Source organism: Helianthus annuus, chromosome 3, assembly GCF_002127325.2.
Source record: "Helianthus annuus cultivar XRQ/B chromosome 3, HanXRQr2.0-SUNRISE, whole genome shotgun sequence".
NCBI classification, from domain to species: Eukaryota; Viridiplantae; Streptophyta; class Magnoliopsida; order Asterales; family Asteraceae; genus Helianthus; species Helianthus annuus.
The window spans coordinates 42,707,315-42,779,403 of record NC_035435.2 but is presented as its reverse complement, the minus strand read 5'-3'; the positions used below and the strand labels follow the sequence as shown (position 1 = coordinate 42,779,403).

General features: G+C 35.9%; 5 protein-coding genes across 5 annotated transcripts; 2 read left to right on the top strand and 3 right to left on the bottom strand.

Annotated features, from left to right (window-relative positions):
• The first annotated feature begins 4,242 nt into the window (after positions 1-4,242).
• LOC110932377 lies at positions 4,243-4,962 on the top strand. The gene is made up of 2 exons (XM_022175716.1): positions 4,243-4,798; positions 4,907-4,962. The coding sequence occupies exons 1-2, from the start codon at positions 4,243-4,245 to the stop codon at positions 4,960-4,962; spliced, it is 612 nt and encodes a 203-aa protein (XP_022031408.1).
• A 23,505-nt stretch (positions 4,963-28,467) lies between these two features.
• On the bottom strand, positions 28,468-29,208 carry LOC110932375. The gene has a single exon (XM_022175715.1). The coding sequence runs from the start codon at positions 29,206-29,208 to the stop codon at positions 28,468-28,470; it is 741 nt and encodes a 246-aa protein (XP_022031407.1).
• A 314-nt stretch (positions 29,209-29,522) lies between these two features.
• LOC110930325 (UDP-glycosyltransferase 76G1) lies at positions 29,523-31,796 on the bottom strand. Its single transcript, XM_022173620.2, has 2 exons — positions 31,150-31,796; positions 29,523-30,504 (listed from the first exon to the last, which is right to left on the bottom strand). Exons 1-2 carry the CDS (start codon positions 31,793-31,795, stop codon positions 29,627-29,629), a joined length of 1,524 nt encoding a protein of 507 aa, XP_022029312.1. The 5' UTR covers position 31,796; the 3' UTR covers positions 29,523-29,626.
• Positions 31,797-50,198: 18,402 nt separating this feature from the next.
• On the bottom strand, positions 50,199-52,929 carry LOC110932374 (eukaryotic translation initiation factor 5B). The gene is made up of 9 exons (XM_022175714.2): positions 52,647-52,929; positions 52,356-52,581; positions 52,025-52,252; positions 51,691-51,929; positions 51,416-51,619; positions 51,248-51,343; positions 51,071-51,166; positions 50,630-50,971; positions 50,199-50,471 (listed from the first exon to the last, which is right to left on the bottom strand). The coding sequence occupies exons 1-9, from the start codon at positions 52,914-52,916 to the stop codon at positions 50,214-50,216; spliced, it is 1,959 nt and encodes a 652-aa protein (XP_022031406.2). The 5' UTR covers positions 52,917-52,929; the 3' UTR covers positions 50,199-50,213.
• A 22-nt stretch (positions 52,930-52,951) lies between these two features.
• LOC110932373 lies at positions 52,952-54,458 on the top strand. Its single transcript, XM_022175713.2, has 4 exons — positions 52,952-53,080; positions 53,158-53,463; positions 53,559-53,676; positions 53,775-54,458. Exons 1-4 carry the CDS (start codon positions 52,998-53,000, stop codon positions 54,456-54,458), a joined length of 1,191 nt encoding a protein of 396 aa, XP_022031405.2. The 5' UTR covers positions 52,952-52,997.
• Positions 54,459-72,089: the final 17,631 nt, after the last annotated feature.

The following is a 72,089-nucleotide window of genomic DNA, read 5'->3' as shown; positions in this document are numbered from 1 at the left end:
ATAGTTTTAATCTTTGGTATTTTAACCCTTTTGATTAATTTGATTTTTCACTTCTGATTCAAAAGTTTTCATCTTTTGCAATTTAACCTCTTTAATTTTTTTTACTTTCAACCCAAAGCTTTTCATCTTTTACAATTTAATCTCAACACTTTTTTTAATTTCAACTTTAGTATCTTATATACTTTTCATCTTTCATAAGTTCTCCGTTTAACGTGTCGTTCTAAATTTCCGACTTAACACGCCGCAACGCGCGTGTGGGGTTCAACGTTTTTTCATCTATTTTTTTCCTGTTTGACATGTCCGTCGCAGCGCGTCTATTTTTCCCCGTTTGATAGGTCTGTCGCAGCGTGCGAATCAGAGATCGACTTAGTTATTTTTTTCTCGGTTTTACACACAGGCTCGTGGTCATGTGAGAAACATTTGTCTTTCATCTAACATGATATATAACTAATGAATCCCTGCCGCATTGCGCAGGTGGTAATTCTAGTATTTAATATATTAATGTGTTTACATTTTTTTAAATAACATATATATATATACATATAAATCGAATTTTTTTAAAAAAATTGTATCCCTCGAAATCACAGGCCTTTTGTGAAAGTTCTCCCCGCACACCATAGCCGGCTATAGGTGTGTGGCTTGTTGTAAAATAAAAGAGTCCAAATAATAAAAATTATTGAATGTTGAAAATCCAAAGCGTTTGGTTAGCCTTTTAGTTCATAAAATATTGATTTTTTTAACTTTCCCGGCAAAGTGAATAATAGTGGAGATTTATGCGGGTCCAATGAAATAAACGAATATCATTTAAAGATATTTTTTGGTATATCAAGAAAATCCATAAGATATTAAACTAATAATATTTAGTATAAGACTTATCTATAATATAAGATACTAAACTAAATAATATTAAACTAAAATAATAACTATCTATAAGAGATTAAACTAAAATAATAATTATCTATAAGGAGATGGCTTAATATAATGACAAGTGTCTAAAAAATGGTTTCTTTTATTATATAGTATAGATAGATTACATTTTAACCATGTTCCTTTGCTTGATCATCTGTTCGAATTACATCATATGCAATTTCACAATAACTAGATAGTTGCTAAAGTATAACATGCTTTTTAATAACAATATATATTTAATAAGTGTAAATAAATAATGCAAATAAGATTACCGGCCAGCACTATACTATTATGATAATAATCCTAATTTCTAAATAAAGAGATTTTGAAGGTTGTATGAATTAAAAACCCTTCGAGACACTATCTACCGGTTTGTTTCTGTTCAACCTAATGGATACATTTTCCTTTTTTCGTTCATTATTTGACCCGTTACAGCATCTGAGATGATAATGTAAGACAAATTGACTCTGTGATGACGCGGAACAATACCTGTCTCGCCTAAGATATTCTAGCCCATCTTGTAGAGAGGCCGGATAAAAAAAATCAGGTTCTCGAATGAGGAAAAAGCGCAGGCCTTTGAATGCTTACATATTCTAAAGCATTATCCTCGTCTTTATTACAATCTTCCTTTCCATCAAAATTGCGAAGAGTGGTGATATATTAGTTACCATCTAACCTTCGGTTTCAATTGTTTTGCAAGCCGCCTTAAACCTACAACATTAGCATCAATTGTCAAGAAATAGTTAAAACAAAGAGTTAAAGGCAGTGGGTTAATGATTAACCGACTCACCACTATAAAACCCACAAAGGAGTTATCCCCAACATGTGGGTTATTTAGCATTTGCATCTGTCAGGTGTATGCCTACACCCCGTGCATAGGTCGTGGCCATTTTCAAATGAAATGAGCCGAGGATATCCAGGACACGGTCGTATTAACCCTCAATGTTTATGTTATCAAACAAAACAGATTAAAACGGGTTATGCAAATTTATTAATCACAATCCGATTAAATAATTTCATACCCGACCAAGCGGTATTATTATTATTATACCGTATCCCAAGCCCGTATAAGGGAAAATAAGTTAAAAGTATTTACCTGAGCTAATACTTTATTCACAGCAAAATAACTCAGTCGTATTCAATCTAACTAAATGCAGGTAGCTTTTACCGGGTGGCTCTAGTCTGGAATGATGGTGATATATAACCAATTCAGAATGCTAATGGTCTTATTTAAGTCGTAGACTTAGACCGGCTAGCTTAAAGTATTAATAACGGTACAATACGCTAGATTAAGCGGAGACCGGAATGGAATGTGATTTAGACCCGACAAGTTTGGATACTTGTATAATATGGGTAAACTAAACACATTCTGGATTTTGAAGTTTAAATGATAAGGTTAAACCCATTTCGGCTAATTCATGTAAACTAGTTACATAAACCGAACCGAACGCATAAATGCATAACGGGTAAGCGAATGAACTATATACAAGTCCCAGACTTTTACGTCAATTATCGACTTTTATGTTAATTAGGTGCATAGTATGTGAAATGACCAAAATACCCTTACGGGGCATAGTTTGGCCATAAATGGTAAACCACACATATGAATGATATCCTACAGTTTTAACATCATAGTTTGGCCAAAACTGTAGTCCCTTTTAGTCCCTCTATATTCATAGTTTTCATTTTTGATGAAATTAGTCCCTCATAGTCAACGTTTGACTTTATTATGGTTTATTACACGTGTCAACACATCATTGGACACGATTTTATGAGGTGTTACAGAACGTCAGTATGTTGATTATTCGATTTCCTCCCCAAGTGTACTACATTTTTTCATACTCCACCGATTGAGCTTTTGAGTGGTATTGATGATACTCCCCTTATTCCTTCGTGTATTGCCTTACTGACTCGTACCCGAAGCTTGATGATTCATTTTTAAAACGAACACACCATTTTCACCATAAGTGCCTTGTTTTCATGGGGTATCGAACAAGAGAAAGCTTTTCAAATGCTAAAAGAAAAACTGTCAAGTTCTCCGGTGTTAACCTTACCGGAAGGAACAGAAGATTTAGTGGTATATACGGATGCATCACACCAAGGGTTAGGGTGTGTCTTGATACAATGAGGCAAAGTCATTGCTTATGCCTCAAGGCAACTCAAACAACATGAAAGTAACTACCCGACTCATGATTTAGAGTTGGCGACAGTAGTTTTTACCTTGATAATTTGGAGGCACTACCTGCATGGAACGAAATGCACAATCTACTCAGATCACAAGAGTCTCAAATATTTATTCGAGCAAAAGGACCTTAATATGAGAGAAAGAAAGTGGCTAGAACTAATCAAAGATTATGATTGCGACATTATTTACCATCTGGGTAAGGCAAATGTCGTAGTTGGCGCCTTAAGACGGAAGGAATATCCATCGCCTATCCGAGTGAAGTCAATGAGAATGATAGTTACTCCTAACCTTATCAAAACTATACGGGAAGCCCAAACTAAGTCATTGAATGCAGATGATCCAAAAGGTGAAAGGACAAAAGGGGTTGTCGACAAGCTTGAAACAGACGCAAGTGGAATTAAGACAGGGTATGGCCTAATTTGGATACCATGTTTTTGTGATACAAAGAATCTAATACTAGAAGAAGCATATAAGTCTCGCTACTTGGTTCACCCGGGAGCCACCAAAATGTACCGAGACTTGAAAGGAAATTACTGGTGGTCGGGAATGAAATGCGACATTGTCAAATATGTATCCAAATGCCTAACATACTCACAAGTGAAGGCGGAACACCAAAACTTGTGTGGAACTCTACAACTGTTGGAGATTCCAACATGGAAATGGGAGGATGTGACCATGGACTTGGTAACCAAACTCCCCAAAATGAAGAAATGACATGATGCCATTTGGGTCATTGTTGATCGTCTTACAAAGAGTGCCCATTTCCTACCAATACAGGAAGCTTACTCTTCAGTAAGGATGGCGGAAATATATGTGAACGAAATAATCTCTTAACATGTGGCACCCGTGTCCATTATCTCGGATCGAGATGCCAGTTTACTTCTTGTTATTGGAAAAGGTTTCACGAAGATATGTCCAAATTGCACTTGAATACCGCATACCACCCTCAAACGAATGGTCAATCAGAAAGAACCATTCAAACATTAGTCGATATGTTAAGAGCATGTGTCTTGGATTTTGGGGGAAGCTGGGATGATCACTTACCGTTAGTGGAATTCTCGTACAACAATAGTTATCAAAGTAGCATTTAAATGGCGCCATATGAAATGTTGTATGGAAGAAAATGAACCCCTGTATGTTGGGGAGAAATGGGACAAAGAGAACTCGCCCCTAAGGATGTAGCAGCAAAAATGAATGAAAAGATTGATCTCGTAGGAGCTCGGCTAAAAGCAGCGCAAGATCGACAAAAGTCCTATGCAGACAAAAGAAGGCGTCCAATCGAATTCCAAGTGGGGGACCAAGTATTGCTAAAGGTCTCCCCATGGAAAGGCGTAATTCGGTGCCGTAGGCGGGGAAAGTTGGGCCCTCGATATATTGGGCCATTCAAAATTTTCGCTCGTATTGTAGAAGTAGCATATCGGTTGGAATTGCCACCCACATTAGATGACATTCATAACGTCTTTCATGTGTCACAGTTACGGAAGTGCCTTGCGGATGAAACATCTTACATACTACTTGAAGACATCGAAGTGGACAAGAGAATGAACTATATCGAAAGGCCGATAACTATTAAAGATTCCAAGGTACAGACCCTTCGTAATAAGAAGATTAAGCAAGTATTAGCTCAATGGCAACACAAGAAATGGACGAATCTCACATGGGAACCAGAAGATGAAATGAGAAAGTACTACCCGACTTTATTCGGTATGTATCTAAGTTTCGGGGACGAAACCTTTCCTAAGAGGGGTAGACTTGTAAGGCCCCAAAATGTGAATACATTATTAGTTATTTTGATAATATTTATTACTATAGAACTGAAAATGGTAACTAGCAATTATAGCTTAAATTTTAAAGAAGTAGACTATTAGAAGTCTTAGCTTATAGTATGAAGTGTGATGTTTAAGAATGTTTAACTTAGTTATTTCCCTACAGTTAACTTAGTAAATAAAAGAAAGAAAGGATTAGGAACAACTAATTAAAAGGTGAAACTTAAGGGACTAAAAGTGGGAAATAGTGGGCAAGAATTTAAAAACAAGATGCAGGTCATATGTGTTTATGTATGTCGAGATTTATAGAGAGAAGAGAGAACTCTTCTCTAAAACCCACAACTGAAAATTCAGCAAATTAAAAGGGAAAATTGAGGTTGATCTTATGCATGTTCACTCTTCCGTAACCACCTAAGCTTGTTGAACAAAAGGTAAGTTGTAATCCTGAAATTGGTGGGTTGGTATGAAAAGATTTGTATAAATATGATTAATTAGAAAATGCATCAAGATTATAGGTAAATTGAAGATAGAAATCATGTAATGAGCATTTCTGTATGTAAAATTAGAACAAGAATTGAATGTTTGTCGGATTTCAATAAGAACCCTTACGTATGATTAAGTGGGTTTTCATGTAATCTAGAAATTCTATGATATTGAGTTAATTGCTTGATGTAAATCATGTTATTAAGATCTATGATGATTTGTTGATGTTGTGATTGAATGAATTATGTTACTAGTCAAGTTTGTGGCAAACACTATAGAAAATTAGGTAACTTTCATAGAGGAATTAGATGACCACCCACCAAGTGTTCGATAAAATGCTTGAAAGATGGGTTATTGTATTTAATAATGATCTCTTGTTGCGTATCAATAATTAACATGGAAAGAAAATGATGAATGTGTGTGTAATAACTGAAATCCCATCAATGAAAGACTTGTAATTGGATATTCAAGAATACAAAACTAAGAATGAACTTGTCAAGTGTGGGTGTGAAAGAAGAAAGATCAAGCGATAAGAAGTCACAAGGTTTAAACGATCGAGGTAATTACTTCCCCTAACTAAATGTAGTTCATTTTGTTGATATGTTTATCACGTTGTAATTGGATGCACTATGTGTAATTTGATAAAGTTTGATCCCTTTAAAATATGATCCAACACACGGGTCAAATGGGTAAGTACACCAAAAGGATGATTGGATCAAGGCATTAAAATTGATTGTGAATGAGTCGAACAAGTTACAATTGTATATTTATAAGAACTAAAGTATGACATCCGTAAGTATGGGAAGGTTGGGAGTTGAATTGTATAAGTATTTTAGAGAGTCTATTATGTTCAAATGAAGTGCTTGAACGCCTTTGATATTACAATGGTCATATTCTATATTGTTTTATCCTTGTATCATCTTGATGCTAACGGAATTGTTGATGTTAGGTAAATGTCCTTCTTAGGTTGATGGCGAGCTTGGAATGAATACATCAGTACAAGTGCTTCCGCGATGATACTCGACAAAACGGGTCAAATACTTTTGTAGAAAATCTTTAATGGTCGTGTCTAGTATGTAAATGCTTAACTTTATCAGTTGACGAAACCTGTCGTCTCCTTTTGTATGTCGTTTGATGGTCGTTGTAAATTTAAGTATGTAATGTTCTAGATAGGATGTTAACTTGCTTCTCTTTGTTTTGGAAAAATTACGTTAACTTTGTTTTAAAGTAATGACATTGCCCCGTTTCATTGTCGTAAATGACTTTGTTTTACTTTGCGTAAAGTCGAGTCTTACACGGTTGGTGACTACTTTTACTAGAATGTCAAAAAGAAGCTAACAGTCTGGCATTATATGATCAAAAGACGCATAATAACCTACGCTCAAATTTGGTGAATACATTTACGCAGTTTCACTATCTAATGAGAGTTTTTTTTCCTAAAAGGGTGTTGGTGGAAAAAATAATTAACAAAATAGATGATTTTAAAAATATTTACCAAAATAGGTAGTTTTTTCTTTTTAACTTAAAAAAACTAAAATCAAAACCCAAGAAGCTTTCCATCTCACGATTTCGATTCATCCAAAATAGGAGGAAAAAGAAACTGATGTGGGAGATTTAAAAAAAGACATTGATTGTGTTTGTGGGAGTTTATCTGAGTTTGAAACAATTTTCGTAATGTTGGTGTTGTAAGTCTTTCTTAAGAATCGTTACCCAATTTTGAGAGATTTAACCATTGAAATTAAGAAATTGTTCGTTAAATAAAGCAATTACGTGCTCTGTAATTTTGATTTCAATGACCCAACAAAAAACCTCAAAGAAAGAGAGATAAAGCAACATATTTTATTAGAAAAATACTCACTCCTTTCGATCGCTCCTCGATTTCACACAATCACACGTTCGATAGGTTTGAATGTTCGATTTCGATTATACATAGGTTCAAGGTTCAATTTCAGTTTCACTTAAGTTCAAGGTTCTATTTCAGTTTCACTTAGGTTCAAGGTAAGATTTAATATTTTGATTTCGGTTCGTTTTCGCACATGTTTGAAAGTTCGATTTGGGTTAATTGTTGATTGTGTGAGGGTTCACCGGCTCACTACTCGGGGTTGGTTTTGGTTTCTCAGTAGTAAGTTCGGCCATATTTGTGACAACCCGAGATCTCAAGGTTCTTTCTTTATGCATCACTTGTTTCACAACCCTGTTTTCTCAATTTGTTTTACGTTTTACCATGTGCATGATATATGAATGATTAAAGTATTGTTATGTCTGGTTATTGTTAGATGAAACTTAGGAATTGTTTAATGTTTAGACATATCATGTTCATGCTTCTTAACTCTGGGCTGCATACCACACTTGAGTCACGAAGGACCCAAGTCGACGAAGAAGGGTTCTTCGTCACAATTACTTCCTGACGAAGAAGGTTCTTCGCCAGAAGTGTCCTTCGCCGGAAAAGGCTCTCGGCCCAAATCTCTTCGAAGCCCAAGAGGGGCCCGACTCACTTATTCGATCATATACATGGTTAGGGTTTTTATTATCCCACGAAGCTCACTTTGTTGCAAACCCTAATCCCCTCCCACTCCTTACAACTCGACGGCAGCCCTTCCCTCACACGAAGCTTCACTCTCGGCTCAAACAATTTCTCCAACACCTCATAATTCGGTTAGTATGCATATCTTGTGTTACTCAAGTTCCTGTTGATTATGTGTGATGGTGTATCTGTTTGTTTTGCTCCGAATGGACCATCATGTAGAGTGTTTATGAATAGGTATTGCTTGATGGTAAGGATTTAGATAGCTGTTGATGATTGTTATGATATGATCATGCGAATATTTTGAGTATTAATACTTGTTGATATTGATAAATTTGTAATTAAAGGTTTTTAGTGATGATAAATGCTTGCTGAATAATTATGATGCTTAGATTAGTTGGTTAATCATAATCATGTGTTGAGTGACTTGATGATTGATCATTGGAAATCTTTAGGTTGCTTGATTTGATATAGATCTGGATGAAACTATTAAGTGCATAATTAGGGTGCATGATCATGATTAAAGGTGTCGTTTGATCTGATTAGAAAACTGTCAAGCTTGTTAGTAACTGTTACGGTAGAAAATAAGGGAATCATAACCATCTGTTGAGATGCAACGATGAAAGACCCCCCCCCCCACGAAGAACATAGTTCGACGAAGAACCTGGTTCTTCGTTGACTGGTTCTTGACGAACCACTAGGGTTCTTCGTCACACTCAATCTCGACGAAGAATAGTCCTTCGCCATTAGGGTTCTTAGCCACAGAGGCTTCCCACGAATGACTGGTCCTTCGTGGAGATGCTGCAAAAGAGCAAATGGACAGAACAGTTAAACAGTTTATGATGTATATGATGATGGAAATTTGTGTTTATAAAATTCTATTTGTTGCATGTTAATAATGTTGATTAGGAATGAGGAATCTGATTTGACTTGTGTGAGTAGCAAACTCACCTGTTAAGGGTTGTTATGAGACATGCACGTGAGACGAGGACTTGTATGAGATATGGGTTCTTGCTATGTGTTATACGGTGATCTTTGCGGTGAATGCAATCTGTGAAAAAATACGTGATTTAACTGATTATGAAACTAATTTTATGGGTAACTACGGTTTAGAACGTGAACTTGTGTTATGAACGTGTATGAAATCTAAGCGTTTACTATGTGTTACGTGACAATGGTGTTAAATGTGATTTGCTGAATACGTGATTTGGATATGTGTTTATGAAACTGATCATCTTTGGTACCCTCGGTAGGGTTTGGTTGACCAACTTGGAATGGGTAATGTAACGTAACATACCGAGCAGTCTAAGGTGAGTTCACTTCTCTTGAGCATGCGTCCCGGTGGGTGGGACAATCAAATGGGTATTCCTGAGAGGAATAAGTCTTTTGGGTAAAAACTGGAATGTTAGATAATACACTCATTTCCTATCACCTTAAGTCCCATCTTCTACCGAATAGTTACCTGAGAGGTAACAGGGTATTAGTTGATAGCGTTATTAGGCTTGGCAACCTCACACCGTACCTGAGAGGACAGGCGTGAACTAATGACCTTAATCATGACCAAGGCTTAGACAGGGGGCATTGGGGGCAGGCAAAACAATCTGGAGCCATCTTGTACGGTACTCGAGTTATTATCAACATTACTTTCGGAATTGTTATTGAACTGGATCAAACACCTGGTAACCAAACGTTTTCATAAAACTGTGAACTCACCAGCGTTGTCTGATACACTTGTTTGCATGCTCGCAGGTTATAGATATGTGGAATGTGGAACTTGATGTCTGGGAAGCTGTAGTGAACTTGGTTTTAAAATGTTTTTATAAAACCAGACTATAACCGAACAGTACTACTGAATACGACCATGACACTCAGCTCCAGATTGCAAGGTTCGTCTCTCGTTTACTCATTGCACTGCATAACTAGTGAACACTTACGTATGATATTGCATGTGATAGCACATTTAGCACTACAATATAAATTCATGAGTTACTTGCCTGTGTTATGTGATTGATAGTGTGGCGTTTCCCCTAAACATTCGTGACCCATGTTTTGTGATGTTCCTTGTCCTGTTGCTCGAGTTTGAGGAACCATTTAACACGAGTTAGGAGGAACTGAGACGAGCATGCAAATCATATTATTATTGTGGGTGCACACATAATAATAATGTGGAGTGCATGTGAGTCCCAGCGAGGCCTAACAAGTGTGAAAAGGGGTTCCATTCCATTATTCGACCTAATGTGAAACATAACGATCCATAAGGGTCATAGAAATGATTGTCTCCTATTTAAACGTGATCCTTTCACTCTACTCTGAATCTTTACAAAACTCGATGCTATCGAGTGTTATCCGAACACTCCTCTGAATATCTAGCGAACCGTATAAGAATGCTAGGTGCTAGTGCGAACGTCCCTGAGTTAGTTGTTGAAGCATCAAATGTTTGGTCTATACTTCCTTACTTTTCTCGTTTACCTGAACTCAATGAGTTGATGCCTCAGATCCAGAAATAGGGTCATCTCTGTAATTCTTTAACGACTTACCGTGCATTATGCAATCAACACACAAGACCGATGGACAAGAAGTAGAACGTGATACCTTACCGACCCCAGTAATATGACGGCTCTAATTTCTGACAACGAACACCAGCAGATTGATTTCAATCAAGACCCTAACCCCAGTCGGCGACCCTTGGGAGCCAACTCTTAAGAATCAATCGGGGCATAAACGCTGACAATTGACCGGAGTATGGAACGTGTAGTTATCAGTGACATGGGTAGTTGATGTGGGTTAAAATACGCATATTTGTCCCGTGTAAAGTATATAATTTTTGTATAATTTTTATTTATTTTATTTAGTTATTAGTATGATATTATAGTATTTTGTGTTTTGGCAGATTCTGGTGCAAATGGAGCAAAAACGAGTAATACTGAAATAACCAGCCAGTTGGGCAGAGTAGGGCATCAGGGACCGAATAAAAAATGCAGCCCATTTTCTATGAGTGGGCCGAGCCTGCTATCTCTATATTATTAAAGTATGATGACGTAACACTATCTTGATAAAAAATGTGCCAAGAATCATAGTTTAAAGAATTCATACGTGAATTTTAAAAGTAGGGTTACAAGACCAACAAAAAAAAAAAAAGAAACAATACATATGGTTGGTGGTTGTGGTTTGCTGAAAAAACCCTATTAGTAAAAGAAATTTTTCGTAGAGGATATCTAATATTTTGGGGCATCTAATATATTATTCTCGAAAATCAACATTGGCGGCAGCAGGGACAGAAGATCATTCCTTATTATTTTCGATAGACATAAAAAAGGAAGTTACTATATTGAGGGCTCCATATTATTCTTGACATCAGATAGTGGAGGGGACCTATTTTATTTATTTCGAAAACCCTAAAAGGAGGACGGCTGAACAGTTGACGGAGAACGGGTAGTAGGCTGCGATCAAGAGAAGGAGAAGAAAAGAAAAGAAAAGAGTGGTTCGAGGGTTCAAGCCGTGATCAAGATTAAGTCCGGGTTTGATATTTATTAGTATTCAATTTTGTTAAGACTTTGTGTTTTCAGATTTGATACTATGATTTATTTATTATTTAAGACTTATTTCTTTTTAGCGACTATGATTCTTGGCTAATCTTTCATGCTACCTGGGTTTAGATGAACTAGAGGATTGTAATGCGTTTTTGACATGATTATGGTTATTTGATGTGATTTACATAATCTTTCTTTGATATTGATCTTGATATTGCATGTTGGTATGTTTTGATTGTTTTATTAGTCAATAAATTCAGCGGTTAGGCACGAAGAAATTCCCCCTAGACTTAGGATTTAATTTAATTCGTTGATCTTAGGATTTTCGGGTTGAATATTGTGTTGAGAAATTGACCAAGTTGACTAATAATTGAAACCACTATATTAAAACTTGCATCCTCATCTTGTGACTCGAAAGACGATTAGGGTGAGCTAGGTTATTAGCTAATTATTGGTGGGTAGATTGGGTGACCGATAGCTCGGGCTCGTTTATTGCATCGTAATTAAGGTTTCCTAGGATTTCAATTATCAAAGTTGGGTTTGCTTTGCGATTTTGGGATCTTCTCTTAACATAACTGTCTCTGAGGTCAAAAGGATTCTATTTTCGTAGGATTTGGTATCGATAGCTCGAGCCGGTTCGTTCTAGCACTTCACATTTAGTCTTGTTTCTTCATTTGGGACATCTCTAGCGGGGGGTCAATTGAGGGAGTAGGATATTTAACCATTGTCACTGTCAGAGTAGCATTGCATGATTCTAGGGATTCGAAGCCTGGGTAGTTCTTTCTCATTATTGTCTGCTTCCTGTCACTTCACCAATCTTGCTTGCTTGTTCTGTTCTCTTGTTTATTCGCTTTAGTAGAATTAGTTAATTAAAATCCTCAAATCCAAAACAATTAAAACCAGTTAAGTATTAGTTGAGTCAGAGTCTAGTTTAGCGTCGCTAGTGTCTCGTGGGTTCGATACTCGGACTTCATTAGGCTGTACTACGTACGATAGGTACACTTGCCTGTCAGTGGTCTAGCATTTAGAGAGTCTTAGTTTATAAATTTAAAACTAGGGTGTCTAGATTAGATTTAGTTTTTACAGACCACATTTACCACATCAAGTTTTGGCGCCGTTGCCGGAGACACTTAGGCGATTGCGTTATTAGCTTTGACTGATCTTATTTGTTTAATTGGTCTTATTTGTAGTTTGAGTCTTAGGGTTTGTGTCTAGTAGTAGTGTGTCTAGTCGTTTTTGTTCAAATTTTTTCTAGTTAGTTTTTTTTTTTCTTTCGATCATGTGTTTTATCTGTGGAGGACCCCATTACACCAAATATTGTCCAAACGATTCGGGGTGTCCTATAGATTTCGATGTTAACCCTCTTATGCAGCCACAGTCATATCAGTCTTGGAATGGGCAACCTGAACGAACACCAGAGGACTTCCGTGACTGGGTTAAGGCTGCTAAGGAAGAAAGAGAAAGGGGAATTCGAGCCGCACTTGATAGTTTAAATTCACAGAGCTTAAAGAGCCAAGGCCATTACACGTATGATATAAATGGAAATTATCTAGGATATCAAACGGCTGATGGTGAGATGGATTATACAATTTTAGATCCGGGGGGAGAAATGTGCATTGGGATCTCAGAGTCAGGTAAATATTACGATTCTACTTTTAATTATTATAATTCTCATGAATCAGATTTACCCTTGTCTTGTGAGGATGATGTCGTGCAGGTTTCACATTCTGAGCCCTTGTATGAAGAAGATGAGGATCACACTCATGAACCGGAGACGATAATGGACGTTGAAGTCCCACTTCTGGTTCAGCAGGTCGTTAATTCCAGTTATTGGTGTCCCACGCCATGGGATATTGATGATGGATTTTGGAGTGATGATGATGAGGGGGTAGTAGAAGAGGCAGAGTTGGAGGTGCCTGACTACACCGTAGACAAGAGTGAAGAAGTTGTAAAGGAGCTACTTGACAAGATGGAGGATGAGAAAGGTGAGCATGTACCATCTTGGGAGGAGGAGTTTGGTGATGGGTTGGTAGGTTTGCCAATTCTTGAAGATGAAGAATTTGACCCAGTCGGTGATATCGCCTATTTAGAGACATTACTTGAAAAGGAACCGACCATGGAGATCAAATATACACCAAACGTAGAAAAGAAAGTGGCTGCGGAGTTTGATAGTCGGCCCATGGAGAATCTAGATGTTGGATTGCCATACATACCAACAAGAACACGGGAGAAGGCACAAAAATGCTTGGATCAACATAGTTCGAGGATTCAGAGATGGTGTAAACAGAAGCAAAGGGAGAAACTGAAGTGCAAAGACAACCATCTTCCTCATTACATGCATCGTATCAGGTTTGGTCCAGGTAAATTTAAGTTTCGGTGGTCTGACACGTTAAGATTTTTTAAAATATTTTATTATTCCACTAAAAGAATTTTTAATGTTTATGAGGACCGGGTGGAATTAAATGGGTTAGACCGGGTTCAGATAAAGGAGAAACCTCCTGATTAAATTCAAATGTGGGGAGGTTTTGTAGAGTTTGTTAATTTTATATATTTTGTATATTTTCGGTAGTTTGTAGAGTTTGTATATTTAGTCATTTATTTTGTACCATGAGTCTAACTTAGTATTTTTGAGTCGTTTTTTTTAGAGTCGGTACTGCTTTGGTTTTGCTTGTTTTTGTTAATGCAGGTTTGGATATGTACCACCCGTACTCAATCTCCATTCGGGTGATTTTGGAGCTGCTTATCAGATATTAGGCATTTTCCAAGTGTACTAGTTAGAGTCAAAGTCGATCGCGAATGGAATGCTATATGATCGAGCAGTGTACGAGTTCGGATTGAAGACGCGCGCAGCTGGCACTGATTTTTATCCTAACCAGCTAAGTCCTTTCCAATTCGTTATCTTTTGTATATTATTTTAGGTTTTATTTCTTATTTATTTTTAGTTGTCTTTCACTCTACATTGGGGACAACGTAAATTTTAAGTGTGGGCATGGGAGACTACGTCTTTTTAGGTAGAATTGAGTCAAAAAAAAAAAAGAAAAAAAGAAAAAAAAAATTTAAAAATAGAAAAAAAAAGAGTTGGTTTTGTGAGTCCCGGTCTTTAGCGCGTAGAAAACAAGAACCTTTTCAAAGCGTCGGTCAAAAACGGTTTAATTGTCGAATTTACGAGTTAAAGAGCACATGTTTCTTTAAGTTGCGGGATAGTAGGTTGACTGAATCGGTTTTTGGGAGTAAAAGATTTTGGGATGCCTAGGATAGTGGATGGAGCCGGAGAGTTGATTGATTGTGCATTGTCGATATCGGTAGCCCTTATTTACCACATGATAGTGAGATTTGAGCCTTTACATGTTCATATTTATATGTTCACTACTTTCGTTTCATGTGTGTTTACCGACTTTGTTGCATTACTTTAGAACTTGTGCGTTTTGATTCAGTTTGAGACTTTCGGTTAGGATTTGGCATGGATGTGATAGAGGCATTAGGATTACCTTATTTGTGTAGCCTTTGTGTTTGACCCGTTTCACCACTACCCTTAGATACACCACTTCGAGCCTAACCATTCGTTTGTTACCCATTGTTGATGTGATAGCCGGATCATGTTACGTGATTATTATATTTGAAAAAAAAATGATGAAAAAAAAGAGAAAGAAAAAGAAAATATGAAAGAAAGAGAAAAAAAAAAGCAAAAGAAAAAGAAAAAAAAATAGAATAAAGTTGTAAGTCAAAATGACCAATATGTTAGTATTTGTTTCGTGTTTATCCGGTTTATCGTGTGATTATGTGTTTAGTCACTTATTCCCAAAAAAAAAAAAAAAAAAAAAAAAAAAAAAAAAAAAAAAAAAACCCTACCTTTAGCCCTTACCTACCCATTAAAGCCCTCTTGATCCATATCGAGTTTTAACAATTAGGTGGAGATCTGATTGACGTACAAGCTTATGATAGTATGTTTCATAGTTCGGTTTTAAGAGTTCACTTGAAATTACATATATATTAGCCGAGAGATGAGTGAAATTGTGAGGGGTGTTGACATTGCATAATTGATTTCTTGAAGGTAAGAAAAACTTGATTAGGTAGGCCCGTTTTCATTTAAATATTATGATTCGTCAACCTTTTGAACGTTGTAAGTCTTGCGAAACCGCTGTGTTTGATGATTCGTAGTTTGCGTTATAATTTGTTCGAGACTTGCGTTATTGTTAAGTGTTTAAGTTGGACATGTCGCTTAAGATTTTGCTTAGGGACAAGCAAAAGGTTAAGTGTGGGGATATTTGATGTGGGTTAAAATACACATATTTGTCCCGTGTAAAGTATATAATTTTTGTATAATTTTTATTTATTTTATTTAGTTATTAGTATGATATTATAATATTTTGTGTTTTGGCAGATTCTGGTGCAAATGGAGCAAAAACGAGTAATACTGAAATAACCAGCCAGTTGGGCAGAGTAGGGCGTCAGGGACCGAATAAAAAATGCAGCCTATTTTCTATGAGTGGGCCGAGCCCGCTATCTCTAAATTATTAAAATATGATGACGTAACACTATCTTGATAAAAAATGTGCCAAGAATCATAGTTTAGAGAATTCATACGTGAATTTTAAAAGTAGGGTTACAAGACCAACAAAAAAAAAAAAAAGAAACAATACATATGGTTGGCGGTTGTAGTTTGCTGAAAAAACCCTATTGGTAAAAGAAATTTTTCGTAGAGGATATCTAATATTTTGGGGCATCTAATATATTATTCTCGAAAATCAACATTGGCGGCAGCAGGGACAGAAGATCATTCCTTATTATTTTCGATAGACATAAAAAAGGAAGTTACTATATTGAGGGCTCCATATTATTCTTGACATCATATAGTGGAGGGGACCTATTTTATTTATTTCGAAAACCCTAAAAGGAGGACGGCTGAACAGTTGACGGAGAACGGGTAGTAGGCTGCGATCAAGAGAAGGAGAAGAAAAGAAAAGAAAAGAGTGGTTCGAGGGTTCAAGTCGCGATCAAGATTAAGTCCGGGTTTGATATTTATTAGTATTCAATATTGTTAAGACTTTGTGTTTTCAGATTTGATACTATGATTTATTTATTATTTAAGACTTATTTCTTTTTAGCGACTATGATTCTTGGCTAATCTTTCATGTTACCTGGGTTTAGATGAACTAGAGGATTGTAATGCGTTTTTGACATGATTATGGTTATTTGATGTGATTTACATAATCTTTCTTTGATATTGATCTTGATATTGCATGTTGGTATGTTTTGATTGTTTTATTAGTCAATAAATTCAGCGGTTTAGGCACGAAGAAATTCCCCCTAGACTTAGGATTTAATTTAATTCGTTGATCTTAGGATTTTCGAGTTGAATATTGTGTTGAGAAATTGACCAAGTTGACTAATAATTGAAACCACTATATTAAAACTTGCATCCTCATCTTGTGACTCGAAAGACGATTTGGGTGAGCTAGGTTATTAGCTAATTATTGGTGGGTAGATTGGATGACCGATAGCTCGGGCTCGTTTATTGCATCGTAATTAAGGTTTCCTAGGATTTCAATTATCAAAGTTGGGTTTGCTTTGCGATTTTGGGATCTTCTCTTAACATAACTGTCTCTGAGGTCAAAAGGATTCTATTTTCGTAGGATTTGGTATCGATAGCTCGAGCCGGTTCGTTCTAGCACTTCACATTTAGTCTTGTTTCTTCATTTGGGACATCTCTAGCGAGGGGTCAATTGAGGGAGTAGGATATTTAACCATTGTCACTGTTAGAGTAGCATTGCATGATTCTAGGGATTCGAAGCCTGGGTAGTTCTTTCTCATTATTGTCTGCTTCCTGTCACTTCACCAATCTTGCTTGCTTGTTCTGTTCTCTTGTTTATTCGCTTTAGTAGAATTAGTTAATTAAAATCCTCAAATCCAAAACAATTAAAACCAGTTAAGTATTAGTTGAGTCATAGTCTAATTTAGCGTCGCTAGTGTCTCGTGGGTTCGATACTCGGACTTCATTAGGCTGTACTACGTACGATAGGTACACTTGCCTGTCAGTGGTCTAGCATTTAGAGAGTCTTAGTTTATAAATTTAAAACTAGGGTGTCTAGATTAGGTTTAGTTTTTACAGACCACATTTACCACATCAGTAGTACCCTAGGACGTGACAAGAACAGCGAGAAGGTGGACCCTATTGGCAAAAGATCATAGAGAAATGTTTCCAAAGCAGTGACATTAGAGACAATGTCCACGGTGGCAACAAAGTGTTCGTACTCAAAATCTTCAGTATGGGAGTAAAGGAGACTTCGACGATAACGGAGACGGTGAAAATGGTGCTTGTGGGGGAGTATTTATGGCTGGCGTGGGTGACGCCAGGTATGATAACAACATAGTGACTTGTACATTTTGTGAATAACCTTTCTTACCCTGTTTTGTTGGGCACCGGCACTTCTTGAAACCGAACCTGTTGTGGAATCGGCCGATGGCAAGTCCATTGAAGCCTCATATGTTCGTTGGGATGCAAACTCGACCTTGTGGGTCAAGTGTTCGACAATTGACCCTCCTTCTGCTACCCTTGATAGTTTCAATGCAGTAGTTAGTGTGGATTGGTTATCCAAATATCGCGCTGATATACCCTGCGAGGAGAAAATTTCGCGTATCCCTCTTCCTAGTGGAGAATCGTTGTTTGTCCTAAAGTGTCAGAGTGGTGCAAAGGTTAGCATCATTTCAGCTATGAAAGCCCAGAAGTGTCTACGGCGGGATTACCCCGCTATATTAGCACTCGTTACTGATATTAAGGCTAAGGAAAAGAGGATCGAGGATCCACCAATTGTTCGTGATTTCTCCCGATGTGCTACCCGATGAACTTTCAGGTTTATTTTCACAACTGTTAGGTAGAATCTCAGTTTGATCTCACTCTAGAGGCAGCCCTGATTACTCGTACTCCTTACCGTCTTGCACCAGGAGGGTTGCAAGAACTGTCAAATCAACTTCAGGAATTATTGGACAGGAGTTTTGTCGGATTTAGTTCTTCGCTTTGGGGAGCCCCAGTTCTATCCGTGAAGAAGGAGGATAGGCCTTTTCGTATGTGTACTGATTGTCGAGAACTCAACAAGGTGACTGTCAAGAACCGTTCGCCTCGACCATGTATTGACAATTCGTTGACCAGTTGCAAGGGTCAAGCTACCATTCCAGGGTAGATTGACGAACGGACTATCATCAGATGGAAGTCCAAGAAAAGGATTTCCCTGAAATGGCATTCCGAATGCAGTGCGGCCAGTACGATTTTTTGATCATGACATTCAAGTTACACAACACACCAGCAGCCTTATGTAACACATGAATCATAGGCATAGACCTCATCTCGTCGAATGCGTCGACCGTTATTGATAACGTTTTGAATCATTTCCGGGGGGAAGGAACACCATGAGCGGTACTCGTATCTTATCTTAGAGCTCCTGGGGGAGGTGTACCTTCACATGAAGTCCTTCTAAGTGTGACTTCTGGATTTGGGAAGTACACTTTCTTGGTCATATAGTCAACGAATTGGGAATACACGTGGATCCCGCTAAGATCCGTTCTATTAGAAATTAGTCACTATAGAGTCTGTCAGAGGTGCAGCAATTTCTTAGTCTCGTTAAGTACCGTCACAGATTCATCAAGGGATTTTCAAAGATCGTACAACTTTTATCGCTTTAACATAGTAGGGTACTGTGTGTATTCATGGAGGACAGAACAGGAGAACGTCTTTTCAGCTTCGGAACTAAAATTGTAATACGCTGAATGCTGTCCTTACCCAATGGTACAGGTGATCTGGTAGTGTACCATGTTATCTCGATTCGGGGTCTCAGTTGCGTGCGGATGCAGCGTGAGAAAGTGATAGCTTACGTTTCTCAACAGTTGCAGATTTACAAGAATAATTACACGACTCACAACCTGGGATGGAAGCCATGACCTTTGGATTTGGAATCCGGAGGCGTTCCTTGTACGGTACCAAAGGCACTATTTAGACCGATCACAAGGGCCTTCCGTATAACCTTGATCAGAAAGAGTTAAACATGCGACGACGTCGCTGAATGGAACTCTTGAACGATTACGACTGTGAAACCTAAACGTGCACGAGCTTCGCAGCTCACCATCGACTCTAACTGTCACACCCCAACCGATGGCGGAAACATCAGGGCGCGGCATTGAGCGAAACAGATTGTTCAAGAGAAATTCCATAACAATTACATTACCGGATAGTTAATATTAAGTCCCATACCTTAACCCATCAAGCAAATTAAGTTATTACAGACAGCGATATCTCTAAAACAAATAATCTGTCTCGACAACTCAGATTTCAAATAAAATAAATTGTCTTTGTTTCTAGAGTCTCAATCCTACTCGATTCCATGATAAGCAAGCAAGCAAGGCATCCTAGCAGGTAGCATCCTAAACACCTGTCACATACGTTAAAATAGGGGTTAATACACATAGTGTAAAGGTGAGTATACAAGTTGATATAGCATAGTAGAGTTCGAAATAGTTTACGTCAAACCAACATGTACAACGTATAATGTGAAGCATTAGGTTATTGACAAAGATCCTATCAATACCAATGACTGCGGGTTGACTACACGAAGCGAGTTCGCAACACCTGCTCACCACCGTGAACACGTGAAGTAATTGTCCTTAACGACCCCTGAGTGAACAGGTGCTGAGTCCAAACTATAGTACTATCGTTGCTAAGGCAGGTAGACAGTAATCAATGTGTAAACATAACAAACATGCATTCATCGAGTCACGTATAACATGCAACAGCGGTTAGCGTACAAAATAGTGTTTGCGTTGTGTTTTGATGTGTTTAGAATATAGGTAACGTATGTAACACCCAAAAGTGCATAAAGCAAAAAGGGATCGAGTATACTCACAGTTTGTGTTTAACAAGTAAACACTCTCTTGGATTGAAGGGAACGCTGAGAGAAATTAGCATGAACAGTTAACGATAGCATAAACGGTAAGCGTCGAGTAAAACGGTGAAAAGTACCAAGTGTCGGATGGTAATCCAATCGGATGGCAATCTGATCGGTTGGCCATTAGATCGGATGTCAATCTGTTTGGATACTCATCCGATCGGATGGCCATTCGATTGGATTGTCATCCTGTTTGGTAAAGATGTGTTTGTGTATGATGGTTTGTCTTTTGAAGTTTTCGTTGTAGCATTTTGAAGACAGAGAAGTATCTCTACCCTTCAGGTCGGTCGATCGAACGGCAGCTCGATCGGACGGCGATCCGTTCGGTGAGACATTCTTAGAGAACAAGTTCATAACAGTATTGTCATCCAATCGGATGGTCTACCGATCGGGTGGCAACCCGTTAGAATTGGTAATGCATTGAACATGTTGAAAATTGTTTAAGTGTTGAAGTTCCAAACGTCACATGGTCGGGTGGTCGTTCGATCGATGGCTATCCGATCGGACGACAATCCATTTGACGTTCAGCTCTTTGAAGGTTAAATTAGAAGTTAAGTGTTGAACCCCAAGTGCAATCCGATAGGATTGCAGTTCGATCGGACGGCAATCCGATCGGACGGCAATCCATCCTGCAATCTGATCATGTTGCTAACTTGGTGTGTTGCTAAGTCTGTCGGTTTGATCAAGACGGTATGACAACGCATTAGATAACAAAACCCTCGTCAGACCCAAGTTGTTCGATCGAACAGGAGTCACTCTGGTCCATCAGTTAACGGCTCGTGACGTTGTTCATATCTAACTCGAAATCATTATCACTTGGATAGAATTCAGATCTTGAACCAACACATCACTAAGAAAGAGTGGAAGATCAGAACAAGCTCCGATTCTATCGGCTTTTGAGTGCATTGAGTGTAAAAGAGTTGAAAGAAAGTTAGAAAACCATCTTTCAATCTTTTTATCCATGAATATGTTCAGATCTGTGCAAGATCTTTGTTTATTCACGTGGAAATCCTTCAGATCCGTGTTGTTCATGGTGGAATGATGCCAAAACTTGAAGTTCATAAGAACTCCATGATGACATCACCCTAAAACACCTCGAATCCACTGATTTCACAGTTAAAAGTTAAGATTCAAAAGATAGAAAGATGAATAAGTGCATGTAGATCATAAAAGTATAAGATTAAGGTTGAAAACTTACAAGAATCGTGAGAAATTGAGAGAAAGAAGGCAGAAGTGCGGCTGGGTCGAGTAGAGAGCTGTCACATCACAAATGATGTGACAAGTTGGTATTTATAGGGTTTCCCAAAAAGGAAAGTGCAAGGGATCGAGTGGGTCACCGATCAGATGGCTGTCTGATTGGGTGGCAATCCGATCGAATGGCAATCCGATCAGATGGTCACTCGATCGGGTGGCCACTCGATCCGGTGTCCGGCGTGTTGAGTTTCGTTGTTTCGATTCGCGTGTTGAGCGTTGCGATGCGTTTCGAGTGAGCGATGAGATAATAAATACTATATCTAACATATAATCATCCTAAGTAACTTGCCTTTAGTGTCTCTGGTTCGATTGCGATAGAGTTTCGATTGCGTTTCGATTGATTTACCACCAAACAATAAGTAAACATGCACATGTAACACATAAGAGGCACACACATGTAAAACAATATCCAAAACACATTATTCGAGGTGCGATTAGATTGATTAACGATAAAGCTTGCTATAGATGTCGATTAACCTCGATTATTAATAGATACTCCACGCAATACAACTAAAACGAAAATAGTAAAAGACTCGATTACAAGTCAAAGAGTCAATTTGGTAATTAAGCAAGGAGTGACAAACCGCAATTAGCAATCTTTTCTTCCTTTGACTTTAACCTTGACTTTGACTTTGACTTCCGAAACACGGGGTGTTACACTAACCTGCCTGATCAGATTCGATCTGCCCAAACCGAAGCATTCAAGGAAGAGAATCTTCAAGCTGAACTTATATAGGGCATGTGGAAACAACTTCTGGCAAAAGTCGGACGGTATTCGCTACCTTATAGGGCGGATATGAGTTCCACTATACGGCAACCTGGGGAACTTGTGTTGGGCGAAGCACACCAGTCTTGAAATTCCACTCGTCTGGATTTTTGATGGAATGTATTAAGATCTAAGGATCTTGTACTGGTAACTGGGCGTGAAGGCCCACATAGCAATGTATGTGAACGATATTTAACTTGTGCGAAAGTCAAGGTGTAATATCAGAAACCCTCTGGTTTGTGTCAACAACCAGAAACACCCATATGGAAGTGGGAACAGACTGCCATGGATTTTGTCACAGAACTACCTAAAACTCGAAACGGAAACGATATCACCTGGGTGATCGCTGGTTGTCTCACGATCAAGAAATTTGACAAGTCTTCGCAACCTGCAGACTCTTACTTGAAGGAAGTGGTACCTAGGCACGAGGTGCCAACCTCTATCATCTCTGATCATAATCCGTATTTTGCATCTAATTTGTGGCGAGCGATGTACAAATATTCCGAATCACGTCTAGACATGAGCACTGCTTATCACACTCTCAGACAGATGGTCAGTGTGAGCGGACCATCCAGACACTCGAAGACATGCTGCGAGCATGGGTGATCGACTTTGGTAAAAATTGAGACATTTACCTTTGGTAGAGTTTCACGGCAACGGCTACCATTCTAGTATTCAGGAAGCTTCGTTCGAGGCATTGTATGAACGACAATGCCGATCCCTTTGTTGGGCTGAAGTGGGTGACAACCTAGTCACAGGTCCAGGACTTGTACTCGAAACTCTTGAGAAGATTGTTTAGATCGGAAATCGTATGGTGGCGGTGCATAACGTTAGAAAAACCGTTAAGCGTAAGAAACCCTTAGAATTCGTAGTGGGCAATTATGTGGCGTTGGAAGTTTCACCCTGGGAGGGTGAGGTGCGCTTTAGGAAGCGCAGCAAACTTAATTCACGATACGTTGGGCCATTCGGAATTCTAGAGAGAATCGGCAATGTGGCCTACAAACTCGAGTTATCTTACAAACTGGGCAACGTTCACGTTGTTGTTCACGTCTCAAATCCGAAGAAGTGTTTGTCCGATGAAACACTTGCGGCCTCTTTGCAAGAACTATAGGTCGATGATAAGTCATAGTGTGTTGAGAAACCTATTGAAATCATGGACTGGAAAGTTAAGGTTCGTAAGCACAGTCGGATTCCAACCGTGAGAGTTCGTTGGAACTCAAGACGTGGACCCGAGTTCACGTGAGAACGCGAAGATCAGATGAAGCTCAAGTATTCGCAACTGTACAAACGGTGGAACCAAATTCTGATGAGACTGGTGAATTTCGGGATGAAATTCCCTTTCAAGTTGGGGATGATGTGGCACCCGAGGAAGATCCACAGTCATCCTGATCTAACACCTTGCTGCTTTGGGTTACTTATCAAATTTTGGGACGAAATTTCTTTTAAGTTGGGGATGATGTGACAACCCGAGATCTCAAGGTTCTTTCTTTATGCATCACTTGTTTCACAACCCTGTTTTCACAATTTATTTTACGTTTTACCATGTGCATGATATATGAATGATTAAAGTATTGTTATGTCTGGTTATTGTTAGATGAAACTTAGGAATTGTTTAATGTTTAGACATATAATGTTCATGCTTCTTAACTCTGGGCTGCACACCACACTTGAGTCACGAAGGACCCAAGTCGACGAAGAAGGGTTCTTCATCACAATTACTTCCTAACGAAGAAGGTTCTTCACCAGGAGTGTCCTTCGCCGGAAAGGGCTCTCGGCCCAAATCTCTTCGAAGCCCAAGAGGGGCCCAGCGTACTTATTCGATCATATACATGATTAGGGTTTTTATTATCCCACGAAACTCACTTTGTTGCAAACCCTAATCCCCTCCCTCTCCTCACAACTCGATGACAGCCCTTCCCTCACACGAAGCTTCACTCTCGGCTCAAACAATTTCTCCAACACCTCATAATTCGGTTAGTATGCATATCTTGTGTTACTCGAGTTCCTGTTGATTATGTGTGATTGTGTTTCTGTTTGTTTTGGTCCGAATGGACCATCATGGAGAGTGTTTATGAATAGGTATTGTTTGATGGTAAGGATTTAGATAGCTGTTGATGATTGTTATGATATGATCATGCGAATATTTGGAGTATTAATACCTGTTGATATTGATAAATTTGTAATTAAAGGTTTGATGATTAGTGATGATAAATGCTTTTTGAATAATTATGATGCTTGGATTAGTTGGTTAATCATAATCATGTGTTGAGTGACTTGATGATTGATCATTGGAAATCTTTAGGTTGCTTGATTTGATATAGATCTGGATGAAATTGTTAAGTGCATAATTAGGGTGCATGATCATGATTAAAGGTGTCGTTTGATCTGATTAGAAAACTGTCAAGCTTATTAGCAACTGTTACGGCAAAAAATAAGGGAATCATAACCATCTGTTGAGATGCAGCGACGAAAGAACCCCCCCCCCCCACGAAAAACATTGTTCGACGAAGAACCTGGTTCTTCGTTGACTGGTTCTTGACGAACCACTAGGGTTCTTCGTCACACTCAATCTCGACGAAGAATAGTCCTTCGCCATTAGGGTTCTTCGCCACGGAGGCATCCCACGAAGGACTGGTCCTTCGTGGAGATGCTGCAAAAGAGCAAATGGACAGAACAGTTAAACAGTTTATGATGTATATGATGATGGATATTTGTGTTTATAAAATTCTATTTGTTGCATGTTAGTAATGTTGATTTGGAATGAAGAATCTGATTTGACTTGTGTGGGTAGCAAACTCACCTGTTAAGGGTTGTTATGAGACATGCACGTGAGACGAGGACTTATATGAGATATGGGTACTTGCTATGTGTTATACGGTGATCTTTGTGGTGAATGCAATATGTGAAAAATACGTGATTTAACTGATTATGAAACTGATTTTATGGGTAACTACAATGGTGTTACATGTGATTTGCTGAATACGTGATTTGGATATTCCTGAGAGGAATAAGTCTTTTGGGTAAAAACTGGAATGTTAGATAATACACTCATTTCCTATCAACTTAAGTCCCATCTTCTACCGAATAGTTACCTGAGAGGTAACGGGGTATTAGTTGATAGCGCTATTAGGCTTGGCAACCTCACACCGTACCTGAGAGGACAAGCGTGAACTAGTGATCTTAATCATGACCAATGCTTAGACAGGGGGCATTGGGGACAGGCAAAACAATCTGGAGCCATCTTGTACGGTACTCGAGTTATTATCAACATTACTTTCGGAATTGTTATTGAACTAGATTAAACACTTGGTAACCAAACGTTTTCATAAAACTGTGAACTCACCAGCGTTGTCTGATACACTTGTTTGCATGCTCGCAGGTTATAGATATGTGGAATGTGGAACTTGCTGTCTGGGAAGCTGTAGTGGTCATGGGTCGAGACACATGGAAACACGAGATGAGTCTGATAACTTTCATACGATTGGATTACGAAATACATAACTAATGAATTATGCTTCCGCTGAAAATGTTGAGTTATACTTTATGTAATGTAACACTTTATCTTAATGAATGAAAGTTTTTGTTTAAAATCTTGTATGAGTTCAATGTGATTGGTGGCTAGATCCTGGTACGTTACACGCCTCGCGGGGGTTTCCGCTTGGGGTATTTTTTTTTTGGGTGTGACAATATTCACTTCAAAAATGCGTTTCAACCTGCAAACACAAATTCATCATTCAACACCCAAATAATACTATAAGGGGCCGTTTGGTTCTCATGAATTCAATGGAATTTAGGGGAATTGGAATCTGAATTCCATCTCCTAAGATGTTTGGTTCACAGAATTTGATGGAATTGGAATCTCAATTCCAATCTTTATGTGTCTGTTTGACAATGGACTTGGAATTGGAATTAGGCATGAATTCCTTAAATTCCTTTAACTAAAGGAATTCAAAATCCTTCCTATATGTGAAGGAATTAAAGTAAATTCATTGGAATCTTCGACCGTTTCGTCCTGCACCGTTTCGTCCCATACTGGTTTCGATCCGAACCGTTTCGACCCGTACCATTTCGACGCGAACGGTTTTGACCCGTAACGTTTCGACGCGAACCGTTCCGACGTGTAGTGTTTCGAAACGTACCATTTCGACGCGAACAGTTTCGAATCAAACCGTTTCGACGCCGTACCGTTTCGAATCGATCCCTTTCGACGCAAACTGTTTCGACCCGAACCGTTTCGAATTGAACCATTTCGACGCGTACAATTTCGACGCGAACCGTTTCAAATTGAACCGTTTCGACCCGAACCGTTTTGAATCGAACCGTTTTTGACGCGAACCGTTTCATCCCGGACCGTTTCGACGTCTACCGTTTCGACCCGAATGGTTTCGAACCGTACCATTTCGACCCGTACCGTTTCGAATCGAACCTTTTCGAATCATACCGTTTCGACGCGAACCTTTTCGACGTGAACCGTTTCGACCCGTACCATTTCGAATCGATCCGTTTCGACGCGAACCATTTCGATCCGTACCATTTCGACCCGAACCGAAGGTTGTGGGTGCCGGGATGATGGATTCCAATTCATTTGACAATCAAACACAACACAAATGGAATTGAGATTCCGATTCCAACAATTTCCAATTCCAATTGGAATGTTTAAATTCCAAATCCAATTCTTCAAATTCTAATTCCTATACAAATTCCAATTCCAATTCCAAAATATTCCACGAACCAAACGCCCCCTAAGAAAACACAAATCATATGGTTTTGAAGAACCCAACTCACAGATTGAACTGTACCTTTAAGTTATAATAACGGAGGTAATATTAAGATCAAGATGAAACAACTTTAAATAAAATAAAACTGAAACAGAAAATTCAAGGATTTATCATAAATATTCATGGGAACTTGAATTGTGAGGACGACAGCCTCTATTGTGTGTTAATAAATTTGAAGGTGAAGTATGGGGATTAATGAAATGGTCTAAATTTGATGTGTGTTAATAAATTTGAAGGTGAAGTATGAGGATTAATGAGATGGTCTAAATTTGATAAAAGAAGTATTTTTCTTAGAACAACAGAAATGTGAAGGATGAGAGGGTGAGAGTGAAAAAACATATATTTTGGTAAATATTTTTGAAATCACCTATTTTGGAAAAAAAAAACTCATCTAATGATGGCAATAACTAAACAATAGTAATAATACTAATAATATATTAATTATCATAATAATAGTAGTAACAACTACATTAACGATAACAAAAACTATAATGATATTCAAAAAAGTAAAGATATTGTTATCTATAACGAATGGGAGTAATAATTTGGTAGTTGTCGTCACCCAATATATTTTTTTATAGAGTAATAATAGTAGTAACAACTACATTAACGATAACAAAAACTATAATGATATTAAAAAAAGTAAAGATATTGTTATCTATAACGAATGGGAGTAATAATTTGGTAGTTGTCGTTACCCAATATATTTTTTTATAGAGTAACCAATATAGTCAAAATTCTGTACTCTGTTTATAAAATAGCTGTAGTTTTTTACATACAATTATTGTTTTCACTTTATAGAGAGAAGGATGCTATTTCTTATCCTTAAAGCATTCACATCCAACCCTTTAAAATTATACATACATTCCACTAAAAAACAACTTATATATCAATATATTTCCACTAAAAACAAATACTTTTTCTCTCTCATTTTCAATTAAATAATATTTTTATACCTTTATCATTACATTTTTCTCTCTACTTCACTCACAACCACTTTCAATATATATTAAAAAATTCTAGTGGGTGAACAGTGTCCCCCCAAATATACAGATGAACAGTAACATTTTCTCTCTCCTCCACTCACAACCACTTTTTATCCTTTTTATATTTTAAAAACACCACACTGAGAATATGATGCCTTGGATGTGAATGCTCTTAGATACAATTATTGTTTTCACTTTACAGAAAGAAGGATGCTATTTCTTATCCATTATATTCGGGTCTACTTACTGATGAAAATAATGGTTTTGACATTTTTCCGTATGCCACTTTCCATTATGATTTCTATTCTCGTTGTTTTTTTTTTACGGCCAACAAAACTTTTATTCAAAAAACCCTAACAAGATGCTAGCACGCAAAGTCCGAGTACAACAATCGAAGTAAAAAACAACCCGACAAACCAGTAACCCGACAAAACGACAAAACCAACCCGAACACTATCCCATCTTATGTCAAATCTACCCCAAGAGTCCCACGTCATGTCCGACATCTTTCCCCGATTTGTAATCCACAGGTAACTCATAATCTTGATCTCCTCAAAAACATTCCGAACCACAACCGCCTTTTGATTATGAATGAGATCGTTTCTCGCTTTCCATAAGCTCCAAAAGGTTGTTAACACAACCCCATAAAACGCCTTCTTTGCTCGAACATTAGTTATTTCTATCTTGTAATAATTTAAAAGATCCAGCACATGGAAAGCAAAAAGATTTGGAACCCGACACCACGCAAAAACCACCTGCCAAACCTCCATAGAAACCGGGCAACCCGTGAACAAATGATCAACCGACTCCATGTTTGTATCACAAATGCGGCAGTAAGGTGTTTCGACATGAATATTCCTCCGAGATAATGCATCAGCAGTCGGAAGGCGATCTAGAAACGCACGCCAAGCCACTATTCCCACTTTCCTTGGGACCCAATTACACCACTCGTAAGACGCCTCCGGTATAACACAAGTTGCCTCAATGATAAGTTTCTTTACCGAGCTGACTTTAAAGCATCCAGAACCAATAAACTTAGCAGTCCACGAATCTGCACCATAAGTAGTGGAAACAGCTGAAAGAAGCAGAAGCATCTCAGCATACTCGACCTGCTCCACATCGCTAAAAACAGACCTCCTCCACTCCCACTTTAGCTGTGTACCCTGCAGCGAAGACTAGACCCTATCCGAAACCAAGCAATACTTGTTTTTCTCCAAATTAAACAAGAGAGGTTACATATTTTGCAGTGTATCATCGGCGGTATAAGACAATGTAGTTTAGGCAGATCTTGGCTAGAGCCGTCGTTTAGGCGGTGTGACATTGTGTCACTAAAAAAAAAGTCCCCGTTTAAGAAAAAATCATGAACATATGACGTGTGTGAGAACCATATGACGACTAGTTCACTTGGTTAACACCCAGATTATATTTATTTATTTATTCATTCAGGATCGAAAATTTATTTATATTTGATTTAGTTTCGGTCTTAAGTACAATGAAAATGACTTGTCGAAACTAAAACTTTGAAATGTAATCAACCAAATTTTTCAGGGACTGCTGTGAAGATCCACCTTCATCGAATGAGATGTTCACTTCCTCCTTCAATAACATAACCCTCTCGCGTATCTCTTCACCTTCTTTATCCAGCATTACTCTTTTCAGTGCTCTCTCAATTTCCTCCCTTTCAAGACCATCCTCCAACAAAACGCCAATCTTCCAAACATCATTTATGTATCTTGCAATTATTGGTTGGCCGACAAAACAAGGTGAACAAATCATAGGAACTCCTTCGCATACACTCTCCAATGTTGAGTTCCATCCACTATGAGTCCAAAAACACCCAGTCGCCTCATGTGTCAACACTTCTTTTTGAGGGCACCATTTCACTATGTGTCCCCTACCACCCACTTCTTCTAGAAACTTCTCAGGCAACGACTCAAGCCATTCTGAACCTTCAACCATCCGTGGTCGGACCACCCACAAGAAGGGTAAACCAATGTTTCTCAACGCATAAGCCACTTCTTGAAATTCTGACTTTGTTATGCTTGCAAGGGTTCCGAAACTTACGTATATCACAGACTTGGGTGCTTGAGCATCCAGCCATGAGAAAAAGGTTCGATCTTGTTCAAAAATGATGCCCGAGGTTGACGTTGGTAAATACTTTTGAAGTGGGCCTAGAGTGAACCTTGGAATAGGAAAATCGCGGCCAAGGGTTTCCAATATTGCCTCTTCGGGTTCTTTGAAGGAATTCCAAATGATTCCAGACGATGCCTTTACTTGTTTCATCACTTTGGTTAGATATTTCCCCATACTCTCTGGGGTCGTTGTTGTCTTTATGACATCTTTGACTTTCAAAAGCGGATATTCCGGCACCGGTGCTTCGTATTCTGAATCTGTTAACAATAGTGCGTGTGTGTATATATATATATATCTATAAGAAATTAGTAATTAGTTGATAATATTAGCCATTCCAGCTATAGCTGGGTGGTAGATGCTTTTGCCTCTTGGAGAAAAGACCAGGGTTTAAGAGCATGTTTGGCTAAGATTTTCCAACCAACTTATTGACTTAATTAAAAAGCCAATAAGAAGTTTTAGTGTTTGGCAAATGCAAAAGTCCTTTTCAAAATAACTTTTTGAGAAGGAGAAAAAATCATCAAAAAGTCATTTTTGAAAAGTTAGAATGTTGTGACTTTTTGAACTAACTTATTGACTTATTATCTTTTAGTCATTTTACATCAATAACCTAAGCCAAACACTTTTTAAAAAACAACTTATTGACTTATTGGCTTTTCCCACCCCATAAGCTAATCCAAACACTTTTTTTAAAAACTCATTTTCAAAAAGTCATAAGTTAATAAGTCCTTTTCCCAAAAGTCCTTTTTAATTTAAATAAACTTAGCCAAACATGCCCTAAATCCTGGTGTAATTTAGTATTTATTGTTGTGATTTAGAAGTAGAAATAATGTACCATTTGCTATTAAAAAAATTGATAATATTAAACCTTATCATGATTGGGAAGCTAGAAGAATAACGCATACCATTTTTTGTAAGGTTGAAGTAACCTTTTTCATAGAAAAAGGATAAATCCCGATAAACAAGAAGAGAAACAATGGTGCAAGCCCAAGACACCAAGCGAGGGACCTTCAGGGAGTCGGCGACCTCCTGCGCGAAGTAGTATTCGGCATCTGTTATTAAACATGCCACAGGTGGCTCATCGGGTTCAGCCAGCAACCCAGCCAGACAATCGGTAAATGAATCTGCACAATGTTCATTAAAGTACGAAATGGAAAAGGCAGGGTCTGATTTCTTCATGTTATTTCGGATCTCAGAAAACCCGCCATCAGCAATGGTTTTGAAGGTGAAGTGTGGATAGTTTGAATGACTGGGAGAGTTGTATTCTGTGTGTATGATAATTATTTTAAAACCTTGCGCACGGAGAATGTTTGCTAGCTGAAACATGGGACTGAGATGACCTTGAACAGGTAGGGGAAACAATATTACTCTCCCACGAGTTGCCGTCGACCGAGTTGACTGGAAAATAGTGCCTGTACCTTCATGATTCTTCATGATCGGAAAATTCAAGTTTTTTGGTGCTAATTGAAACAAAAAGTAAATAACATGTGCAATGAACAACTTCAAAGACTTTTCTAGGGTCGTATAATTGAAACAAAAAGTAAATAACATGTGCAATGAACAACTTCAAAGATTTTTCTAGGGTCGTATGTCTAAATGATTAGTATCAAAGACTGGTCGTATGTCTAAATGATTAGTATCAAAGACTTTTCTAGGGTCGTATGTTTAAATGATTAGTACAAATTATATTATATAGTTGGAGGATTAGTTATTGTTGTTATGTTATTGTTAGAGGGTTCGGGACGCTCAACTTTCCATCACTCACCATACCCAATCATGTTCCGTCACGTCATCGAAGTTGGTTCCATCACTAGTGATGTATTTTAATGGGGTACCCATCACTCACCACATTTTGTAATATTCAACGGTAACATCATCAATCAACGGTAACAATTTTCAATTTCAACACGTGGTGGCTACAACGAGTTATCAGGTTCAAGCGTGATTAGCTTGTATGGCGACGTTGTACCACAATAAACAACGCGTGGTCTTTGGGCCACCACGTAGCGCCCCGACCACCCTTGTATTAAATATGTAACATTATTTTGTATAGTTATATTATATTATCTTTGAAGATTTTTTGACAAGAGAATCATTTATTTTGTACAGTTATATTATATAATTGTTAAAATTTAAATTGAGTTAGGGCTAAAGGACATAACATGTAGTATTTGAAAAGATTAAGTACAAAACTAATCAATTTTAAAAACAAAGAGTACCGCCTGAAATTTGGTATAAAGATATAGGACAAAACTTGTAATTAACTCTTTTATTTAAATATTACAAGATCCCGACAAATAAAATATTTAATAAGTGTTAGGCTATGCGGTATGGTGATGGTCCTCCCTTGGAGGATGGTCCGCCACGTAGGATCCACGTAGGATGGGTGTGAGGATGTGACAAAGAGGATGGAGGTATGGAAATGGGGGGATGAACCTAAAATGTATATGTATATATTGTATGCATAGGTGTGTGAGAGAGGGTTGGGCTGGTTTTTTGTCTTCTTGTGGAGCGTCCACATCGTCCCATACTCGACGCCAACGAAGCCGCGGGGGGGGGGGGAGGTGTTTGAGCGGCACCGGACCGAGGACGGACGAGGACGACCCCCATACCGTGTAGTCTTAGTGTATTATATTAACTATTGATGATCACGTGTTTGTGTTTGTTTGTTTCAATTTGTATTCATCACTTTCGTTTTTGTTCGTGGCCTAAAATTAACAAAAAAACACAAACAAACACGAACAAGTTTATTTCCTTAATAAACGAACACGAACATAAAATCTCATTCGGTAAGTGTTCATGAACCGTTAGTGAACATATATATTCTTTCACAAACGAACACGAATAAGGTCTTGTTCGTGTTCGTTCGGTTCGTTTGCAGCCCTAATTACAGAATCAGGATCAAGATAAATTTATATTTTAATAATATAATATTTTTATTAAGATTTATAGCTATGATGTATTATAGGAGTTTCTATAATAGAAAAATGAAAGTATAATAACGTATACAAAAATTCATATAGCTAAAATATTTTTAATACGTAAGACAATTTAAAAATAAAATACAATTACAATTTATAAATTTCTAAACACCTTTTTGTACATGACATTTTTTATTGTAATTTTATCGTTTTAATAATTTGCTTAAACTCCTCTCCCTTTTTTACAATGTACTAGGGAGAAAGCCCGTGCGATACACGACATGCATAATAGCTATTGTTTGTTCGTGATAAGACGTTTGACAATGCTTGACAAACTAACCTGTGAGATGACTACTAACCCGAGCAGCGCGTTATTTAATTATATTAGTAAACAGAGTATTCCATGCGTAAGTATAACGATCCGACTTGAAACATCTATCGCCAGCTTGTCCTAAAAGTTTCTGTACAGGGGAAGATTATAATTTAACCTATGAACCGTTTACTCCGGGGGACCCGCTGGGTTCAGGTTGTTAAAAGTTTCTTTGTACCAAAGCATTACGTCGGAGTTGACAATTTACACCATTCTGCTCGTTCTCTGTTAATGTTAGTTCATCAATCGTTTTATTCTACACTCTTCACTAACCTAAATTTGAAAAATAGTTATCACTTTTCGTGTCAAACTTCCCCTTACAAATGTAGAAACTAATATAGTTAATGCTATAATTCTTCCATTTTCCAGTTCTTTTATATGGATAATCAAAGCTACTATAAAAGTTGTACTCTTTTTCTATCCCAAAACACATGTGCATGTTATTCAGATGTCTGAATAGAGATCCACACATACAAAAAGAAGGCTCGAACAACAGCTTTCGTATATGTTTTAAGTTCTTGCAAGAACGGCTTGTTTTACATGTCCGGACATGTGAAGGCCATCTTCGTGCATTGGCCTTGATCCTAACATGTGTCGCTAAAACATCAAAGCCGTTGTAAACAAACCAAACATCCAACAAACCGTGAGTACATCTATAAACAATAATAGTGAGTATATCTATATACAAATCAAACATCCAACAAACCGTTGGTGAACCTTTTGATAGAAAGTTCCTTTATTTTTATTTGTTAATACATATATAAAATAACTAATAGAGTAGGAGAACCGTTTAACTCGCTCTATCATAACACCTTCTTTAAGCTCTCAAACTCCTAAATAATCACACATTTAGATCGCTCTTATTGCATTACTAATGTAGAATGTTTGTTTTTTCCAATTGAAGAAGTTTGCTAGACAAACTATTAATCCCTTTAATAGTTAATCCACATCTCACAAGATTTTAGATTTATACACAAATTGTGTACCTTTCACGACACTGCTTACCAATACGACTGAGAAGAGACTGTGTTATGAGAGACCATTTTGTGGGCCCATCCATATGTTTTCACCAGCTCAAGGACTTTTTCATCCTCCTACAGCGAAAATAATAATAATAATAATAATAATAATAATAATAATAATAATAATAATAATAATAATAATAATAATAATAATAATAAAAAGAGACAATAAAAGCTGTTTTGATCAAACGTGTCAAAGAGTAGGAGGGGATGTGGTGAAAACCTCATGAGTCTATGGACCTTTAATAAGTTCTGAATTAAGAACCTTTTTCCAGCGATGCAGACATTGGACTTCAGATCTATCAGAAAAATACACAGCTGCAAACACCAACTTTTATAATTGATTTAAAAAAAACATTCATGTAAAGCCCATGAATTCCAATCCCATATAAAGCATAAGAAAACCAATAAGCTGGTGAGAGAAACAAAAAGAAATTACATTGTATAAATATGTAGATCACTGAGAATAATCACTCCATGAACATTAGTTATTGGAAATTTCAATAGCAGTAACTATATGAAACCAAACCATTGAAATCATATGAACATTGAAATTTAAAATCAAAATGACTCAATAAGACGGGCACTATTGCCTTTTTTGTTAGACTTGAACACGTACCACTTTAATAAGAATAAAAACACGTGATACCACTAACCCAAGAGGCCATCAGCTTTTTTTAGTTATCTAATATACTTTAATGATTGGCATTTGTTTACTTATTGATATACACGGCTCCTTATAACTTATCATTTCTCTCATTATATATGTGAGAATGACATGTGAGACAGAACCTTTTATTTATGTGCGGGTATAACTGAACCGAACTTAACTATGGATTGGGAGTGGCTGGGGGAGTTCTTGAAGGGAATAGTGAAGCCTGCGGCCGCCACCGCGGTGGTCAGGGCCGACTCAACCATTTTGGTGGCCTAAGGCGAAGTAAAAGCTTATGGCCTTTTTAGTCACGTCGTCTACAGGGTACGTTTAGCCAATCCCGAATAAAAAAAAATACTAAAAATGGAAAAAATTCGTACCAGCCATTCCTTGTGGCCTTGAAACCCGTTGGTTTTAAGGTTTTAACTAACTATACGATAATTTATCAAAACTACTGTCTGTAGAGTAATTAGGAAAACAAACCTTGATGAAAAACACCGGCTGTGCGCTGGGAATTGCGTGTGGTTTCCCAAATAGAGTTCAAAGCAGGTTCGGTTTGAACCAGATCAGGAACATTGTTAGGCACAAAACGTATTTGATGTTGCCCATCTGCAAATACAAAAGCATAATAAGTTATAAAAGAACTGAGAATAAGTTATGATAAGAAATTGGCTCCTGAATAATTTGAATACCATAAAATGATGAAGATTGACTTCTTGAGTTAAAGTGGATAGTTTCTTTTTCTTTTTGTGGCTTTCGGCGACGGGCATTGTGGTCAGAAAGCCTCTGGCGACAGCTCCACTTCTTCCCATCAAATTCTGACAGCCCATGAAATCTTTAACAGTCATTGGAAAGCACAATTGTGTTGTTTTAGAACTGGTTGAAACGGGCCGGGTCAGGTTGACCGGCAAACATTTGTACCCATCGTAACAAATATGAATACATTAATAAGCTACCTTTTACAAATAAACAATGTAGGACTGTAAACACTTTTAAATTACACTTTAGCTAACTTTTAATAACGAATTCGCTTTTATCTTAAATTATTTGATTTGACCCGTTACATATGAATACAAAAACATAGTTGTTAGTGGGGGTTTTCAGTAAAATGTAGCCTCTGTTACCAGCATGAGTCAGCGTACGGTTCGACCATAACACATGGATGCAATATAAAGGTTCTTTGACCATTTTTCATGCAGAATGAACATACAAACAAAATTCTTCATAAAAAAGTAAAAAAAATCCTAGCAATTACGGGTTTTACTATTACGGTTCTACCTTCACGTGGGTACTCGGGAAGGCGGATGTTCTCAAGGTGTGTCTCGTCCATTATTTTACGCCTCGGGATACTCAAAATGAACGCTTGCAACTAAAAAAAAGGTAGGTTAAATAGGAAACGGGTCAAAAGTTTCCCAACGTGCACCTTCAATTATTTAATTTAAAAATTAGATGATTATAGAAGTTAAATACTTTTTGTAATTGTATTTTACGCTAATCATCTACATAAAAGATTAAAATGTTGGGATAAGAAAGTGTTTCGGGTCAACCATTCCCGTCTCAATCCACACCATAAATTACCCGTTTGACCCATTACCCAACCTATTTATGTGAAAAGAAATTGATACTGATCATGGTTTACATATCACTTCCCTGTTTTAATCAGAACAGCAAGAACCAGAACTTGAACATCTATCTTGAACAAACAAAGGTTCAGGTTTCCTCGATTGTGGAGCGGAGCCGACCGGAAGAACGATTTAAGTTTTTTTACGATCTAATGAAACAAAACAAACATACAGATGATGATGATGATGAAAAGATTCTAAAATAAAATCGAACATGTATGAAATCACAATAAAAGAACCTAAATTACATAAAAAAATTACAGGGATGAATGGTAGAACAGAGCAACAAATGTGGAACCTGATAGGCTTCAATTGCCCTAGGCTGGGTATAGTTGCTTGAGTGTTATCTTCGTGTATCTACCGTCACCCCATTCTCCAACGGCATCTACTGCACTTGCCATCACAATTTGATATCGATTCCAAGCCCTATCAAAATCTGCATCATGATTGAGGTAGTTGTGTTGAAAAAGTTATTAGTGCGTATCTAAAGAAATCGAAATGAAACGAAGATAATCACTGATCAAAATTTTATTTCGGTTTACTCACCTTTTGTGAGATGGTCTCAAATATCAACAAAACTGAAATACTGGTTAGTGAATTCAAAAGTTTAACTACAGGATAATCGAACAAATGAAGAGTAAAAGTACCTGGCGTCACTGAAGTAGTGGCTAGGGTTCGAAACCTTGAATTAGAGGAATATGAAGATGGCAATTCATTTACCTGCATCACAGGGACATTGAATCAATTTAGGGCTATTAGAGTAGATGAATCGGATGAAATTAAATCTGTGATACGTTTTGACTTGATTGAAGACGAAGATGAAAGGCTTTCGAAAATTAATGCAGGAGGAGGGTTTGTCAATTTTACCCTCAAATTCAGTTACTTTAAATGCCTAAATTAATGAATTTCTTTATAAATTTTATTCATTTTAATATTAATGCAGAAATACAATTTTGCCATTTTTACTACCTACCTAATTAAGTGTTGTACCATAAGCATTATAACTTACTTGAAAGACACAAATGTATTTAAGAGTCTCATAATGAAGGTTGTAAAAAAGTTGATATAACTAAATTTTTAAGTATATATAGAATATAGATATAGATAGATATAGATTATTAAGTAAATTAAATGCAATTAATAGGATTTTTCTAGGTTGGTGCATTTAAAACAACCATAAATTTTGGTTTTAAAATAGAACATATAACTTTTTTTTAATGGCCAACAAACTCAATCCCGAGTACTCTCGGGGCACCCACTGGACAAACGGAGTACTCCGAGAGTAACCCGAGTCCACCACCAATTCCGGGGAAAACCCGGTAACCCACCCGCCCGTAGGCACGACGGTGAAATTACCGGTAAAACCCGTTTGGCTCAAGGATCCAACCCAGGTTTCCCTAGGTCTCCTATCATTGCCCACCAATGCCTCACTCTGCACCAAGTGGGAGTCGAACCTACATCTCTCAAGAGAAATACAAGCCCTCCACCACTTGATCTAGAGATCATTGGCAAATAGAACATATAACTAAACTTATATTTTTAAGTATATATAGATATAGATAGATATAGATTATTAAGTAAATTAAATGCAATTAATAGGATTTTTATAGGTTGGTGCATTTAAAACAATCATAAATTTTGGTTTTAAAATAGAACATATAACTAAACTTTAGAATATATATAGATGTATGCACACACCCACCCGATTTAGATTATTAAAAAATTAATGTTTCGCTCTATCCTTGAAACAACTATTCCAATTCCAAGTAGATTTTTTCCCTTAATCAAGTAACTCACCGTTTACATAATAAAAAATATATAATTTATAAGTTTGTAAATTATAGAGTTTAAGTACTTGTGTGCTACATGATTTACATAATGTAAAATATATAATTTAGATGAATGAAATGTTGTATTAAATCTGCAAAAATTTAAATTACAATTAATTCACTAACAAATTTGCAAAATCATAAGTCTCTAAAGATTTCCTTTACACCACATTTGTCGTCTTATGTATTCTAAAAAATTTCCTTTACACTACTCACTACATTTGTCGTCTTATTTATAAGCTTTACATCTTTCTTTAGTGTTACCATTTTGCCCCCATCTCTCCTTTTTAATTTACTTTTTATAGCGTAACATACAATTGTCCATGAGTAAAAATTTGTTCTTTCAAGTACAAACCAACTCTTACTTATGATTATATTTGGCTTTTTTTAATAAAATAAAAAATCAACTGTCGCTGGTGAGTACCAAGAAAACAATCATAATTTATAATTGAGTAAATTACAAGTTTTGTCCTTTATGTTTGTCCCAAATTTCAGGCGTTGTCCTTTACCTTTAAAATTGATGAGTTTTGTCCTTAATGTTTCAAAATCCTGCACGTTATGTCCTTTAGGGCAAACCTAGTTAATTTTTTTTGTTAAAACTGGTCATGTGCAAGGCATGTAAGGGTACATTTGTCATTTCACCTTTTCAGGGGGTATTTTGTATTAAACTTAAAAATAAAAAATATCTATCAAAAACACACTCAACCCTTTTCTTTCTCTCTAAAACAAAATCACCAGCCATAAAAACACAAACATCATATTACAAAGAATTAACATAAAAACACAAATCTAACCACTGATCCAATACCATAAAGAACACAAACACAAAACTACCTGCTGTTTAATTGTGGCTTCAGCAGCTTCAACTGCTTTCATGACCTGAAACAATCCATCACCCTTATTCATGCCATTAACAGTACTTAAAGTATTACTATAGCCATTAACACTGTCGCCAATGCTCAAATTAGACAACTGGTGGTTCAAATTGCTTGCGTCATGAAACCTAGTGCCGTTGTCCATCTTCAACTTCATAATTGTAACTGATCTGCTGTGAAATAGCGATTAGTGGTGGAATTGACGACGGATTGGATCGAAATATGGGGGGAAAATGATCCGGATACCATTAATGTTGGTAATATGTGCAGACGGTGTTGGAAATTGGAAGCTGGATGAAGAACATAGAATCCGGATGAGAAATTGGGGGTTTCTGAAAACTGAACCTGTGAGGTGTGTTTGGAGTAGTAGGTTAAGACCGGTGTGTGTGTGCGTGGCCAAGGTGTTTAGAGGGCTTGATTCGGTGGAGTCTGGTGGGATGGTGGCGGCGGCGGCGGTAGAGGTTATGGGGTGGTGGTGGTTGTAGAGGTCTGGTGTGCAGTGAGGAGTTTTAGAGAGAGGTAAGTTAAGAGAGAGAGAGAGAGAGATGAGTTTAGAGAGAGAATGGAGAGATCAGTTTTTTATATTTTTTATTTATATGTTTTTTTACAAAATAGTCCTTGAATATTAATTATTTACACACTAGTCCCAAGAAAGATAAAATGACAAGAATACCCTCATCTGCAAGGCACATGGCCAGATTTAACAAAAAAAAAAAATAATAAACTGGGTTAGGCTCAAAGGACATACCGTGCAAGATTTTGAAACATTAAGGACAAAACTCATCAATTTTAAAGGTAAAGGACAGCGCCTGAAATTTGGGAAAAACATAAAGGACAAAACTTGTAATTTACTCTTTATAATTTTTAATTTATCATGTAATATAATAAGGTTGATTCTAAACACAAATCCCTATAATCTTATTTTCATATCTCTAGTGTATACGGGCCGTATAAGGTTATACGGCCCGTATAGAATGATTTTGCACAGAAATAAATGCACTGGATCTTTTTTTTTGTTTTACATGTATACGGGCAGTATAACATTATGCGAGCCGTATACAATTGTATATGAGCAGTATAATGTTATACGACCAAATATGTTTATTTTTGTGAGGTTTGATCAGATTTTTGGGTTTTAAGATCAGTATACGTGCCGTATAATGCTATACGACCCCTTTATAAGTTTTTTTTTGTGTAAAACCGAACAATCGTTTAATAAATTTTAGTAATTCTTTAGATTGCGTTTTTAGTATCTGGAGTTTATTGGGTTGTTTGTAGCCAGGGTTCAGAATGATTGAATATGGTGATATTAGAACACTGTACACTGTATGTCAACACAATGGCTTTGTGATGGTTTCTTACAAATTGGGAACCACATATTCGTGTGTTATAGTTTGGAAAGATGACTTAATAGAGATCATAGCCAACCTAAATCCACGAATTCCTGCGTCTTGTGATCTTCTTACATCTCAGCATATGCCATCCACCTTCTTCTACTTAGTCGGATCCACCATAAATTCAATGGATTTGTGTCTAATGCAAGGATCTTCGAATGCAGTATGTGCGTTAAATTTCATTAAATGATATTGTTATTTTGCCAAAGCGGGGCAATTTAGGGGTTTTTTATTTTTTTTAATTCAAGGATGTTCTGATATCGAGTTATACGTTCCTTGTAAAACTTTTCCCAGCTCGCTACCGATGTATGTCGTGTGGGTTGTCGTCAGAACCCTGCTGATGTTCGTTTGTTGACTACCGGATGGAGTACTTTTGTGGTCTAATCATATCAACTATTCACTACATGGAGCAGATAACGATGAACTTTACGTTGGAATTAGACGTGCTAAAAGAACGGAAATCAGTGGGAACAAGTTATTAACTATGGATTCATCGCGTATAAGGAGATTCTTCGAGAACTAGAAAAGCAGAAAATACAGAACGAGTTCTTCGAGACCTAGAAAAAGAGAAAATATGGAACGAGATTCTTCCAGAACTAGAAAAAGAGAAAATATGGAACGAGATTCTTCCAGAACTAGAAAAGGAGAAAATTACAGAATGACATTCTCCGAGAACTAGCAAAAGGAGAAAATACGGAACGAGCTTCTTCGAGAACTAGAAAAAGGAGAAAATACAGAATGAGATTCTTCGAGAACTAGCAAAAGGAGAAAATACGGAACCAGATTCTTCCAATCCATCCACACACACACCATTTCACCCACACTCTTCACCATCTTCCACTAAACCCTTGAATCCCAACGCTTCTCCTTACATTACTCATCATTTCGTGAATTCGAGTTCATTAAGAAGTAATGACAGTTGACTAATTGCAAGACTGTTTGTCGGGCTTCGAATGCTCATACAGGGTGATAAACAACGCTGATCTGGAATTGGAGAACCGTTTTGTATTTGCTTACTGATTATCTTAGGCTAAATTTGTGTATTTGCTTACTGATTATCTAAGGCTAAATTTGTGTATTTGCTTACTGATTGTTGAAAAGATTTGATTAAATCGAAGAAAAGAGTAAAAAAGATGAAATGAGACGTGTTATGTTGGAAACTGAGGTTGAAAATTTGAAGTGTGGGAGTGAAGTGGAGTACTGAACACCATTTAAATGTACTTTCATGTTCGTATAAAAACACTAATATTATTTGCAATATCAGATAGTGTTATTACAAGCAACTATGTAAATATCCCCCCTACACAATCATATTTGCAAATAAAACATTTAACATCTCATTAGCGCAAATGCAATACTTACAAAATTTGATAGGCACTAGTTGTCAATACAAAAACTTAACAAGATAAGCAACTAAAAAAGTGGTGAACGGTGAGGAACATATTTAAATGTGGAATTGACGAAAACGCAGTAACGTTGAGGATTTAGAACTATGAACTTTATTTGAGTTAGTTAATATTACACCAATATGGTGATATTTGAACACTGTACCGTGGAATGCATCCTTAAACTTGATAGCAGCTTTTGCATTTGTAACTTTGAATCTCTTCCCTCCAAAACCACCACCAATATGGGTGATGATGAAGGTTCGTTTGGGGAGAATGTTCTGGAAATTGAAGGAAAAGGACTTTGCTATGGTTTGGTAGGTTTTTATTACAAGGGTTAAAAAGCATATACACTCACCTCCCTTTGATCATCATAACCAATAACCTTCACCTTTTCCACGTCACTGCACTCCATCCCACACTCTCCCGTGGTTTCTGTACCCATCTTCTTGCGACATGGCGTCTAAATCCTTGAATCCCAACGCTTCTCCTTACATTACTCATCATTTCCTGAAGTCAATTTCATTAAGAAGTAATGACTGCTGACTAATTGCAAGACTGTATACGGCCCGTATAAAGTTATACAGGTTGTATACAACCTTTATCATTTTTTATTCAATTGTATACTCAACATACGAGCACTGTTTTATGTCTTGTATACGGGCCGTATAACGCTATACGACCCGTATACAATTAACCAACTTTTTTTAAATTAGTATATGTGGAATTGACGAAAACGTAGTAATGTTGAGGATTTAGAACTACGAACTTTGTTTAAGTTAGTTAATATTACACCAATATGGTGATATTAGAACACTGTATACTGAATGTGTAACACCTCGAAAATTCATGTCCAATAATATATCGACACATGTCATGGACTTTAAACGTGTAAATAATTAACTTTGAGGGACTAAAGTTGACAAACGAAGAATCTATGTGCATAAAAGGATTCAAAATGTCAACAATGGATAAATATACCTTTCAATAACCCTACACGATGTTTATACCCTTAAACGAATGAATTATGGATCATACGAAGCCGATTGTGGAAGAAAGTGAGAGATTACAAACTACAGGGGTTAAATGTGTCAACATGTTTAATTTATACCTCTGAGTGACCTTTTACCAAACCCGAAGCTTTGTAACGATTAATTATGCTCACTAGAATAAGTGATAAAAATTTCACAAGGTTTCGATAACGTATGAGAAAGTTATGATAACATTCGTATATGAGGGGTTAAAAGCGTCAAGGTTGAAATTTAAGACTTTTCGGTGATCATATGAATAACCGGGGACTTAACAAAGTTGGTTTATAACTTGGGGTCCTTAAAAGTTAAGTTTGGGGGTTAAAAGTGCAATAAATCAAGTTAAAATCAAGTTTGGAAGGACCAGGGACCTAAATTGCAATTCTGTCAAACTTGGTAACCTGATGGGGGAGCCATACCGGCCGCGTAAGTCCCTATGGACTCTTACGCGGGCCGCCTGAGGACTAATAGCGACCAAAATAAGCACAGTTGCCTGTTCAGCAGGTTTAACCGACTTTAAAGTCTGGTTTTTTATTCTAGGGGCTTGTTTGATGGTTTATATTGGCCTAGGGACACTTGGAATCATCTGAATCACCTCCTAGGTACATTTGGAATGATCTTAAAGCTCTAGAAATCCTATATAAAGGCCATGAGTTCATTTGTTCAAGTGCTCATTCACTTGCAACAACTCAAGCACTCATTTCTGGAGGTAGCTGGCCTTAGGAGAAGATTGAGAAGTGTAGAAAAGATAGCAAGGACCTTAAGTAAGAGCTTTAATCCTTGTTTAGTCATTTTAATTAGATTATAGGCCAAAAAGTCAAACCGTCGTAATTAAGGTTTGATTTAGTGATTAATCACTAATGGTATAGTCAATTCTCAAATTGAAAGTACCTATAAGTTGGTAATTATGTGGGTAATAAACCCTTAAAAGGGTACTCTCTAATTCCCATTCTAACTAGGTCAATTGTCGGGTCAAAGCTAATTATAAAAAGTCAACAGAAAGCTAATTTTCAAATAAACACATAATTAGCAATTAGAAGCCATACAACCTGCTTTATCATTCATATAACTTGGTAATTAATGTAAGAACATGTCTAAGCATGTTCAACCCGACAATTTTCAGTTTAAGCTCGGTTCGGAACCGAAAGTCGCATAAGTGGACTTTTACTTTGACTTTCAGTTCTGACCCATTAGAGCATAGTTTAGAAATGCCTTAGAGCTTTATTAGGACCAGGTTACATGTTAGTATAACCCTCTGTGATTATACAACTTGGTTCATTAGTTATCCGATTCATTTGCATGTTTCCGTTATATGCTAAATTGTTGACCATTATGCCCTTTTGACCTTAAAAAGATATTTTTGAAAATGTGAAAGGATAGAGACCTTTATTACTAAAATATAAACATGTCCCTAAATTTTCACATCAGTTTGAGGTCTAGATTAGGAGTTATGCTCAATAGCGTAATTAGAAAGCTTTTTATTAATTAAACGGCGTAATTAGCATATAGCCTATTTAAACCCAAATTTGTATATCAAACTTTTTACCTACTGATATAAAATAATATTTTGGGATTTTTGAAGATTTTTATTTATTTTTAGGCTGAGCATAACATAGGGTTATAGCTTTAATTCGGTAATTGTCGATTTTACCCTTTTTGCCTATAAAATACAAAACATTTTGATATCAAACCTTTTGCTACTGATTTTATATAATAAATAAAGTATTTTAAGCTTTCTGGAATAATAAAAATATCAGTTTTTCTTATAAAACCCGGAAATCGCTTAAAATCGCCTTTTTAAGCGTTTTTAACGCATAGTATAAGTTAAAACTATTTTTAACATATAAGGTTTGATGCCTTCTGATATTTTTAGTAAATTTTTATACTTTAATAGTAAACAAAAGTTTTGAACTCAGAATGTTAATATTTACCTTTTAGGCTTATGTGAAATTACCAAAATGTCCCTACGGTGCATAGTTTGGTTATAAAAGATAAATTTCACATATATGTAATACCTTACTATTATGATTTATAAAAATGAATATTTTTATTGATTATATCAGACCTGAAATTCAGTTTTATAATTAATCTCTTTTATGAGCTTTAAAATGACCAAAATACCCCTACGAGGCATAGTTTGAGTTTAAATTCATTTTGGACATAATGGAAGGTATCCTACTGATATCACAACATATTTAAGGCATATTAACTTAGAAACCTGTTCATGATTCATTTGGTTATCCGTTACGCACTTTTCGCGTTCGGATCGGCTTATGTAACTAGTTTGCATAAATTAGGCGAAACGGGTCAAACCTTATCATTTTTATCTCAAAATCCAGAATGTGTTTAGTTTACCCATATTAAACAAGTATACAAGCTTGTCGGGTCTAAACCACATTCTAATTCGGTCTTCGCTTAATCATGCGTTTTGAACCGTATCTTTCTTTAAAACTAACCGGTCTAAGTTTAGGCTTAATTAAAGACCCGTTAGGAATCTAATAGGTTATTAAAAACCTTCGTTCCAGATTAGGAGCCCGGTAAAAGCTACTTGCACTTGCTGTTTGTGATTATTACTTGCTCACGTAAATACTCTTAACTTATTTTCCCTTATACGGGCTTGGGGTACGGTATATAAAATACCGCTTGGTCAGGCATTGAATTGTTAATCATGATAAGGTTAATTCATTGAGATGACCCGTTTAAATTGTTTTGTTTGCTTAAAGCCTTTGGGGGGTTAATGACCATGTCCCGGATATCCTTGGCATCATTCATTGAAATGGCCACGACCTAAGCACCGGGTGTAGGCATACACCCGCCAGTGCATTTAAATATAATAAGGTATAACCGTCGGTTTGAGAATAACTCACCGCGGGATTATATCATGTGGTGTGTCTATTAATCTTTAACCCGGTATTCAGCCCGGGCTACTGAACGTATAACAAACATGTAATTCTTTTACAAGTTTATATATAAATAATTATCCCAAGTTATAAAAGAACTTTTGTGCCTTGTGCATTCAAATCAATTTTCTTAAACTCTTTTCAAAATGAGTCGGTTAATTGTATTTACCAGTGTAAACTGACGTATTTTCCAAAAAGGCTCAGTGCAGGTACTACTCGTTATAGGCTGGCTACTCCTGGCATCATTAATCAAGTCTTGCAAGCTTTAGATGTTAAAGTCTGTTGAACAATTTTCCTTTTTATTTTGATCCGCCTGTGGATCCATTACAGTCCGTTGTGATACTTTGATATTACTATTTATTCGGTTTGTAATGTGATTCATATCTTTTGCTTCCGCTGTGCATTTAAAATTTTGTTGTTTGATTATGATGATATCAACTACGTCACGATACTCCCCACCGGGCCCACCGGTAATTCGTGGAAATATCGGGGTGTGACAGAATGTAAACACGCTCGTCTTCTATTTATCAATGATGTTCTAATAGCGAAAACTGTCGGAGAAGGCCCTTCGTTTACCGTGGAATGCATCCTTAAACTTGATTGCAGCTTTTGCATTTGTAAACTTGATAGCGGCTTCTTGCTTTAACGATGTTCTGATATCGAGTTATACGTTCCTTCTAAAACTTTTTCTGGGTCTGTTAAGAATTTGGGTGATGATGAAGGTTCGTTTGGGGACAATGTTCTGAAAATTGAAGGATAAGGACTTTGTTATGGTTTGGGGAGAATGTTCTATAAATTGAAGTAAAGGGCCTGTGTTTTTGTATTTATATAATATCCATTATCCCCTTGGTGGTTTCTGTACCCATCCTCGCGCGACATGGTGTCTAAACCCTTAAATCCCAACGCTTCTCCTTACATTACTCATCATTTCCTGAATTCAAGTTCATTGAGAAGTAATGACTGTTGACTAATTGCCGCCTTAGTAGTTGTTACCATATCCATTATCCCTTGGTAGTTGTTACAATATCCATTATCCCCTTAGTAGTTGTTACCATATTCACTATCCCCTTGTTAGTTGTTACCATGTCCATTATCCCATTGGTAGTTGTTACCATATCCATTATCCCCTTGGTAGTTGTTACCATATCCATTACCCTTGGTAGTTGTTACCATTATTTCATTATGTTGAGCTTAATCTTATTTCGTCTTCAAGAACTAGCAGTAGGAGAGAATACGGAACGAGATTCTTAAAAAACTATATCTGTCGATTATCCCTTAGATTTCATTAGGGTATAGTTAGAATTCCCCTAATATCAGGCCCATTGTTTACCGTGGAATGCATCCATAAACTTGATAGCAGCAATATGGTGATATTAGAACACACTGCATGTAAACACATGGGCTTTGTGATGATATGCTACAAATTGGGAACTACATATTTGTGTTTTGCACTTTGGAAAGATGACCGAATAGAGAGAGATCTAAATAACCGATACAACCCATTTGTAACCCAACTAAAATCTCCTTGAGTCTAGATTCTTGCTTAAACGATGTTCTGATCTCGAGAATGTTCGTTTGGGGAAAATGTTCTGGAAATTGAAGGAAAAGAAAGATTGAAACTATACAATAATAATGATTCAACTGCTACTATTGATGAAATGGGATTTGTTTCAAAGTAAAAAAGAAAACAATTGGTCGTTTTTCTGAGTTTTCTTTCTCTTTGATAAAATGAGAATTATTTCAATGTAAAAAGAAAACTGAAACCTGTTTTCCTTGATAGTTAAAAGTCTTCCATGCTTGCTTTATGTTTCTGAAATGGTCGTTTGGCTGAGTTTTCTTTCTCTTTAATGAAATGGGATTTGTTTCAAAGTAAAAAGAAAACTGAAAACCGTTTTCCTTGATAGTTAAAAGTGTTCCATTCTTGCTTTATGTTTATCAACTGGTCATTTGTCTGAGTTTTCTTTCTCTTTAATGAAATAGGATTTGTTTCAAAGTAAAAAGAAAACTGAAACCCGTTTTCCTTAATAGTTAAAAGTCTTCCAAGCTTGCTTTATGTTTATCAACTGGTCGTTTGTCTAAGTTTTCTTTCTCTTTAATGAAATAGGATTTATTTCAAAGTAAAAAGAAAACTGAAACTCGTTTTCCTTGATAGTAGAAACCATTCGATTTGATGGTTCTGAGCATTATATAGACTGCTAGATCGAAACCCTGATATGTGAATATTAATTAAAAAAATGAAATCCTATCTATACGGGTCGTATACCATTATACGACCCTTATAAAACTATCGTATACGTTATATACGACCAATGTTTGTTTTAACATGGTGTATACGGGCCGTATAAGATTATACGGCCCGTATAGAATAAGATAAACTGACAAAGGCTACGCACACAGCCTTTGTCAGTTCATTTTATTCTATACGGACCAAATAACCTTATACGACCCATATACACCATGTTAAAACAAGATTTTACCATGTATTATCATTAACACCCTATAGTAAACGAACTTGTATTTGACTAATTATGTTTTTTTTCTCAATTAAACGACATGTGTTCATCAACATTAAGGATGGTATTATATTATCATCTTTACTAATTAAATATGTAACATTATTATTTTGTATAGTTATATTATATTAACTTTGAAGATTTTCTCACAAGAGAATCATTTATTTCAAGTCACCTAGATAAGAATGCATTATTTTTCTTTGATCAAGATTAATTATTTTTAATAATAAAATATTTTTATTTTGATTTATAGCTATAATGTATTACATGAGGTTCTATAATAAAAAAATAAAAGTATAATCACTACAAGAAAACTGGGTTTTTAGTACACGCAAAAGCGTCCTAAAATGCTATTTTATAGGACCTTTCATTTAACAGGACCAACGGTAAAAGCGTTTCATGTAAAGGGGTCGTAATAAGTCTCGGAACTAAAAAAGCGTCCTAACATCTCAAATAAGATTATGAAACCAATTTTCTGGTCGCGTAATATGTCTTTGAACAACCAAAATAGTGTCCTAATAAAAACATATTAGGACACTTTTACGATGTTCTAACATATGCTTACATACTTTTAATCTTTTGATACACTTACAAGCGTCCTTAGAAATTGATTGATAGGACCTTTACGGTGTAACATTATAGCTAATATAGTACCAAGAAAACGGTCCTAATATACCAAATAAGATTATAAAACCAATTTTATGGTTGCATAATATGTCTATAGACAACTTAAATAGCGTCCTAAAAAAACATATTAGGACACTTTTACAATGTTCTAATATGTGATTACCTACTTTTAATCTTTTGATACACTTACAAGCGTCCTTAGAAATTAATTGATAGGACCCTTACGATGTAACATTATAACTAATTTAGTACCAAGAAAAGGGTCCTAATATACCAAATAAGATTATGAAACCAATTTTATGGTCGCATAATGTGTCTATAGACAACTTAAATAGTGTCCTAAAAAGAACATATTAAGACACTTTTACAATGTTCTAATATGTGACTACCCACTTTTAATCTTTTGATACACATACAAACGTCCTTAAAAATTAATTTATAGGACCCTTATGATGTAACGTTATAGCTACTTTAAATATCAAGAAAATGGTCCTAAATACCCAAATAAGATTATAAAACCAATTTTATAAACTGGCCATCAACATATAACATCCTAATAGTTATTGTATAAAATCAACTAATGAAAGAAATAAAACTTCATTATATTTCAAAAAAACATGTTCATAACAAAAACACTAACCATAAATAAGTTATAACATTATCTAACATAAAGTCTTAACATTTAACAAAGAAATTAAAAACAATTAAAGAAATAAGAAGCATAAAATCTTGAGTCATCATGCGTCCTCAGTCCTCATGGACTACCTACAAATAAACCATCCATGTATAAGCATTAAGTTCCATGATATTAAAATTATTTGTATCACAAATTTAACAAATACATACCGAGATGAATGGACAGGGCCATGTGATGGGTGCACCAATACAATCTTGAATTGTAGAAAATAAACCATATGGTCTTACCAAGTTTTCATCTTTTTTTATTGGTACTTGAACGTTTACCTCACACCATTCTGGTCCAATCTCTGTACGACCAACTAGATCATTTGGGTCCAAGCTCTGGACCCTTCCTCTTGCTACAATCTCGGTAGAGTTTAGAATGCTTTTGAGGAAAACTTCATCTCCGACCTAGATTTTAGTTTTCAACAAATATTTATTAAACTCTAGTCATAATAGTGCAAAAAATCATCTTACAAAAAAATTAATAAAGTTTTATACTAGTAGGCTAACATTTTTATAGAAAAATTAAGGAAAATTGGTTTTTAAAGATTTTTATAGAAAAATACCCGTAAACGTTGATGTCCATTGGTTACATTGGGGAAATGTTGTGATGCAAGAGGTTGAACACTGGAACCACCCCTTGACCCTTCCATCTCTGATACTTGGGCTCGTAACTGGACCACAGTACTAGTAAGTTCTTCACATTGAGACTTCAATTGGATGTTTTCTCTATGACATGCTGAACGACTTGGTATTACACCCCAAACATCAGCAGCACGAACACCCAGACCATACATAACCGCATCACCATTTCGATCATTACCCATTACTTTAGAAAAAACATCATCTGGTCCAGGCTTATCGATCGAGCCCTCGGGAAGATTAGAACTAAGTTGTTGCATCTGTGCCTATATTAGACATAGTAACAAAAATAAGGTATGTATTTTTAAGAGCATCAAGAACACATAGAAAAAATACGTGTATGAATATATAAGCATATTATTTACAATTGCATTTGAAGCTTCCAAATTTTTAGTAGTTCCATCTTTGGAGAAACATGCACGAAACATTTCCAGTCGACTTGGATCTTGTCCCTTAGATGCCTGTTTGAATAAAAAGAAAATAAGTATTAACAATGGATATCGACATGCTACATTAACAATTGCACTATCTCATACAATCACCTTTAGCTCTTCGCGGACTCGAGCATAACTTTTTTTACCCGTTACTTGAACCATCTTCTTCTTTGCCCGATTCGCCTTGTTTTTTTCACTTACGAGCTTCAGTAGACATGTGAAATTTCAGAATGGGAAATAAACTAATGTTATTTAAAGTGGTAGGCTATTTCATACCTTAGACTTTTCTTTATTCCAATACTTCACAAGTTTCTTCCATTGTTTTTTTTGCACTTGTTTTGGCCTAGAACTTATTTGTTCCTTCAGTGACAAAGACGGATCATGGTATAGTTCCTTAACTCTTGCCCTCCAGTTCTTCACCTTCCGCCCAAATGATTGCAATATCCAGCCTTTAGCAGCTTCAGGAATATCAAATTTTGTCTAAAAATGAAACAGTTTACATGAGAAAACAAATACCTAAGTCATTAACATACATATTTTTAATTATGTACCTTTAAGAGTGCAAGCAACGCTTCTTTTTTGGCGGCCTTAACTTTATTCCATGGTTTATAAATCGGACAATACTTTCCACTCCTTGAAAGGGTTCCCATGAAATGGGTCAGTTGACTACTTTTGTCATTAATAGGTTGTCCGTGTTCATTAACTAAAATAGGAATTCTATCCCCTTTTTCTTGGGCCCAAACCTTTGGCATACGCGTTGGTCCTCTCACTCTTTTACGTACATTCCGAACTACAAAAAGTGAACATGATGTACATATATACATTAAAAAATACTAAATATATGATTTAACCAAAAAAATAAGCAATCAAGTAGATAGAATAAACCTGCTTCATTTTCTTGTTGTGAACCTTCATGCTCTTCTTCATTTTCTTGATCTTCACATTCTTTTTCAACCAGTTCATCGTTCTGATTTTCTAAATCATTCACTTGTTCTAAGTCTTCCATGTCTTTACCTCCATCATCTTTAAAACTATCTTGTTCTTCATAAGCTTCATTCATATCTATATCTTCAATATCATCAAATTCAACATCATCTTGTTCTTCATTGATATCTATAGTTACAAAAAAGGTAAGCATAAAAAACAATTAATTGAATCTAGACTTAATATTAAGTAAATATCATAAATAAAATATTTGAAAAACAAATATAGGTACCATGAAATCTCATGTCACGCTCCCCATGGTCATCATCGTTGTCAACTGCAGATAACTTTCTCTTAGCTACAGTTGATCTCCCACTTGTATCAATTACTTGTCCCTTTTGCATATGAGATTCTGAAGATGTTAGCACACAGGAGACAGTCGGAGCAATGAATCGTTTCTGTGCTAAATTAGTATATCTTTTCAGGGACTGCGGAGCAAGGTATATTGGACGTTGTTTCTGTAAGTCGAATTGTTAGAGAAGAAACCGAAAGAAATTATATTATCCGTATTTGATATTAGTACCTTTTTAGAGATTTTTGTAGCAGCTTCTTGATAATCTTGCTCAACGTCAATATCAGAACCAGGCATATACTCTACATCTATATCTTTCTTGCTGGTATCCATTGATTTGTTTTTCTTTTTCTTTGTTTTGTCACTCTCTGCTAGACTTGTCAAAGATTTAGCAATATTTTTCACTCCCAAAGCTTGTAATTTTTTTTGGTTCTCTTGAATCCTTGACATTCTACTCCTTTCATAAGCATTCATACGTCTTTTGGAGCTTTGTCCTTGCATACTTTTATCTTCCATTACTGGTGTATACAAAAAATCCTTTGTGATTTAGAAAGGATTTTTCCGCCATCATTCTTTGATGTCATGGTTCATCTTTCGGTTCATCTTGCTTCAGAGGCCAAATTAGGAGGGACAGTTCATTACCGTTGGATGTATCCAATCGAGAGGTGTGTGTTCATATTTTAGTAAACACTTTTTTTAAAGATAATATTGAATCTGATCTTAATATTTTTTTATCACTCAGGTATTTATCTACATTAAAATCTTACGTCAAAAATAGGAGTAAACCCGAGGGTTCCATTGCAGAAGGATATTTAGCTGAAGAATGTTTGTCATTTTGTTCATTGTACTTATCAAGTGATGTCGAGACCATACATAATAAGACAAGTCAGAATTATGATGACGGTGGTTTCGAGGATATTTTACCTATCTTTTCTATGTCAGGTCGGCCGATTGGTGCTACAGTGGTAGAGATACTTGACCTTGACATTTTGGCTAAAGCACATTCATATGTGTTATTCAATTGTAGTGAAGTTGATGAATTTCGAACGTAAGTAGTTATTTAGAAGTTGTGAGTTCCATTTATTATATTATATTTAAAATTGTTTTTGTTGTTGTCATGATTCTCATCTTTTGACATTGCAGAGAACATCTGACGAATGTTCGTCATGAAAATCGGAAATTACGTGAGCGTGAGATTCAGCGTTTACATAGCGAGACTTTTGAGTCGTGGTTTCAAGATCATGTACGGAATAGCATAGATGTATTACTTTTAAAATACAACTTTAATGACACAACATTTTCAAGCTTCTAATCACTAGATGTATAACGAAAAATTTAACACATCTTGCCTTAATTCAGGTTGAGGAGCTGCATACCAGAGGGGATCATAGAATCACGGAAGATCTAAGAAACTTGGCAAGTGGCCCAGCTGAGTTTGTGAAAAAATATAAGGGATTTATCATAAATGGTTTCCGATTTCACACAAAAGATCTGGAACAGAATAGGAAAACACAAAATAGTGGAGTTATGCTTGAGGCCATGACAAATAGCTTTTCAAGTGCTAAAGATAACAATCCTATCGTGGGAGATGTAACATACTATGGGGTTTTGAATGATATCATTGAGTTGGAATATGTTGTTGACAGGAAAGTAGTTTTGTTCCATTGTGATTGGATCTCGAATGGTTCAAGGAAAAAGCAAGATGAGAATGGGTTTACTCTACTTAATTTTGAAGGTTTGAACCCTCATAACGACCCTTTTATACTAGCTTGTCAAGCACAACAAGTATTTTATGTTGCAGATCGTGTTGACAAAGGATGGAAAGTTGTGATCAAGACAACACCTAGAGATTCTTATGACATGAATGAACAAACATGTCTTGAGAATGTGGAAACACATTTGCAGAGTGACACATCTACGGGTCCTCAACTTGATGATAATATGAATATTGAATTGGTTAGAAGGGGTTTAAATGGGACCGTTGTTGACAAAAATACCTTAGTTTTTGACGGAGATGAAGATCTGTTTGAAGCTGCTTCATGATTTCAATTAGTTATTTAATAATATGATTTTTTTCATCGCATATTAAATACTTGTATTTGATTTTTTTTTCTGCATCGCTGATAATAATTATTTTTTCATCGTTATTGCTAGTTTTTTAATAGTTATGTCTATGTGAACAGATACGTATCACAACTAGTACATCTGTTGGGTAAGATCAGATCTTGCCTCGGATGTTCTATCATAAAGTACTACGGGTTGGAACTTACTTGGAATAGATGGAGTAGTTTTGACTTGTCATGTTTGGGCTAGACAAAAATTCTTATGTACTTTAATGTAATGGTGTAACCATGGGGTTTGGATGGTGTATACCCCAACACCTTGCTCGGTTTTAATTTATGAATGAAAGTTTGAGTTTGCCATTCAAAAAAAATTTGATTGAGTTTGTATCCCACTTTCAACCAGATCAGAAAACCACAACCCACGGTGGAAAGAATGTAGCAGGATGAATGATGAAACTTTAGTTTCAAAATTATTTTTTGTTTACTACCATCCCGTGTAATCACGGGTCAATAACCTATTGTTATTATAAAATTCTAGCGAATAAACATCCTATAAAACTTATGTTTTACGACTCAAATATGAAGTATCCTATTACGGTGTATTACAATAACACCATAATGATTAAGCGTCCTATAAAGGTTAAAGTTATAAGACCCTAGTGTCAAGTGTCCTATTAAGTTATGTTATAATAGAACTCTAGTGAATAAGCATCCTATAAAACTGATGTTTTGTGACTCAAATATCAGGTGTCCTATTACAGTGTATTATAATAACACCACAATGATTAAGCGTCCTATAAAGGTTAAATTTATAAGACCAATGTGTCAAGTGTCTTTTTAAGTTATATTATAATAAAACTCTAGCGAATAAGCGTCCTATAAAACTAATGTTTTATGACTCAAATATCAAGTGTCCTATTACGGTGTATTATAATAACACCACAATGATTAAGCGTCCTATAAAGTTTAAAGTTATAAGACCCAAGTGTCAAGTGTCCTGTTAAGTTAAGTTCTAATATGACTTCGACTAGAAAGGGTCCTATAACACTGAACATTTATGACTTAACTACAACATGTCCTATTAAGTTATGTATAATAGGACCTCAGATGATCAAGTGTCCTAATACAGTACCACATAATGGGACACTCACAATTACATGTCTTATAAAGTACTTTATTAGGATCTACATTTTAAGTGTCCTATTAAATTATATGATAATAGGACCCCAAAAAATCATCCATCCTATTAAATAGTTTTTTAGGACACCGGTTTAGTAGAGTATATTATAAAAGGACCTCAAAAGTTCATTAGTCCTATTAAATAGTTTTTTAGGACTCTCTTTTACAAGCGTCCCACAGAAAAGGTCCTAAAAGCCATTTTTGTTGTAGTGAATAATGTGTATAAAAATTCAGGGAAAAGATCAAATAGGAAGTTTATTTTGGCTAGGAAGTGTAGGAAGCAATAGGATTAGGACATGTGGCAACACTTAAAATAAAGAAAAAGGGTATTTTAGTCGATCCAACCCCTTCTTCTTCCTTTTCAAAACCCAGTAACTTCAAAACCCACCATTTTCAAAACCCACCATCTTCAACCATTTCTTCACTTTCTATCTCAATAATCACTACATTATAGTGCGATTTTCGTCACCAATCAATGATTCAAACACCCGATCAACGTGTTCTTCAGCTTTTTTTTTGAAGAAAACCCAGTTTAATTTCATACAAAATCTCGTTTTTTCCGGTGATTTTGAAGATAATCACTCAATCTGTTCGATTCGAGCCCTAATAAGTGTTTCAATCATTCAAAATTCGCCAATTGTTGAAGAAATCACTTCAATCCATGTAAAAAATTCTTTAATTTCATTTTTACGATCTGAGTTTTTGATTTGGCCATTGTGTTTTAGAAAAACACATTCTTGAAGTGTTTTTAGTGCATTGCGTTTTAGGTAAAACACTTTTTTAGGTGTTTTCAGTCCATTGCGTTTTACAGAGAACACTTTCTTTTGTTTTTTAGGCAATTGCGTTTTAGAATGAGTCGTTTTTAAGTGTTTTCTGGCCATTGCGTTTTACAAATAAGACATTTCTTTGTGTTTTTTGTGCATTGCGTTTTAGGTAAAACACTTTTTTAGGTGTTTTCAGTCCATTGCGCTTTACAGAGAAACAGACATTTTAAGTGTTTTCTGGCCATTGCGTTTTAGAAATAAGATATTTGTTTGTGTTTTTGGTGCATTGCGTTTTAGGTAAAACATATTTTTATGTGTTTTTAGTCCATTGTGTTTTAGAAAGTACATTTTCTTTTGAGTTTTTAGGCTATTGCGTTTTAGAAATAAGACATTTCTTTGTGTTTTCTGGCCATTGCGTTTTACAAATAAGACATTTATTTGTGTTTTTGGTACATTGCGGTTTAGAAAAATGTCATTTTTTAGGTTTTTTTTTCATTGCATTTTACGTAACTGGGGTTTTTCTATTGCGTTTTACGCAACTGGGTTTTTAATTTTTTTTCGAAAATATAGCAATAGTATACTCGTTTTAAAGATAAAAAAACGCTCGTTTTTTTGGTGCAATTTTTATAAAAAAATAATGTCGTATGAAAGAGTTATTAACGTTTAAAAAATGGGGGGGGGGGGAACTAGAGGAGAGAGAAACTATTGTCTTGGATTGACTAGAATGTCCCTAAACAAACTCACGCGCCTTTTTTCTTCCCTTCAATTTCCATCATTTAATCTTAGCCCTTGATTAACTAAATGGATGGTCAATATCACTTCCTAGCATTCTTAGCCAAATAAACCTTCTATTGTATCTCCACCCTAAAAATTCATATAGCTAAAATATTTTTAATACGTAAAACAATTAAAAAATATAATATAATTACAATTCTTAACTTTCTAAACTCTTTTTGTACAGGACTTTTTTTTTAATTTTATCGTTTTATCAATTGCTTAAACTCCTCCCCTTTTTTACAATATATGTATAGACACACCAACCCGATTTTATATATAGTATAGATATCTATATTTATCTGTACTATATAATAAAAGAAACCATTTTTTAGACACTTGTCATCATATTAGACCATGTCCTATAGATAATTATTATTTTAGTTTAATTTTTTTCTAATTAATTATAGATAATCCTCCTACTAAATATTATTTAGTTTAGTTATTACTTTTACATTTATCTATTTACTTCAAATTCAAACTTAGTTATCTAATTTGATATTAGAGTAAATTACGATTTTGGCCCATGTGGTTATATTACTTTTACCCTTTTAGCTCAAAAAGGATTTTTTTAACATCTGAGCCCTCAACGTCTTTTTTCCTAACCCTTTTAGACCCCAACATCATTTTTTCTAACCCTTTTGGACCCTAAAAGTAAATGGATCGGGTTAGTGTTTGCGGTCAATAGGATTAGAAAAAAAGACGTTGGAGGCTCAGATGTTAAAAGATTTATTTTTTGGCTAAAAGGGTAAAAGTGATATAACCATACAGGCCAAAATCGTAATTTACTCTTGCTATTAACTATATATTTGAACGTATTGTTTAGTTTGGTATCAAATAGATTTTACGAAACATAAAATAAAATTAACTAATATTATTTATCATTTCTACATTTACAAGTTTTAAATAAATGGATAAATTTATTGAGAGTTCGTTACATTTACAAGTTTTAAATAAAGGGTTAAATTTATTGAGACTTCGTTAACAAATTTTACTACAATGTAATAATCTATTTATATCAATCTAAATATATATATACTATACTATATAATAAAACATTAATATGTGACACCTATCATTCATTGAAAGCATTTATTTTATGATTTTTAAGGATATATATTTTTTATTACTTAGTATAGAAAATTACATTTATTCAACCCGTGTAATACACATACTTTTAAAAATGTAACTTTTTTATTATTTACATTTATTCAACCAGTGTAACAAATAAGGTTTTTTAAAAATGTATTATTTTATTATTTGGTAAACAATATTACATTTATTCAACCCATGTAATACACATGGTTTTTAAGATATAAATTTTTATTTAGTATATAAAATTATATTTATTCAACCCGTACAATATGGTTCTTAAAGATATAACTTTTTATTATTTAATATATAAAATTATATTTATTCAATCCGTACATTAAAGGAGGTTTTTAAAGATATATTTTTTATTATTTAGAATATAAAATTCATTTATTCAACCCGTTTAATACACGGGGTTATAACCTAGTACATATAATAAAAGAAACCATTTTGAGAACACTTATCATCATATTAAGACATCTCTTATAGATAATTATTATTTTAGTTTATTCTCTTCTAATTAATTATAGATAATACTCCTACTAAATATTATTTAGTTTAATTATCACTTTTATATTTATCTATTTACTTCATATTCAAACTTAGTTATAGATAATTATTATTTTAGTTTAATCTCTTCTAATTAATTATAGATAATCCTCCTACTAAATATTATTTAGTTTAATTATTACTTTTATATTTATCTATTTACTTCGAATTCAAACTTAGTTATCTAATTTGATATTAGAGTAAATTATGATTTTGGCCCATGTGGTTATATCACTTTTACCCTTTTAGCCCAAAAAGAAATTTTTTAACATCTGAGCACTCAACGTCTTTTTTTCTAACCCTTTTGGACACCAACGTCTTTTTTTCTAACCCTTTTGGCCAAAAGATTAAAAGACGTTGTGGGCTCAGATGTTAAAAGATTCGTTTTTTTGGCTAAAAGGGTAAAAGTGATATCACCACATGGGCCAAAATCGTAATTTACTCTTGATATTAACTATATATTTGAACGTTTTGTTTAGTTTGTTATCAAATAGATTTTACGAAACTTAAAATAAAATTAACTAATATTATTTATCATTTCTACATTTACCAGTTTTAAATAAATGGTTAAATTTATTGAGACTTCATTACATTTACAAGTTTTAAATAAAGGGTTAAATTTATTGAGACTTTGTTAACAAATTTTACTACAATATAATAATTTATTTATATCAATATAAATATATATTTATACTATACTATATAATAAAACATTAATGTGTAACACCTATCATTCATTGTAAGCATTTATAAATCAATTTGTCGGAATTGGTACCAACATTTTATCACTCAAATAGATGTTGATTTGCTTCTTGAATAACATATCTTCTTTTCAAGAATCATCTTCCAATCACCATATCCATCGCGTATCGAGTATTATCCATTAGTATATTGAAAGATATGGCTTTTTATTATTGGTATATAAAATTAGATTTATTAAACCCGTGTAATACACGTGGTTTTTTATAGATATACTTTTTTTATTATTTACCATACAAAACTACATTTATTCGACCCGTGTAATAGATGAGGTTTTTTAAGATATAACTTTTTATTATTTGATATATAAAATTAGATTTATTCAATTCGTACAATACACGGGGTTTTTTAAGGATATATATTTTTTTATTATTTAGTAACAGAAATTATATTTATTCAACCCGTGTAATACATGTGGTTTTTTATAGATGTAACTTTTTTATTATTTGGTATATAAAATTACATTTATTCGACCCGTGTAATAAATGAGGTTTCTTAAAGATGTATTATTTTATTATTTGGTAAACAATATTACATTTATTCAACTCGTGTAAAACAAGCGGTTTTAAAGATATAACTTTTTTATTTGGTATATAAAATTATATTTATTCAACCCGTACAATATGGTTCTTATATATATAACTTTTTATTATTTAATATATAAAATTATATTTATTCAACTCGTGCAATAAAAGAGGTTGTTAAAGATATATTGTTTTGTTATTTACTATATAAAATTCATTTATTCGACCCGTGTAATACACGGGGTTATAACCTATTATTATATATATGAATTCAAAGTTATGATGAATAGTTTTGAATTTTTAAGTATTTTAATTTTTAGTAATACTTTATATGTTATTTAATTTATTTTTTAGTAATAAATAGTAATTCATAATTTTAAGTATTTGTTTTTGTTTATTTTTATTAATAATATTTTATTTATTATTAAATTTTATATTTTTGAAATAACTTGCGTTCGTTAACTTTATAAAAAAAATCAAAATCCGCATCTGTGTTCCCTCTTTATTTTTAACATTTCATGGGCATGTGATCGGTATCGATACGGTTCGTTATAGTGTCGGTATAATAATAACTTTCAGTTCGTTAACTTTTAAAAAATCTAAATCCGTATCTATGTTTGTTTATTTTTTAACATTCCGCGAGCTTTTGATCAGTATCGATACGGTTTGGTACAGTAGCGGTATAATACATGCACTAGGTAAAGAAATCAACATGCATTTCACATCGGCTGAAATGGTAAAAATGAACACCGGTAGTGGCACTTATGTTGTTTGAACGATATTGATTGGTTCAGATTGTCATGGCACATGTAATGATATTCATTTATCGTCACATACGAAGTTGTATAAATAAATAATTCTCAAAACAAAAAACCATAAAAAAGAATACAGTATTGCTACTGATGTACGGTACGGTACAATAGCGTTACGATGTAGTTTATCGAAAAAAATAGTAAATACCGACCCAATTTTGTTCGTTTGGTTTCATTACGGTTCACTACAGTAGCGATACACTGTCCATTATTAAACAAGAAACCATAAAAATAAGTACATACTGGTGCCGGTGTTGTTTGCTTTGACACAGTATGGTAGCAAGATGTTGTCAGTTTATCGAAAGAAAAAGAAATAAAAATAAATGCCGGTATCGAGTTGGTTGCAGTTAGGTTTGGTACGATAGTGGCACAATATTCGTTTGTGTAGGACCATGTTTCGGGATCGAAACCGTGATTAGTGTGAGATTAGTTCAAGACGGGAGAGATTAGAGACGGATAAACAAAACTTCTTTGTATTAATCGGTAGTATAACATTAAGAGGGTTATAGGTTTGACCGTGTGTGTGTGCAAGTGAAGTGGGTGTGGCTATAAATACCACCCCTTGTCTTTCATTTGCACCAGAGAGAGTTAGAGAGCGTGGGTGAGCTCATTTGAGAGTTCATACTGAGTTCTATTATGTGGGGGAGAGATCACCACTTGGTCTCTCCCCGGATGTATACTCCTTTGGTATTAGTTCGGTTATCTTGTAATCGGGCCGATTTGTAATGTTATACTACCGATTAATACAAAGAAGTTTGTTTATTCGTCTCTAATCTCTCCCCCTCTCCAACTAATCTCTGAATGAGTGTGCAAGATGTTCCAGGAGGAACTAGTAGATAGTCTTAGGATTGTTGATAGTGGAGCGTCCATGCACAAGATCGGCGACATAAGGCTCCGAAATATTGTTACATCTAGGAGAATATTGTTGCCATTGATGGAGAAAAAAAAGAAGACAAAAAGTCCGATGAAGGAATGATGGTGAAAGAATGTGGTTGAATGAAGTTGAAAAATTCGACAAGATGAAAAATGTGCCAAAATTTGATTGTTGAAGGTTTTGATCGGGTCAACGGGATAGATTCAAATGAAATGTACGCGTCTGCAGCACGTATGAAGCTTTTCGAAGATTCATGGATTTTTGTTCCACAAGAAGGTCAAAGTCCACAAGATGAACGTGTAGTGTACATTTCTCTTCGGTGTGATTGAAGAAAATGTGTTTGTTGCTCAAACCAACCGAGTGTGCGGATACCTTGGCATGGATTGAACAACCGCACACTACTTCTAAAGGAGAAAGAAGAAGACCTTTGCTGATGCAAAAGCATGTGGAAGACATCATGTATGGACCGACCAATGATGATGTGTACAAGCTTTCCCACATGCTCCATTTGCCACTTACCAGCCGGACCCGAAGGTTTATCATCTTGTTGCTGTGAAAAGAATTCCCGGTTCATTGAAGTAGCTGCAAAATCGACTTTGAAATCCACACCGGGTGGATATCCAGTTTGGGAGAACACTCAGATTCCAAGCAATGCACGAAGCAGTTGCAGGATTACGGTTTTGAATTTCTAATCTCTCCTATCCTTGTCGATATTTAAGCTGCTTTATGATTTACTAAAATCTTGCATAGCACTTGTAACACCTCAAAAATTCATGTCCAATATTATATCGACACGTGTCATGAGCTTTGAACGTGTAACAAATTACTTATAAGGGACTAAAGTTGACAAACGAAGAATGTACGTGTATAAAAGGATTCAAAGTGTCAACAATGGATAAATATACCTTTCAATAACCCTACTCGACGTTTATACCCTTAAACGAATGAATTATGAATCATACGAAGCCAATTGTGGAAGAAAGTGAGCGATTACAAACTACATGTAACACCTCGAAAATTTACGTCCAATAATGTATTGACACGTGTCATAGGGTTCCGGTATGTGAAAACAAACTTTAGAGGGACTAAAGATGACAAAAGGTGAAAACTATGGAACGTAAGGGTCCAAAGTGTCAACAATGGCTAAATAGACTCCATAATAACCCTACATAATGTTTATAACCTTAAACGGATGGATCATGGATCATACGAAGCGGAAATTTCACAAAAGTGAGGAATTACAAACTATAGGGGCTAAAAGTGTCAACATGTTGAATTTATACCTCTAAGTGAACTTTTGGCAGACCCGAAGCTTTGTAATGCTAAAATATACTCACTAGAATATGTGGTAAAAATTTCATGAAGTTTCGTTATCGTATGAGAAAGTTATGGCCAAAACCGTACTTGAGGGGTTAAAAGCGTCAACGTCGAATTTCATGACTTTTCGGGTGAGCGCAAAGTTATCCGAGGACATTACCATGTTGGTAAATGTCCCAAGGTTCTTAAAAACCAGATTTGAGGGTTTACGAGTCAAGATTCATAGCCAAAACCTCGCGTGCAAGGACAGGGACCAAAACTGCCAATAATTAACAAAGTTTGGCAGCTGCCAATAAACCCAGGTGCAGCAGATCGCGAGCAGGGGCTTTTTAGTCCATTTTTTGAGTGGGAAACAGCTGGGATCACCTCCAATTCTCACCAATAGATGGTCATGCATGTCTGGGACACCTGGTGCACTCTTACAACTCCTGAATTCTCCATAAATCAGATAATTTCTTCATTTTTTTGAGGCACTTATGAGAGTAACAAGAACACCCACAACTTGCAAGAACTCTCAAGCATTTCCAGGAGCAATCTGATCGTCAAGGCAACCTCCAAGTGCTTTCTAGGCTTCATTAGGACCTTTGTAAGCATTCATATCATTCTATAATTCGTTATAGCTTTGATTATTAGCCAAAAGTCAAACCGTTGTTCATATAGTTTGACTTTTCGATTAAACGAAATTGGCTCTGTCATTTCTCAAATTGAAACCACTTATAAGTTGGTATTTATGTGGGGAAACAAACCCTCAAAAGGGTATTCTCCGATTCCCACTCTAAGCATGCTATTTGTCGAGTCAAAGATGTTCTTAAAAAGTCAACAGAAATCGTTTTTGCGGAATATAGCATAAATGGTAATGTAGATGACATGCAATCAGTTTGATCATCAAAAATAACTTATAATGAATATAAGAATGTGTTTTATCATAATCAACTCGACAATCTTTAGTATAAACACGAATCGGAACCGAAAGTCTTGTAAAACGACTTTTTCGTTGACTCTCGATTCGGATCCGTGCATGCATGTATGAGATCTGTATTAGAGCTTATTTTAGACCATTTTTATTTTAGTTTAACTTTCTGGAATTTTTGCAACTTGAGTCTATGCTTAACCGATTCATATGCATGTTTCCGATTATGCTTAAAAGTTGACTATTTTGCCCTTTTTGATATAAAACGTGATTTTTGGAAAAGTGAAAGAGTAGAAATCTTTATTTCTAATTTATAAACTTGCACCGAAAATTTGAGATCAGTTGGTGGTCCAGATTTTGAGATATGGCCGATATCGTAAAACTATATCTTCATGTTAAATAAACGGCGCATTTAGCGTATAACCTATTTAAGGCCACTTTTCGATATAAAACTTTTTACCCACTGATGTTATATAATATTCTGGGATTTTTGAAGATTTTTATTTAATTTTTGGCTGATCGGATCATACGTCGCTAAGTCGATTCGGTTAATGCCGGTTTTGACCGTTTAAGCCATAAAATGAGTTTTATACATTCTTTTGACCCCAAACCTTTTTCTACAGATTTTAATTGTTAAACAAATTATTTTGAGCATTCTGGAAATATAAAAATCTCAGCCTTCTTTTGAAAACCCGGAAACGGCTCTAAATCGCACTTTTAAGCGTTTTTAACGCATAGTATGCGTTATACTCATATTAAACACATAAGATTCATACCTACTGATGTATTTAGTATATTTGCATATAATAACAGTAAGTATAATATTTTGAACTCAGATTTCCAGTTTTGACGTTTTTAGCCCTTGTGAAATTACTAAAATACCCCTACGGTGCATAGTTTGATTTTAAATGATAAGTTTTGTCTACGGGTCATACCCTACTGTTATAACATGACAAATTAAGTATATTTACTGTATAATTCAGACCCGTAACTCAGATTTCCAAATTGACTCTTTTATAATCTTTTAAATGACCAAAATGCCCTTATGAGGCGTAAATTGAGTTTAAATACATTCGGGGCATAATAGGACATAACTTGCTGATATTATATCATATTTAAAGCATATTATCTCAGGGAACTTGCATATGACTCATTTGGCTACCCGTAACGCCCTTTTTGCGTTCGGTTCGGTTTATGTAACTAGTTTGCATAAATTGACCGAAACGGGTCAAACATTATCATTTTTGTCTCAAAATCCAGAATGTATTTAGTATACCCATATTATACAAGTATTCAAACTTGTCGGGTCTAAATCACATTCTATCCGGTCTTTCGCTTAATCGTGCGCTTGTACCGTATCGTCCTTAAAACTAACCGGTCTAAGCTTAGGCTTAAATAAAGACCCGTTAGGAATCTAATAGGTTATTATAAACCTTTGTTCCAGAATAGGAGGCCCAGTAAAAGCTATCTACACTTACCAATTGTGATACATACTTACTCAGGTAAATACATTTTGACTTATTTTCCCTATACGGGCTTGGGGTACGGTATATAGAATACCGCTTGATCGAGCGTACAAATCTTGCACCCTTGGGTATGCAATTGGAATAATTTGATCGGCTCGTTTAAACAGTCTTGTTTTACTTTAAGCCTTTGGGGGGTTAATGACCGTGTCCCGGATATCCTTGGCATTATCTTACGAGATGGCCACGACCAGAGCACGGGGTGTAGGCGTACACCCGTCGTGTATAACTCTTTAATGTGGTGTGTCTATTAATCTTTAACCCGGACAAGATCCCGGGCTACCAAACGTACGAGTAGCATGTAATTCGTTCACAAGTTTATATCGCATAATTATCCCAAGTTATAAAAATATTTATGCCATGTGCATTTAAATCAATTTTCAATCATTTTCAAAATGAGTCAGTTGATTTGTATTTACCAGTGTAAACTGACGTATTTTCCCAAAAGGTTAAGTGTAGGTACTATACGTACTAGGCTGGCTGTTTCCCAAAGAGCGTCCACAATAGTCTCGCAAGCTCGGATGACAATAAACTGTTGAACAATATATCTTATTTTATTTGATCCACCTGTGGATCCGTTTCAACTACTTGTGATATTTATTATTACATTTTAATTAAAGTTGAAATGAATCTATTTCTGCTTCCGCTGTGCATTATTATATTGTGTTGTTTGTCTATGATGATGCCAACTACGTCACTGTACCCCACACCGGGCCCACCGGTGACACGTGGAGATCGGGGTGTGACACTACAGGGGTTAAATGTGTCAACATATTTAATTTATACCTCTGAATGACCTTTTAGCGAACCCGAAGCTTTGTAACTATTAATTATGCTCACTAGAATAAGTGATAAAAATTTCAAAAGGTTTCGATAACGTATGAGAAAGTTATGATAACATTCGTATATGAGGGGTTAAAAGCGTCAAGGTTGAAATTTAAGACTTTTCGGGTGAACATAAAACTAACCAAGGACTTAACAAAGTTTGGTTATGTCTTGGAGCCCTTTAAAGTTAATTTGGAGGGTTAAAAGTGCAAGAAATGAAGTTAAAACCACTTTAAAAAGGACCAGGGACTAAAAATGAAATTCTTTCAAACTTGTGACTTGGACCTGGGCCTCATACCGGCCGCGTAAGACCACACAGGTCTCTTACGCTGGCCGCGTAACAGTCTGCAGCGACAAAAAATGGGCAGATGCCTGTTTTCAGCATGTTAACCGACTTAAAGGCCTTGTTTTACATACCAGGGGCTGTGCAAATGGGATTTCATGCAATAGGGACACATGTGATGATCAGAAATCGTTCATAGACTTGTTTAGCATGATCTTGTTGCATTTAATTTCCTATATAAGAAGTTCTAAGTTGCAACACTTGGACTTGCATTTCAAAAACCATTCCAACTTATTTTCTGGAACCTCCTGGAGCTCAAGAGCATTCCCAAAGGGTCATTAGTCGTGCCTAGGACTTCAGTAAGCTTCCTTAACCTCTCTTAATTCAGTTTTATTAGTTTAATGGCCTAAAGTCAAATCCGTCGTAATTATGGTTTGACTTAGTGATTAATCACTAATGGTCCAGTCAATTCTCGAATTAAAAGTACCTATGAGTTGGTAATTATGTGGGTAATAAACCCTTAAAAAGGGCACTCTCTGATTCCCACTCTAACTAGGTCAATTGTCGGGTCAAACTTGATTATAAAAAGTCAACAAAAAGCAAATTTTCAAATAAATGCATAATTAACAATGTAGAAGCCATGCAACCTATTTTATCATTCATATAACTTGGTACTTAATGTAAGAACATGTCTAAGCATGTTCAACCCGACAATTTTCAGTTTAAGCTCGGTTCGGAACCGAAAGTCGCAAAAGTAGACTTTTGCTTTGACTTTCAGTTCTGACCCATTATAGCATATTTTAGAAATGCCTTAGGACCAGGTTACATGTTAGTATAACCCTCTGTGATTATACAACTTGGTTCATTAGTTATTCGATTCATATGCATGTTTCCGTTATATGCCTAAATGTTGACCGTTATGCCCTTTCAACCTTAAAACGAGATTTTTGAAAATGTTAAAGAATAGAAACCTTCATTACTGATTTATAAACTTGCCCTAAAAATTTGACATCGGTTTGAGGTCTAGATTAGGAGTTATGCTCAATAGCGTAAATGGAAAGCTTTTTATTAATTAAACGGCACAATTAGCATATAGCCTAGTTAAACCCAAATTTTGATATCAAAATTTTTATCCACTGATGTAAAATAATATTTTGGAATTTTTGAATATTTTTATTTATTTTTAGGCTAAGCATAACATAGGGTTCTAGCTTTAACTTGGTAATTGTCGGTTTTGCCCTTTTGGCCTATAAAATGAGTTTTACATAACATTTTGACACCAAACCTTTTGCTACTGATTTTATATGATAAACAAAATATTTTGAACTTTATAAACTGACCAAAAACTCAGATTTCCTGTTTTAACCCGAAAATCGCTTAAAACCGACTTTTACGCGTTTTAAGCGCATAGTATGAGTTAAAACCATTTTCATCATATAAGACTTAATACCTACTGATATTTTTAGTAAATTTTTACACTTTAACAGTAAGCAAAATTTTTAAACTCAGATTTCCAGATTTGACCTTTTAAGCTTATGTGAAATTACCAAAATGCCCCTACGGTGCATAGTTTGGTTATAAATGATAAATTTCACATATATGCAATACCCTACTGATATAACCTATTAGATTAAATATTTTTGCTGATTATATCAGACCTGAAACTCAGATTAATATTTAAACTCTTTTATAAGCTTTAAAATGACCAAAATACCCCTACGGGGCATAGTTTGAGTTTAAATTCGTTTTGGGCATAATGGAAGGTATCCTACTGATATCACAACATATTTAAGGCATATTAACTTAGGAAACCTGTTCATGACTCATTTGGTTACCTGTTACGCACTTTTCGCGTTCGGTACGGTTTATGTAACTAGTTTGCATAAATTAGCCGAAACGGGTCAAACCTTATCATTTTTATCTCAAAATCCAGAATGTGTTTAGTTTACCCATATTAAACAAGTATACAAACTTGTTGGGTCTAAACCACATTCTAATTCGGTCTTCGCTTAATCGTGCGTTTTGAACTGTATCTTCTTTTTTTTTTTAAATCTAACCGGTCTAAGTCTAGGCTTAATTAAGACCCGCTAATAGGTTATTAAAACCTTCGTTCCAGATTAGGAGCCCGGTAAAAGCTACTTGCACTCACTGTTTGTGATTTATACTTGCTCAGGTAAATACTTTTAACTTATTTTCCCTATACGGGCTTGGGATGCAGTATTATAATAATACCGCTTCGTCGGGTGTGTAGTCATTTAAATCGGATTGTGATTAATGTATTTACATAACCCGTTTTAATCTGTATTATTTGATGTATGGCCTTTGGGGGTTAATGACCATGTCCCGGATATCCTTGGCATCATTCATTGAAATGGCCACGACCTAAGCTCGGGGTGTAGGCATACACCTAACAGTTGCATATGTAAAAACCGGTAACCCACTTAAAGGAATTAACCTTGTGGGCATTATACCTGTGGCGTGTCAGTTAATCTTGTCCGGCTCTTCTAACCGGCCCTGATGGACGACAAATAAGTAAAACTGTATACAATATTATTTTTAATAATTGTCCCAATTTATAAAAGAACTTTTGTGCCATGTGCATGCAAATTAATTTTCTTAAACTCTTTTCAAAATGAGTCAGTTAATTGTATTTACCAGTGTAAATTGACGTATTTTCCAAAAAGGCTAAGTGTAGGTACTAGACGGAATAGGCTGGCTACTCCTGGCATCATTAACCAAGTCTTGCAAGCTTTAGATGTTATGAACCTGTTGAACAATTTTCCTTTTATTTTTGATCCGCCTGTGGATCCTTTACAGTCCGTTTGTAATACTTTGATATTACTATTTATTCGGTTTGTAATGTGATTCATCTTTTGCTTCCGCTGTGCATTAAATTGTGTTGTTTGACTATGATGATATCAACTACGTCACGATACTACCCACCGGTAATACGTGGAAATATCGGGGTGTGACAAGTTGGTATCAGAGCCAACACTGAGTGAATTAAACACTAGCCTTTTATGTTTAATCTCAGTTACACAGTTTCACATTCCTCGACTTTCGAGTCTAGATAAAGAACTTAGGACAAACCCTAATTCGTTTTATTTTGTCTTTTATTTGTTTCCTTTGTTGTTATTTTGTTTGTTTTGTCAGGTTATCAAAATGCCACCGAGATTCAGGAGAAGAAGAGGCAAGGCACCAGTTACTGGACATGATCATGAAGCCGGGCCTTCACACCGGTGAACCCCATCTATCACTATGAGTACAAGTCCACAGGAAGCTTGGAGGACTTATATAGAGCCAGCGAGGTGATCTGTCTAGCTAAGTTCGTCACCATCCTATCACCATTCTTTCGGGCCCCAATCTGAAAATTAGCCCCACAACTCACACCATTCTTTCATCCCTCTCCAACGATCCAACTCTCACCATTCCTTCAATGACTCAACACCCTACTTTCAGAGCCGGTTCAACCCGGCAAACCTCATTGAAGAACCAGTGGGTTTTAACCCAGTGGGACCTGAAGACCACTTCTCTGGCGACCATGTGATGGACATGGATGAAGACACCGATCCCGCCGAACCTCCAACCGGGATCCCTACTCACCCCATCGAAATCTCAGATGGGTCATCTTTCCATGGATCACCTTACCGTGGTCCAGACAGCTACCAGGCGAGATTTGCCCAATATGATTGGGTGTTTACCCCTTCTTACCATTCATCGCCTCATCCTCAGCAGCAGCAGCAGGATCCCTCCGAGGTTTCTCGTTTCGTAGCGGTCACTCCACTGCCACCAACACCAGTTCAACAGCTGCCTCCGAAGCCACCGAGGCGGAGAAGATCAAACGCACAGATGTCCGTGCGAGGAGGAGTGCGTATCAGCACCCCTCAAGCTTCGAGTGGCAGCCACTACCCGCCAGTCCACGAAGACCCGCAGATGGGTGGGCCTTCAAACCCCGTCTCTGAGGTAGACTCCGCGTCTGTCGCGCCACCACCGTTGGGTTATGATAACCCAATTCCTGCATACGCCGGCTTAGCGGCGTATAATCCCTTTGAGCAGCCGGCCCACACCAACTACAACTATGCTGATGTTGACCCATACCAGGCAGCATGGGACTACAATGCTCTCCACCCCGAGGGGCCCTATGGAGCTCCCTAGGGAGTTGGATACCCAGCTTATGGGTACCAACAACCGCCACCTCCTCAACCTCCACATCAGCAGCCGCCGTAGCCGCAATTGATACCGCCAGAGCGACAACAGGAGGTTCTCCAAAGGTTGAGCCAGGTAGAGCGGGAAGTCCAAGAAGAGCACAGGAACAACCGCGGTTTTCTTAAAGGTCTGGCAAGTTTAATCAAGGGGAAGACCAAGAGAAGGGGTTTTTGAAGATCCTTGTTTATTTATTATGTTGTAATTTACTTGCTTTAATCAAGTCCCTGCGTGGACATCTGTTTCTATATTCAGTCCCGGCGAGGACTTGTCTTTTTAGTTTAGCCCCTGCGTGGGTATGTTATTTATGTTTAGCCCCTGCGCGGGCAAGTTAGTTCTCTTTAAGTCCCGTTTAGGGCAAGCATGTACTTCTTAATTTTTGTAGTGGAATGGTTAAATTTAAATTTTCATTTTTGTTAATTATGTGCATAAAAATAAAATATGAAATAAATAAAAATTATCATTCCTTTTATAAGATCTGCCATTATTATAAATTACCAAAATCTAAAAAGGACAAGACCTAGCCCATGTGTCATTCTAAGACAGGGCCAAGATGGTAGTTCCTCAATTAGATTCAGATCCTTGTTAACATCTCAATTTAGGATTGCTCTGCGTTAAATATTAAAAAGAATCTTAAAGGTATAACCTAGCCTATATGTCATTTTAGACGTGGCCAAGATGGCAGAACCTATTTAAAAGATTCAAATCCTTGTTAACATCTGAAAACATGTTAACACTCTTGGCAAAATGTGATTCGATAAAATCGCATAAGTCATTCTTAAATTGGGTTATTCCAATTCCCTTCTTAATTATATAATCATCCATTAGTGATGAAGTGCCTACGGGCCATAATTAATGTCCTCTGAGACTAAAGACAGTGGTGGTCTATGACTCCCTGTCAAGAAAAAGGTAATGAACTTTGATTCAAGCCTTAATGCCTCGATTCTATAAAATCCTGGCTTATAAATTAAATCTGTCCCTGTGACTTGGCCTTTTGTGCTATTATTAAATTATAATTTAGGATTATTATGATAAAGATCCTGAATAAATATATTTAACAAATTAACCAATATGGTTATTAATACCATGGTTAATAAATCATCAAGAATGATAGTACTGTTATAAACTTCTAAATAAACCTTTGTCATTATTTTTATGTAGCAATTAAGCTACATGGTTGGGTCAGAAGAAGTTAACAGTCACCCCTTGGAAAACCATGAGAA

Bases quoted from the DNA above. Each gene is read 5' to 3' on its own strand.
- LOC110930325 (XM_022173620.2), bottom strand. From the start codon at position 31,795: ATGTTATTTACTTTTTGTTTCAATTATACGACCCTAGAAAAGTCTTTG. The intron at 30,505-31,149 runs GTATGCGTTATT...TATTGTTAACAG, and splicing joins CTTCAACCTTACAAAAAATG to ATTCAGAATACGAAGCACCG.
- LOC110932373 (XM_022175713.2), top strand. From the start codon at position 52,998: ATGGTTCATCTTTCGGTTCATCTTGCTTCAGAGGCCAAATTAGGAGGG. The intron at 53,464-53,558 runs GTAAGTAGTTAT...TTGACATTGCAG, and splicing joins GAAGTTGATGAATTTCGAAC to AGAACATCTGACGAATGTTC. The intron at 53,677-53,774 runs GTATTACTTTTA...GCCTTAATTCAG, and splicing joins ATGTACGGAATAGCATAGAT to GTTGAGGAGCTGCATACCAG.
- LOC110932377 (XM_022175716.1), top strand. From the start codon at position 4,243: ATGGGACAAAGAGAACTCGCCCCTAAGGATGTAGCAGCAAAAATGAAT. The intron at 4,799-4,906 runs GTATGTATCTAA...TTATTACTATAG, and splicing joins GTACTACCCGACTTTATTCG to AACTGAAAATGGTAACTAGC.
- LOC110932375 (XM_022175715.1), bottom strand. From the start codon at position 29,208: ATGCTTCTGCTTCTTTCAGCTGTTTCCACTACTTATGGTGCAGATTCG.
- LOC110932374 (XM_022175714.2), bottom strand. From the start codon at position 52,916: ATGCAAGGACAAAGCTCCAAAAGACGTATGAATGCTTATGAAAGGAGT. The intron at 51,930-52,024 runs GTTTATTCTATC...CACTTTTTGTAG, and splicing joins ACAACAAGAAAATGAAGCAG to TTCGGAATGTACGTAAAAGA. The intron at 50,472-50,629 runs GTATTTTTCTAT...ACTAAAATCTAG, and splicing joins ATGGACATCAACGTTTACGG to GTCGGAGATGAAGTTTTCCT.